Raw genomic sequence first — 72,089 nt, forward strand, 5'->3', positions numbered from 1 at the left:
AATTTAACCTTCGCGCTGATCAGTCAGAATTTTCCGAGAACTGTTAATCTCTTATTCTGCTACATAAAAAAATATAAAATACAAATATAAGCACTGGATAATATTGTATTGCCCAATGTTATGATCACATGTTCAAGCACACACAGAAAAAATGCACAGTCACACACATCTGATCTGTTTGAACTTCAAAATTAACAGTTCATTCTATAGAAACTAATTATTATTATTTTATACATATATACATATACATATACGTATTCTGTAAGCATGAATCAGTATGCTTTTAAAATTTCTTTCCACTCAGGAACTGGCTTGAATCATTACACACGGTTACAACGCCAGCTCCACAGGTTTACACTGTTTTGTTTACTCTGCTACAAATCTCAAATCCCACGTATCAACCAATCCAATCTATCATAAGTCTTTAATAAAAGTGGCACACTGGAGTAGAGCCTCAGCATGGGTGTTGTGATGATACAGCCAGCCGAAGACTGAAAGCTGAGTCTGGAGTCTTCTGACATTTGTCCCCAAATCTCTCTAATCCTAGACCAAGTCACACTATGAGAAAACTCATCATTTAATCCTTGCTTCCGGAAATAACTGTGACCTCACTGCAGAACCTTGCACTATCCGGTTTTCAAGGGAGTGGCTTCGGGTTGTGAAAAGTCTGTGTTGCATCTCCAAGGATTATGTACATTAAAATCAAGGTATAACATATTCATTAATCTGATTACTGTAAAAGAAAAATCTGTCAAATTTACAGTAAATAAAAGCACAGGTGTCAAAGCCATAAAAGAATTTTCAAAATTCAAAAACTACCGTATTTCACAGCAAGGGTGCCCAAACTTAAAAATGAAATAATGCAATAAGATCTTATATAAAATTCTAATGTACATCACTGATGAGACAAAAATGAAAAAGAACCATAGTAATGCCAACAAAAAGGCATAAAAAGTGTCATTCGGAAATATCTAGGAAAGTCCGTTTACAGTTATTTGTATATATTCAGGAAACATACCGTTAACCAGGTTACATATTTTTACCGGATAACATTTTTTGTTTTTTTTTACTACTGAAATTACTGTTTTTACAGCATTTTTTAAAACCCAGGCTCATTCTGAAAACGTACCGCTATATACATTTCTGGAGATCACCAAATTTGTCCCAGGAGCTACATTTTTTTGCAGTTTTTGTTTTCGCGAATCCACCGGAGGCCGCTGTGTACACTTTTTGAGATCTCAAATTTCTCTCGTGAGTGCCATTCCTGCCTGCTGTTCTCACGTAAATCCACCAGAGGCTGCTGTTGACTGACAGTTTGACTGACTGACTGATCAACTGACCTACCCCCCTCCTCCCCTCGTGTTTTCAAAAGCATGGATTGACCCACCCACCCATTTCCCTTTAAAACGCAATCCAGAAAAAGAAAAGCCTTCGTCTGATTTTTACCATGTTTTCAGATTGGTAAGAGCGAAAAGGAACAACGTCATACCACCTCGTAGCATTTGTTTAAAAAAGGAATGAAGCCAAATGTACTTCTGGCTACATAATTTGCGATGTCCTGATAAGTATATAGGGCTTCCTTTTCAAAATGAGCCTACGTAGATTTTTGGGTTTTACATGATTTTTTTTCCTTTGATAAGAGCTTACATTTCAGTGTGCTCAGCTATAGGAGGACAAAATATTCATGTAATCTGCAATAAAAATATGTCAAGCTTCCATTTGTTTCAACATGCCACAAATATTTAGATGCCTATTCAGAAGAAGAAGCAGAAGAAGAAGAAGAAGAAGAAAATGGAAGGGAAGAAAAGGAAAGATAAATTAAGTGCTGCAACAATTTAATCAGTTGAATCCACAGTTTGAAAACACAGTCTTACTACACTCTTTACCTACCCATCCATCCATCCTTCCTTCCTGCCCTATACATGTGCCATCCTAAACTATGAAGTGCTGCTGTTTTAAATGAAAAGTTTTGGGATTATAATTTATTTTGTTTTAATATGAAATGACTTTCTAGGTTGAAAAATTAAAGCTGAATTCTAGTCCTTCAAAACATGCATGCATCAATCATAATTTTCCATTACCGTGCACCAGTTCATCTGCACAATATAATAAAATGCAATTTCCCTTTAACAAATGCGCTATAAATTGGTTGTGGATTTTTTCTCCCTGGTCCTAGATACAGCCAGAGTCCAACCATTCAGCAGGAAAAGCTAAGCTGAGTGCTGATAAATGCAAAGAATACCTCTCCTCCACCGCTTCCTCTCTAAACCTGACTGGACAAGCAGAGGCCCCTGCAGGCAGACAATGAGTTTTTATGTGTTTGGACAGTCTTCTGTCCTCTAAGAAAATCACTGTACCCTGGCATTGCATTGGGTGGAAAGGAGAGAGCTCTGTTTGTTATGCACGCAAACCGGGAGTCACAGAAAATAAAGTGATGTCACAGTAAACATTATTTGTGCACAGGCCCACTGAGGTGAGGTACAAAATTTATTTTTTTGTATGAACAAAAAACAAAAAACGTTCACGTGATCATGTGTTTAAAACTCGTAAATTCTCAAGACACAGAGGAATAACACAATTCATGAATGTTGATGTTGTGTGGTTATAAATATTGTTTTCTCTAAGTGATCTGGGAATTTTTCAGCTGAACACAGATGGTAGAGTCAGAATAACAGAATGTCAAAAGACAAAGAGTCTTTCTCTGTTCTCCAGATGATAAAGAGAGACTCGCAGTCCTACATTCACAAAAGCAAACAACCACTTCTAAACCATTTTCACTGCAGGTGTTTTCACAAAATACAACACAAAATATATAATAGATGCTTTTATATCTGAAGTTGTGATTTGAAATTTTTTTTTAATATTTTTTTTTTTGGCGTATTGCTTGCCTGCATTTTAGAATTGCAATGCATATAAATAAAAATTAATGAATTAATTATGCTGTGTGCTATGTTATGTTGTATAATCATCCTATATATTTGTAACACTGTTTTTTCTGGAAAATATTGTAAAATGATAATGGTTGCTCAGAAACACATTCAATTAAACAGGACATATTTTAATGTGTACTCTAAAAATAAATCCATAAAATAACAGCCTATAGTTAGCAGCTCAATATCTGTATTTGATCTCATTTTACAGTCACCATGACAAAAATGTGTTTCAAGCTACTAAAAATACAAATACAAAATTAATTTAACTACAGCTGTAGGTGTCACAATGAAATTGGAAAGTGTAAATAAACATAAAAACACACATGAATCATGAACTACACTCAAAAAATGACTTTTGCTGCTTGTTGACACTACTTATTTAAAATCTGTTGAAACAACACAATTCTAAAGTTGTTATTGGGACAACCTAATCGTTTTATATTGAATTCACTTAAATTTGTAAATAAAAACAAACAAACAAAAAAACAATTTACTTAATCGATTTGTGTTGGGAGAACATGAAGGAATTCTTGCATTTTTTGCGCAGTGTACTATTTGATTGACAAAAATGTATACTGTACAGGGAAAAATCTATACATTTTCTTTTTCTTTTAGTTTTTGATGCTTGAAAACCACCTTTGTGTTTGAACCATAAACAATAGTTATCAAATTATAAAAAATTTCATAACATTTTTAATTATTCATAAAGATAACCACATTATAGACCTTTCAAAATTCTACAAAAATGGGTTTATTTGATTAGCACATGTCAGTGTTAATAAAGAATTGTTTACAAACTGCAATATAATCAGAGTAAGAGGCAAGAATGACCGAGCAATAAAAGATAAAACAACTGTAAAATATATCATGCAAATCTCAAAAGACAGTAAATCATCAGTTGTTCATTTGTAGCATTTTTTCTACCATTCCTGAAAGAGCAAATGTAAGTGAAAACTTGCAAACTCCTATTTTATGTACTGTATACTGTACTCATATGAAAAATGACATTTCACTTTTCACAGGTATTGAATGAAAAAAAAAAGTACCATTGTTTTAGGTAAATAGAGTATCAAACTCTAGTGGAGGACATTCTGCACACAAAATATTTATAATTTAAAGACATGATTCATTATGCGTAAACTGTCGAAGTGGCCAAACTTTAATTCAGACTGGGATTTCTAAAGCCTCAGAACATTTTAAGTTCAAGCCAAGCAGAGACATTACTGTTAAATTTTAATGACAGCAGGATAACTGCTTATGCACATACAAGCAAAATAAAATAAAATAAAATAAAATAAAATAAAATAAAATAAAATAAAATAAAATAAAATAAAATAAAATAAAATAAAATAAAATAAAATAAAATAAAATAAAATAAAATAAAATAAAATAAAATCCCAACATCCCTTTTTTAAAAACCTGAAAATTATAACCCATAACTCTAAACTCTGATGATCAAGGTATAAAATGAGACTCAGTGTTGCTATGAGCTCCTCTGTCATACACACTGAAGTCCATTATGATTGCAGGAGCACAACAGACGTAACAGCATTGTAGTGGAGAAAGTGTGTCTGGTGATCACTACGTATATCACAGAAGTCTGACACCACTCGAAAAAAACAAAGACATCTCATATTTTGAACAAACCTGTTATCTTGCCCAGTGCGGCAAACATGCTTATTTGATTAGTTTCTTGCAGAACTTTATAAAAATAAATAACATAACAATAAAAACCAACCAACAAACCAACAACAACAAAAAAAAATTCAAATACATTTTGAATATATAATAAAAAAACGAAACAACTTTGACATCTTTATACTTTGTATTTTCATGTATATTCTACGTAATCTCAATAAATGGCTGGACATGCCTTTTGTAGTCTGAATCAAATACAGTTTACAAGAATGACTCACATAGAAAGCATATTAAAAGCAAGTATATACTTCAATGTTTCAAATGACTTTTGTGATAAAATATCAAAATATTAGTGAAATAATGCTCTATAATCATTCACTATGATCCTTAAAAATAAATAAATAAATAAATAAAAATATATATATATTATCAAATGATTGTTATTTGTTTTATAAATATGCCTGACTTTTTTGGTATATTACACAGAATGATATTTTGTTTACACTTAAAAACAATTTTCTATTAGTTAATGTAAAAATTTATCTGTTTTGATGCTTGAAAACTTAATTTTCATCTTTGATCCATTTATCTTTGTCCAAATATTATGCTGCAGTGACAGCACCAGTTTGGACCAAACTTTAGCAAAGCTTCGCTGTTCTCAGCATCTGAGCTTCAGTGACAGACATGAGTTTCAGCTTTGTTTGTGGTTTGGTGTTTAGCACATCATCAATTATAAACAGTGTGGCGTAATCATGAGAGACATTTTAATAGGAAACAGCATACAAAAAAAAGTGCTTGGCCAAAAATACATGTTTTTTTAAACTGTCTGTTATGTAAAAACATGAAACCAGCTCATGGGAGAAGCACATAGGGCAATTCACAAAGTGTTTTGGATCACAAAATGAATGAAGAAAGAGAGAGAGACATCAACAGACGAGTGGCAAATTAGAGCACGCAACAGATGGACAGACATATCAGAAGGCTGGCATTACAAAATGATGATATAACGTGGTTAAAACTCTCAAAATGTACAACTACTCCTGCATTCCTACACTGCCTTATCTGACAGCAGAGAGCTCCAGCCATTTTCTCAGGAAACTGGCCTGTCTCTGATAAGATTAATTCCTGCAAGCCAGTCCAAACAGGCTTTTGGCTTGGGCCTCCAAACCGAGAACATCGTCCAAAACAGGGCAGATTAAAATTCACAAGCCTGCAAACATATGCTGACATAACCCGCCAAATCAGGCTGGCTTTTTTATTGGACACCATAATGTCACATACAAGAATTTCAAAATAAAAATGTGCCAAAAAATAAGATTAAACTCAAAGAGAAAATGTGTGGGCAAAACTTGCTAAATCTTATTTTGCTCAATGGTGTTTTTCAGCTAACGATTAATGTTTGGTAAAAAGTTTGTGACTGTTTTCAAATGTTAAATGTTATAATGTAAGTAAAATATAACTAGTTAATTAGACTTAATCATTCATTTAGTTGTTTAAGAGTAAAATGAGATGAAAGGTAAGCAAGCAACGTCAGTAGCAGGCTAGCACAGAAACTCCATTGAAAATACTGGGCCCGGATATATGAAATTGAATGCAGTGCTTTTTTGTCCAATCTACTCACTTTATATTGCATATCAATCAGACAGAGAGGATTACTGATTTTTAAAGAAATCAGATCTTAAACATGGGGATTTTTTAATGGGGTGACAGTTCACTTGAAGCACTTGGGTTGGCTGACTGATAATTAAATGTCCGTAGCCCATTTAATTATTATAGAGCATAACCACAACATAATTTACAAGATTTTTATTTTTTAGACCTTTATTATTATTATTTAGCTTTTTTAATATGGATAATTAGACAATCTGGAAGTGTTTTGTTGTGGTATCTGGTTTGTTTATGCCTAAATCTAAATCTTTTTATAACATTATAAACTATTAAATAAATATGACACACACGCTCACGCACGCACACACCAGCAGGTGGCAGCAAATTCATGTTTATTGAGGGGCTCGTTAAATCAAACAATTTGTTCAAAACAGACCAACAGACGATTAATTAGAAACAAAACAACTGAAAAAAACATTATTACATTATTAATTGGATCTCAAATTATTAATAATTCAAAAACACATAATTCATGAAACATTCTTCTTATCTGCCTTAAATTAACCTATGTTTGATAGTCTCATAACGAGCCTACTTTGTAAATAATTGTGATCAGGCTGATACATTGTGTGATGATGCTACTCACATTAAAACAATTTAATCATTTCATATCTAGTAACACAACTTGTAGGATTATTCAAAATACATTCTAATTGACAGCATTGAGTTAGATAATTGTCGTTCCCTTTCTGAGTGAACGACCAAATAATTCTAAACTTACGAGTTTGCTCTGATTTTGGGGCACACTTTCAAATGGGTTAGATGAACTGCAGAACAAATATCCCGACGGCTGCTGATGAAAATACCACTATATAAGTAATTAATCAAGGCAGGTTCTCTATGACTCATAAAAACATTGCAGATCTGACTTCATTGAAACATAATTATGTTTTTGACGAACATGGCTGACTTCGTGCTATAGAAATGTAACCATGGAAACTGAGTGAGTGTGTGTGTGTGTGTGTGTGTGTGTGTGTGTGTTGAGGGGCACCGTGTGTCCAGCTTCCCATGGTGAGAGCTGAGGCATGCTGGGTAGTGGGTTTTATTCAGATATTGCTTGATAAGACGTTATTTTTGTATTAGTCTGGCTGTAGCATTTTAGCACTAATGCTAATGGGTGAGTAGATTTATTTATTCGTAATGAAAAGTACATATGCACAAACTGAGTAGACTGATTCAATAGCAATGTGCAGTAGTGCGACAGGTTAAATTGAAAGTTCTCAAGGGTCAATGCTGCCATCTAGTGTAATAAATAGTCTATATAAATATTCAGGTCTGTTAGCATGTTTAGCATCCTGGAGTGTGCTTGCTTATTTACTATATCAGGGTCTGTGGCAGTTATGAAATAAAGTAGTAATACACTAGAAAATCCCTAAACTTAACACGTTTCTCTTAATTTACTGCATTTATTGTGTTTGATACACATACAATACATAATTCTACAATCCAAATTCTAGTAAAATATTTCATTTGGAACACACCCAAGAATAATATTGCCTTCCCATTTATTGTCATTGAAAGTCAGTTAATCTGCCAAATATGTTTTTTAATGTTCTGAAGTTGAACCTTTCATCATGTCATCTGAAATTACATATAAACTTGCCTGAAAAAAAACGTTTTATTTTATGCCAAATATTTGGAAGAAATTTCATCTGTTGTTTACACATAAAAACTATTGTTTTGCTCCAACTATATTGCCATTTAGAGATTCATAATTTAATTTTATTTTATTATTATTTGTATAAAAATTACAAAAAAGTACCATGTTTAAATATATGTTTACATATGTCAGGTGACAAAATGCTGCACCAATGTTTTAAGGTTTGTTAACCAGCCAGACTGAGGAAGTTAGACAGTTTTCAGTGAGACTATGTAGTTTGCTCTCTCTTAGGTAAGGTTGCTGGCCCATTTTGTGGAAGAATTGCGGCACGAAACTGCAGAGATGGGAAAATGCAGCCTCATCACATTTCCCTGCTTTGCTAGAGAAGATGCGACTAATTAAACTGACTCCAGATCAGTCACCATGACAAAACGTCTCAGGTGGGCTGACCCAGTTTTTCTCTCAGCAATCACACTCTCATAGTATACACAGGAGGGAAACCCCCATCAACAAACAATCACACAAACACAAGTGCTGCAGGCAGTTGGTGAACAAATCTTGCTTTTTTAAAAGGTATCTTAAGGTCACTGAACAAACAAATGAGGTAAATGTTGTCAGAAGTCACATGCTTTAAATATCAAACTTCATACTGATGCACAAGATGGATGATTCACACACTTATGCCATCTTTTGGACAATTTTGTCCATTCCAGTTTTTTGGGGGGATAATTTTACCTGTGTTAATGACAAATGCATGTATTTTGGCTCATGTGTGTATTTTATTAGAATTTTAATAACTTACCCTTATTTCCTCTATAAAATCTATTTTACACTTTAAAAAATTATTTTAAAATTATCCTATTTAATACCTATTAAAACCACAATCATTTACCACATTTATCATTTTGCTATAAAATTATGAAATATTTGTTAACACGCTTTTATTCTGTTGGGAAGCTTCAAGATTTTACTAGATAGTGGCATTTATTCAAGTTTCAAGTTATAAATTGAGTTTGTTATTTGTTTTTGTACAGAGATCAAATGTAAGCTTGGTTTTGACATAAGCCCTCTGAAGTCCTTGGACACCTTGTTTTTGTTTTCACCTCAAGAATGCAATGTTTTTAGCTTGGTAGAATTTACATAAAGTCTATGACAACACATGTGTCCTTAAAGTCAAACCAATAAATACACAATGCTTGAGTCATTGTATAGCTTGCAAAACAGCTTTATTGCTGTAGTTGTGGCCACTGAATTTGAGCACACTGCTGCATATGCAACTAAGACAGTATTTTTGAGTGATCTTGCATTTTTGTTTATTTTTTAGAGCTATATCTAATAATATTCTATTAAAACAAACAAACAAACAAACAAGCAAGCAAACAAACAAAAAACTTTAAAGGGTAACAGGAGTAATACAAAACTTTTTTATATGAAACTTTTTTGTCCTTCAAGGACCTGAGTGGTATATTAACTTGACTTGGCTCAAAACGATAATAATACATCACTAATATTATTGTTATTAATATTCATTTACACAGAAAAAAAATATATATATATATGTTTATTTACATAGCAAACTAGTATATGGATAATAATAATAATTATTATTATTATTATTATTAATATTATTATTATTATTTAATAAAAAAATCTGTGTAATTGAGGTAAATTTTAAAATATTAAATTTGAATATATGGTAATAGAGATTAGAACTATGGTGATAAAAAATATTAATATACAATATTTCTGTGACAGCTTATGGAAGTTTGTGTCCCTTTTAAATCTGAAAATACAAAAAAGTATGAATGCTTCAAAATGAATGCCGTTGTTTCTCATTGACATTATCCAAGACTGTAATTAAACAAGGAAAATGGCTTATGTTAAATATATGGAAAATGTCTATATTTTCATTAATATTTCTCTGAAATCAACTGTGGCATTTTGTAAAGAATCAGCATTTAAAGCATTACAATTCTTAAAATTATTGAAAATTTGGTAATTGTGATTAGAACTGTTGCTGATGAAAAATCTAAGACATTGAAAGTAGAAAAACATATTTATTTTATGACACTAGCGACCTGATTTTAGTTTGTTAGTTTGTTTGTTTTAATCTGACACTACATAAACATTTTAAATGGCTCAACATGAATGGTGTTGTGTATCATTGACAGAAGACTGCAATTAACAAATAAAAAAATCTATTTAAAACTGCGTTTAAAGCATTAAAATCCTGAAAGCCAATGCTGAAAAAACAGTCAGTTGTTTCATGACATTTTTGTCCCCTTTCAACCTATAAGGAACTTTTTGTTATTGATGCGCAAGAATTGAACAGTGTCTATAACCAGTGCTGGATGAAATACTAAAATCAAACACTTGATTTGTACTGTATATTAAAATGTAGACACACAAATAAAATAATACTACATAAAAAGTGTTACGTCTTTTAGTCGTTAAATGAAAGTACAAAAGTTTTTTTTTTTTTAATGTAATTAAGTATTATAAAAAGTTCTTATTGATGAATGTTGATAATGCAAAATTGTTATATACATTGAAAATAATTTTAATCTTAATTAATTCTAATTCAAGTGTGAAACAAATGATAGTAAAACTTTCACTTAATATGTTATGATTTTTACAATAATTACACTGTTTATGTTTGTTTTTGTAATCAAATAGATTCATTAACAACTTAAGGGAAGTTCTAGTTCACTAGCTGGTTAGACTTGTTTAGGTGGAGGAGTTTCTTAAAACATGAGTAGAGACAGATTGGAATCACATTATCCCCATTCTGGTCATTCCTGAACCCGTTTCTCATCTATTTTGGAAACTTGCATCTATCTTCCTTGTTTTTATGTAATCACATAGACATGGGTTAAACATGGCCCAAAGTTAAATTTAAATAGGTTTACAATTTACTTTTTACCCAATTTATATAATGACTATGATACTAAGTCTAAAATAAAATTCTATCAACATTTCTATTAGTGAATACAACGGCGTGAATTAAAAATCTAATTAAATTACTGATTACAAAAACGGAATGTCAAGCATGATGCATAATAAAAAAAGAATGAAAATGTCTTAAAGATGGCAAAAGTTTAATTTTCAAAGCTGTTAGAATTGTTAGAACTGTTAATTTAAAAGTATTAGAATTGAGTTTAGTAACTTCCAGTGTGAAACTATGTGAACCACATTTAAGATGATAGCCCTCACATTCCTAAAACCAGTTTATAATCCTGCCAAACAACCCCAGAGTGCTTTAACGCTTGCATTTGCACAAAGTGAAACATTAATCAAGGATTATTACTGAAACATGATTATATTAATACTATATTTATACTACGTGAACTTTTTATGTTCTAATGCAGGGAAATCTTCAAGAGCATATACTGTAGGAATGAGGAACAATTATTTAGCTTCAGGGTGCATGGAGCCAAACTTCATTGTGCCTGTTGAGCAGCTCAAATGGTGTGTCGTACCCAGCTGCTTCAAATTGGTCATCAATAAACTGCTTTCCAGCAGCCTTAAGGTCCTCCTTTAGCTTCTGCACATTATCTAGGGCATCTTGATCAGATGGCCACCCACCAAATGACCTGTAATATCAAGGGAGGATGTTTAAATAAGAAACAGTTTGTAAACATGTTTGAAGTGTCATCCTCTGGTAAAAATACTAACCTGACGTAGACAGTACCGGCCGGAACAACAGTTTTTTTGATGGTCGTGTCGACTGGATCGGGGATGTTGGGGTCTTGCTGAAAGATGGAAATGGAGACTCGTCGCCCCTCCACACCATCCTTTACTGAAACCACCACAGGCCTGGTCATAGCAATCTCCTTATCTGAAATGATTGTATAGTATGATCATAAATGTACAATAACATCATGAGTAAATCATCATCAGTGAGTAATAATAATAATATTAAGAATAATAATGAACGAAAATCTTGTCATACAAAACCATAACTTTGAGTCCTCTTTAAAACTAGGCTTGATTAGATAAACCTAGATAAACATTCTTAGTTGACACGAATGCTAAACAATACATCGTAATTATCACATTTAAAAATTAATTAAAAATTAAATTATTCGTAAATCATTAAAATTAACAACAACAACAAAAAAGCCTTACAAATTTTGTAAAAAGATGTTGTTGGTTTGCTCATACTAACTTACTGTATGCATTAAAACAATGATGATTGGTTATATTGGATCATTTTGTTTAAGAAAATACTGTTTCAGTGTTTTTATTTTGAAACGTCAGATTAATTAAGTTTTAATTGTTGTTTTATTGTACTCTATATATGAAATTTACTAATAATTTATAACCGAATGTTGTTTTTTCAGATTTAAGACGAGAATTTATTGTAAAGTGGCTTCAGTGTAGCTTACACTGTAAAAATATGCTGGGTTCCAGACAATTCCTTCATGTTGTCCCAATGCTTATCGATTAAGCTAAATTAATAGTTTTTACAAATTTACGTGGATTGAACATAAAAAAATTAAGTTGTCCCAAAAAAACATATGAATTGTGTTTAAACCCACTTCAAATAAGTCATTTAAACAAACAGCAAAGTATTTTTTGAGTGTACTTACTCTCACTGTTTTGCCCTTGATTGAAATAGTAGAGTTTCCAAAATCCAGTTGCTACATCATCCTTGCTTGTGCTTAAAATATCAGTGGTAATCCAGTTGCTCATTTCGTAGTTGCGTTCTTCGATTTCCTTTTTATAATTTATAAACACAATCATATACATTTTTTTACACAGAGTTGACCAAATTTAAGGTATATTGAAAAGTCATAGGCCTACCCCATATTGGTTTACCACAGTGTACACGGGGCAGTCCTTTTCATGGCAAAACCAGGGTGCTTGCCAACATTTTGTAGTTGTGAAACATGCTAGTCCGACCAGGAGACACAGAGCTGAAGCCACAGACATCGCCATTTGCACTACTAGATGAATGATATGGTTACAGGTTGTTTGTATACTGTGCTCTGTAGACACTCCCTTAACACCTCAGGAGAAGTCTCCCTCCCATTGCTGGTAACATAACACAAGGAAAAATAATCTGGTACACCTGAATGTCATTCTTTTTTTATTTACAAAACAAGTAAAGGATTTGAAAGAGGAGGAGATATTTTGCATGCAATCCCTCAGATAGGCCAGAAGCTGTTACAGTTAAAGGATTACATTGTTTTATTCAAAACTTTTTATATATATTTTTTCATTGTAATAAATTAATATTTATTTTCTTAAGGGATATTTAAGAAAAAGTGACAATTTACTCATTATTTAACCATCCTTTTTTTTGTTAAACACAAAAGAAGCTGAAAAAAGCTGAAAACCTGTAGCCATTGACTTCCATAGTACAAAAAAACAAATTGGCTTTCTTTAAAATGTCTTCTTTGAACTGAAGAAAAAAAGTCAAAGAGGTTTGGAACAAGTAAAGAGTGAGTAAATGATGACAAAATTTTCATTTGTCAGGTTTTCTATAATATATAAGATTATATAAATAATAATTTCAGCAATTTTAAACTTGTTTGTTCTAGAGCCACACCAGCAGGTGGTGCTAAAACAATAGGACCACCAATATGGCAAAATAAAATTAAGTAATATTTATTATTATTTCTTAATGAAATGAAGTTATATTATTATTATTATTATTATTATTATTATTATTATTATTATTATTATTATTATTATTATTATTATTATTATTATTTAAATTCTCCTAATATTTACAAGTTTTCATGAACCGGTTTTATGACATGACAACATAAATCTCTCCCAAGATCTTAATGTAAATAATTACCTTCCAGTAGAAGTGAGATGCCAGCAAAAGGTTTTAAAAATAATCTTAAAAGTAAGGTAGGCTATATATGAGACCCTGGACCACAAAACCAGTCATAAATGTACATTTTTGCATATTTGCACGTTATGTGAAAGTTGAATGAATAAACTTTCCATTGAAGTGGGGTGAATTACAAGTCAGCTGATCCGTGCTCATGTTGCCAGAACAAAGGTAAACACAGACACACCCACTTCCACACGTTAAGAGAGAGCATGCAGACCCATAAACTGTGACACATACAATGTATTATTGGCTATTATTATTATTTTTTAGCTATGATAGCGGTCCAACCGGTCAAAGTTTGCTATAAAAAATGGCAAAATTTAAGGGTTTCACTTTTTTTGGGGAGGAGCATTCAAATTTGCTGTAACACTTTGCAGTAAGCGTCACATAACTAACATTAGTTTATTCAGCTGGTTTATTAATACTAACATGAACAACACATTTATTACAGTATTTATATATCTTTGTTAATGTTGGTAAATAGTTGTTATTGTTAGTTCATGCTAACTCACACTGCAAAAATGTTAAGTGGCACGCCATTGGATTTGAGCAGTAGTAAATGTTGAGCTAGTAATAAATGCTGTAGATGCATTGTTCTACTTATTTCATCTTAGAAAAATTGCTGACAAACATTAACATTGTGACGCTTATTGTAAATGTTTACTGTTATTGTGTAGCATTGTGTAATTAGGACTGCAAGTTGATATGTCCTAAAAGGGACACTAGTTTTATAAATAGTTAGTCTATTAGTCTAAGTTGAAAAATATTACTTTCACTCTCTGATAGATGTTACGCTGAAATTCTCACAGTAATTCCTGATATAAATACTCAAAAAGAACAAAATGTGTTATAGAGGACAATGACAGATTTACTGAATTACAATTTGCATTTGTCTGTTCAATCCAAGCAGAACTGATCTATTAATTATCAACATTGTGTCCTTGAGCAATGCACTTCATCATTACTAACTCCAGTAATAAGTGTATTGTAGATTGCTTTGAATACAAGTGTCAGTTAATGACTAATGAGCAATTTTTAAATGGACTAGACTGGCAAAGTTAGGGATTGCTTAATATCTGGTGTCAGCTAAAAATCACCAGAGTGATATAAATGAAGTAAAAAAACTGAACATTTCCTCATAAATAATTTGCTTCAAAATAAAACTTGTACGCTGAACAGGAGCTCAACTGCTATGAGCTTATAATTCACTTGAAAGTGATCCATGCAGAGCTCTAATCATAAAAAAAGCATAATCATAATGGAAACTGCTCAGCACATTCAGGACCACATATTCTTTCATATATGTAACTGCACAAAATTGTTAATCATAAGCTTTTTGACATTTAAATGCTGACTGCAGTTCAGTTTTCATCTTCAGATCTTTCACCCTTAGATTAGGCTTCACAAGAAATAGGTGTTTAAAGTGTGCTCAGATGCAATCAATGAATCAAATTAGAAAACTTTGAGCAAATAAATGTATAATATGCAAAAATAAATAAATAAATAAGGGAACATGAAATGTCCAATAACACAGACACTGTTTTCAGAATTAATTCAACTAATTAATGAACAATTTGACATGATAACCTATCCTCTGACCAACATTACAGACAACACATGTTAAAATTAGATACTCATTTTCCAAAACAGTATTACGTAAAGAGGCCCATGTGTTGAGACTCTTGCTTAGACCCACCAACACAGAGTTATTCCAAACTCTCCCAAAGTGTTTTAATTGTTTACACGTGAAAACAATTATATTTCATTAGTTTATTATAGTCTTGTTTTGGGCAATGGAACTATGGAACATGTCTAAAATACAAGATATAATAATAATAATAATAATAATAATACATTTTATTTATAATGCGCTAAGACATAAAGCGCTACAACAACAGAGAAATCAAACATGCTATAAAACACAATACATAAAAGTTAAAAATATAAAATAAAAATATAAACAGAATAATCAAATACACACTAGTTGTTGCTCGTTAGAATGTCAGTAAAAGCACTAAAAACACAATCTGTTCGATTTTACTGTATAAAAACTAGCTAGATTATTAAAATAAAAAAAATAATATTAAAATAATAATAATAAATAACAATAATAATAACAATACCGGTCAGAGAAGCGGCAGCCAACCTGCGCCAGTGTTCTCTCCACTGGAAGCCATCTCAGTCAATTGGGGTAATATTTTGGGGTATAATAATAATAATAATAATAATAATAATAATAATAATAATAATAATAATAATAATAATAATAATAATAATTGTTGTAATATTACCACTACTAATAATTATTACATTATTTTTATTACTATAACATATTTTGTGTTATTATAGCATCAGTTATAAAACCAATAATAATAATAATAATAATAATAATAATAAAAATATTATTAATAATAATATTGTAAATAATGCTTAATTAGGCGATGCAGTGGCGCAGTAGGTTGTGCTGTTGCCTCACAGAAAGAAGGTCGCTGGTTCGAGCCTCGGCTAGGTCAGTTGGCGTTTCTGTGTGGAGTTTGCATGTTTTCCCTATTGTCCGTAGTGTGAATGAGTGTGTATGGATGTTTCCCAGAGATGGGTTGTGGCTGGAAGCATCCGTTGCGCAAAACATGTGCTGGATAAGTTGGCGGTTTAGTCCGCTGTGGCGACCCCGGATTAATAAAGGGACTAAGCCGAAAAGAAAATAAATTAATGTTTAATTATCATTATTATTATCATTACCTTTATTATTATCAGTTTAATTTCTGATGCTAATAACACTTAACATGTTATATAAACATGTAGTAACAACAACAACAACAACAACAACAATAATAATAATAATAATAATAATAATAATAATAATAATTATTATTATTATTATTACTAGTATTGTTAGTAATATTAGTGTATGATAAATTGGCAGATCTACTGTATAATAACTTGTACAGTGAACTTATAACCACCAAGTGGCGCTCAATAACAAAAAGTCAGTAATATACAGGAGAAGGGGGCGTGTGACTGAAGCGACAGAGAAAACGAGAGAGAGAAATAGAGAGAGAGAGAGAGTGAGAGAGAGAGAGAGAGAGAGAGAATCACAACTCACAATTTGAGAGGCTGCTGTCACGCTCCATGCGCACAGACGCGACCAGCCGTGCGCTTTCCTAATGCGCCCGTACAGCGGCCACGGGTTCAGCATAACACTGAGCTGGACATGATGCTGACGGACAGATGGAAACAGACACAGTCTCTGCCGTAGAGACAGAGTGTCCACCCGTATTGCTTGTCCGTGAGGAGGTGAAGTATTTGCCGGGTCTCTAGGGCTGCATCCCTGTCTTTAGAGTGGACAGCATGTGCAGAACAGCTATCCTTAAAATGATAGTATCAAAAATTCGATCCTAACGAGAAGGAATTTGCAGAAAAGGTGCCAACGAAGGATTTAATCGGCTTGTCGGTGGTTTATTTCATAGCCTAGCACTTCGAGAAGTTGGAAGGGAGGATGGAGAAGCCTAACCAGCCTCAGCCGCATTCGAGTGTATCCAAAAGCACAGAAGGTCCCTCAGAAGACCTTTCCAAACTTACGGACGAGGAGCTTCTGAAATGGAGCAAGGAGGAGCTGGTTCGCCGGTTGCGCAGAGCCGAAGCCGAGAAGATGAGCGTAATAGTGGACCACAGCAATCTCATCCGAGAGGTGAACCGCAGGCTTCAGCAGCACCTCAACGAGATACGAGGACTTAAGGTAAGGCGAGCCGGGGTTCAGGTGACAGGGTGTGGGCGAATTCCAATGATATTAACCCATTAATTCACACATTTATTTATTATTTTAATTATAAGCACTATCTTGTTTTTGGTTGCTAGTTTGCATTATAATGACTAATTTTAATATTGCTATTTTTATGCATGGTGTGGCTGTGGCATATACAGGCGTAATTTAATTTTAAACATGTAAAAGTGGCAGTTAGGTCATTTTTATTTTTTAACATTTTATTTATTTATTATATGTTATAGGATTTAGTTCCATGAACACACATGTACAATTTTCTGTCAATATAATAGGAATAAAACTGCTTTGTGAAGATTTGTTTTAAATGTTATTTTCCAAAATAACATTAAATAGCAAGAGAAGTGCAGCTGTTTGAAACAACAGTTTATGTAGCTAAATAAATAACCAGCCATGTAGAAATCTGTTGTTGAAAAATGTGTAAGGCTATATACAGTAGTTGGCTATATATGTGTGTACATATATAAGTATATACACACATACAGGCATATAAATATACAGGAATGAACATCTTCTACTCAAATAGCTTTTTGTTCTATTGTCCTCTTTCTCTTATTTTGTCCTTTTTTGTTGTGCTCCACTGCCAACATTTGTTTAACTTCACTTTCATCAGTCACACTGCCTGCTTAGTCTGCTTAGACATTGGTGTTGAGCCAGATTTTATTGTTGCAGGAGGTGAATCAGAAGCTGCAAGAGGACAACCAGGAGCTGCGGGACCTCTGCTGCTTTCTGGATGATGACCGGCAAAAAGGGAAGAAAGTGTCAAGGGAGTGGCAGCGCCTGGGCCGCTACAGTGCAGGGATTATGCGTAAGGAGGTGACACTGTACCTGCAGAAACTGAAAGAGCTGGAGCAGAGGCAGGAGGAAGTAGTGAGGGAGAACCTAGAACTGAGAGAGCTGTGCCTAATGCTGGATGAGGAGAAGGGATCTGGAGCTACCAGCGGGTCAGTGGGCACCGGTGGACCGGCAGGCTGCAGGAATTCAATTGATAGTCAGAGCAGCTTGTCTCACGCCAGCGGTCCTGGGCCTGGTTTACTAAGGGATGTAGGTGATGGGAGCAGTACCTCCAGCGCGGGCAGCACCGACAGCCCTGACCATCTCACACATAAGCAGCAGCTGTTGGGTGGCCCGGTTGGAGGCAGTCCTGACCACCTACATAAGCCAGGCTCAGGGGAGGAGGCACCGGTTCCTGAGAATCCTAGCCGCAGGCATAGCACCAGCCAGGAGTACGCAGCACATACCTTTCCCCAAGTGTGCCGGTCTCGCTGTGGATCCTTCTCCAGTCAAGATCACAAGGGACTACGGGGTCTTAGTCCAGAGAAACTTGGCAAAAGGGGCAGTCCAGAGCAATTCTCTAAACACCTGTTGGTTTCCTCTCAACCGCCCGGCAGCCCGGAACTTTTTCAGAAGCACAGGGGTAGCATGGGGAGTGTGTGTGGGAGTCCAGAGCCCAAACAGATTTTATCAGGGACACCGGAGCACCTACAGAAGGGCCGTGTCATTTCTGGGAGCCCTGAGTTGTTGAGGCATCAGCACGTCAAGTTTGGCAGTCCCGGCCGAGAGGTCATACAGAAGCGGCCGGGCGTAGAGGAGATGTCCCCTCATCATCGGAGCATCTATAGCGGTATGAACGGTGGGTCCGACTGGAGCCTGCTGTAGCACCCACAGTGACATACATGGAATCCCATTTGAGTACACCACATACAGAGGGAATAGTCATCCTTGAGACAACAAAGCCCCAAATCCCAGCCAGGCACTAAACCATCTCAATCAGCCAGCCATGTTCTGCATTTAGTTTAGTTTTGCTTTGCTCAGTTCAGGAGATGCAATGGCCAGCTAGTGAAGGGGCTTTAGTGCCTGGCTAGAGCAGAACATTTCATCTCTGGTAAATGTTGGTGGTGTCCAGTCTTGGTCCTCTCGGGCCATGCTTTTAGCAGGCTTTAACTGCCTCCTATCAATCTGCCTCAGTACCTGTGCCTCCGAAGCCATTTTTATGCACTGGAACCCATCTGAGGGAACACTTTAATCAATCAATCAGTCAATCAATCAATCAATCAAAGACCAAAAATCTCAGAGGCTCAACAAAAAGCCAGAAGACAGTGCTGCCCGGCAGGACCAGGAGTGGACACCATTGCATTTGCTATATCCATGCAGGTGAGTGGCTTGGCAAAGTTTGAGTCAGCAGCACTTGAGAAGGAGCAGCACTGCAAAAAGGCCAGTTGCTTCTATTCATCCACCCCTTAGTTATAATCCCATGAGTCTTTTTCCACTGAAGACTACACAGTCCTCAGTCTGGAATATTACTGTTAGGTCTGTTGAATACTGTAGTGCATCATGGGGTTGAGCAGAATACAGAAAAAAGTACTATTTATCTAGCAGAATAACAATTATGATTGTAACTGCAGCCACATTCAAAAGTCAATTTTGCATTTATTTAGTATTTGATTTGTCATTTCAATGCATTCTGAATACAATTCAGACTGGTGCACAACCCTGATGCATAAGCAGAATGCTGCAGTGCACAAATACTCTCCAGGCATATACATAAGCACACCACCTAGAATACAATTTCAACTCTGATAGTAAGCTTCATACACCTTTACACACTCAGCGGAAGGCTCATAAACACCTCAGCAGAGGTAAAAATATTCTTGCAGACAAGCACGCACACACACCACAAGGTGTTGGCACAGATCTCAGCTTCATCTTTTCACTCTTGTTCATTTTTGTAGCATCAGCTTGGTGATCTTGCTTGTAGTTTCTGGGGGGTGATTTCCACATTATGTATATTCAGTATGTACATTCAGTGTCTCTAAAGCAGTGGTCTCAAACTCAGTTCCTGGAGGGCCACAGCTCAGCATAGTTTAGCTCCAACCACATCCAACTCACACTTGCTTAATAGCTGGGGTGGGCGATATTGCAAAACAAATTATCACGTTATCCTGTTTTATCTCATATCGATATAATTACAAAATATTTTAAACAATACATTTAGAAATATTATAATCTATTTAACCACTTAATTTTAATTGACCAACATTACAAAGGCAATTAGTTTTAATAGTCAAAAACAAAAAAAGCTAAACAAAATATCTCATCTCTTTGTAATAAACATAAAGTGTTAAAGAGACCCTCAAACTTGATAAATAAAATGTTACAAAGTGTGTGCAATAGTAAAGTGTGAACGCTGAACAATCAAAGCAAACTTTAAGGTAGATCAACATCTGTAAACCTCAAATGACACAGTGAATCTCAAATTCTGTAAACAAAACAAATTATGATAATCAAATGTGAGCTTTCAAGTAAAAGAACCAGTCATAATTATTCAAATACATGCTGAACATTACAAATAGTGAAGTTGAATGACTACAGTACCCCCTATGCTAAAAAATCTTTCAGATGGGAAGCTAGTGGGATGCACAAGAAAAGAAACCAAAAAGCCACGCATCTTTTATATTTACAATCTCCTCACTGCTGCTGCTATACGTCACTCATTTTGCGTGTATTGTTATTCTGACTCTTCCTGAAGCTGTGTGCTGTTTGCCTTGCGCTGCATTTAATAGGAAAATAACAGCTGCTAAGTAACACCTGAGTTCACTGACCTAAATGGAAGCTCAGAGAATCTCAAACTAGAAAACAACACTTATATTCTGACTATTCTAATTCTTTTTTATTTACAATCTCCTCACTGCTGCTGCTATACGGCACTGAATTTTCACGTGTATTGTTATTCTGACCAAGTTACAAGCCTGAGCGCGTGCTTTACCATTTTCTATGGCGTCTCTCGTAACTTGACAAACGGACAAATGCTGCAGCTCTGATGTAAGTTTATGGTGAAAAGTAAAAAGCACTGCAGTGTTTGGGTGTGCTGTGTTTGTCTCAGGTCATTAGTCTGCTGTTATTACTGAAATGTGCATATTCCATACAAAGTGTGAAGCAGATTGGTTAGTTCTACTAACACGAATCGCGGTGCGCTCGGGGCATTCAAAAAAGTTGAAATGTTTTTCAACTAGGTGTATCTGGAAAATGCTACACTGTGTGCACGTCACACCCATGTGCATGTTGTGAATGTTGCACGCTTCCATTGGAAATGACAAACTGACACGCTATGCTTTTTGGCATTGCTTCCAATGAGCGCGCTCAATAGCCACATTTTATAATACTATAGTTCTTCAAACCGAAACTTCATATCGAATCTTTTTTTTTTATCGATATTGACAATAGTGTATATGGTCAATAAATATCGATATCAATTTTATTTTATTCATTTAGTTGAATCAGCTTTGTTTGATTAGGGTTGGAGAAAAACTGTGCAGAGCTGTGGCCCTCCAGGAATCGAGTTTGAGATCTATAATCTAAAGTTTGTTTCTCAGCCAAAAATATGTACTTTGTTGGCACTTCTATCATAGCATGATGTATCGTAATAACTTCCAATTTTATTTGTTTGAGAATCAAACAGGTTTAATTGTGTTAAAATCATGGTCTGTTGTGTAAGCTACATCAGAAGGGTACTTTATCACATTACTGAGAAATGTACAAAGAAAAAACAATTTGAATTTGCTTTCAATAGACAGATAATAGCTATAGTTGATAGCTTTGTGAACAGATGCTAACATATCAAAAAAGCTGCAGTGAACATTATTGGAGGGGTGTCCATGTGAATGTGTGCAGAACAAAAGGGAGAAATATCAGACTTTCCTCCTGATGTGTAGCATTCTCTCCAGCTATTTTGTGCTAATGATTTCTTGGAGGAGAAAAGTGCTGATCTGTGTGGCTTGCCAAGGCCGTGGGACTCTTCCTGAAGCTGTGTGCTGTTTGCCTTGCGCTGCATTTAATAGGAAAATAACAGCTGCTAATTAACACCTGAGTTCACTGACCTAAATGGAAGCTCAGAGAATATGAAACTAAAAAACAACACTTATATTCTGATTAGGGAATGCTCTGATTGTGATATTTTCGTTTACTTATTGTACTAAAACAATGAAATGATAGAATTGGTGATGGATGGGTTATTTAGAAGGCGTGTTTACATTACAGTATGTTTTGTGGGTTGTTTCCTCTTTAAGTGCACAAAGGCTTTGTATTCAAGCTTGGTACCGGAAAGTCTGTACTGAGATCCATCCTGCTGCTGATTTATGTCTTTTGACACCACCAGTTAACAGAGAGAATCGGCCATTGTGCTCTCTCTCTTTCTCTAGCTCAATCGTTCACCACTCTCGAGATACACATTTGTGTTCTTTCATTATTTCGTCAGACCAAAGCTCTCTTTTCCTAACAGTGCAGATCCAATTAAATTTTTTCACTGTTGCTCTGGGTTAGCGCATATACTGTCTTTTCAGTCTGCTTACTTCCTCAGAACTTGCTTTTCAGACGAGTCTCACAATCCCCAGTGTGTCTAATTAGCAATAAACACACATACTTTTTAGGAATAATAATTTACACTCCTCATGGAACTGTGTTCTTTATCAAAACCACATGCGTGAGCAGCGAATTACAGTTTATCCCTACTGGCCGACGCAAGCCAGAATGGATTATCCCTTAAGAAGGTTTTGACGGTCGGATTTCTCTTTTTCTCCTCCCTTCCTGGGGTGTGTCCACAGCAACTCTGATGTTTTTGGCTTTCACTGATCCAGCTTCTCTATAGTTGACATGAGATGGTCTGCATTTGGTGTATGCATTCAGAGAGATTCTAGGCCACTTGTTGGCACCATCACACTCAGTGAACCACTGGACATCAAGCCCAAACTTTTTTTTTGTGTGAATGTTTAAAAAGCATATTTTATTTCCCCTTGTGCAGTTCAAATTCAGAGCCAGTGCTGTATATATTACATTCACTATGAAAAGGCTTTGGATGCAAAGCCTGTTTTGTCATTCTGTCAAGAGTATGGGATAAAAGCAGAAATTAAACAATGTTATTTCCCTTAGGTCACTTTCTGATGATTTTTTGATTACTGGATGTAATAAACTTACATCAGTAATACAACAGCTGCTAGATGCCTGATTTAAGAGTTTAAAGAGAAGCGTTAAGTGTTTTATGAAGGACTTTAAAACAAATTCGCTTTAAAATGTGTCTTAAATGTAATCTTAAACCTAGAACTAAGCAAACCATTTGGGTTTTAAAACTTGCATGTTAAAGAAAGTGCAGCAGAAGGCTTTTGGCATATGACTGAATTGCTTTTTATAAACTTACTTGTATTACAGTTAAGCTCAGGCAAAGTTTTGCACATGGTTTAAAAACGAGCCAAGTTTGTGTAAAAAAGAATTATCTGCTATTTAGTGCTGTACATTACTTTATGTGTGTTTACTCTTTTTTTTGGTTCTATTGTTTGGTCCAGAAAAAAAAGTTATTGTTGCTTAACAATGACTAAAGATGGGCAACATTGTGTGAAATAACTATGATCAGAAATCATGCTGTTCTTTTCAGGGTCATATCTTGTGACATTCTCATCCTTTCTAGTTTGTTTAGATGTCATTTGATCATGTTATGTTACATTTAACACCGGAACTACCAGAATTCTATAACCACTAGAATTACCATCGCAGTCATTCTGACCATTCTCACATAAGACGTCATATTGTTACGTCATATTTACATTCAAAGCTTCTATTGAGATATTAAATTTAAGCTTTGAATGTCTGTATGTATTTTTAGTCATCACCCTGTAATACAGCCTACTGTATAAATATATAGTTAGGCTACTAGACCACCTGCGAATATCAGTGTCCACTCCTCACTTTCATAAACAGGGGAGAAGGCCTTTTCATGGCACTGAATATGCTATTTTGAAAGACATATATGAAGTAAAGTTATGTTTTTACCAATATAAGTTATGTCTTTGTTAGCTGGAAGTTGCAAGGCAACAGAGACACGCATATGTAAAGTCACAGGGAAAAGTAGCAGACGTTAAAATGCATGGAGTCATTTTGACCGTTATGGTAGTTTAAGGTAGAAATACTTTAACAAAATAATTATGTTAGAAAGAAATATACACATACAATGCTCAGCATAATTGAGTACACCCCATTTTGAAAATGAATATTTTATCCATTTCTCAGTGAATATAGGCAATGTATTTTAGTGCATTTAAACAAAACAAATTTATTAAACAGATATATTTATTAAAATAATATTTTAGTCACCAAACATATTTAGAAATTGAATGATAATAAAATTAAGTTCAAGCAAAATATTGCAAAAAAATACAACCTACAAAATTTCAACTAAATGTTTCAATTTTTTTTTGCTTCTCTTGATTTTTCCTCTTTTTAAAATTTGGATTTAATATTTTTCATATAAATTTGGCTGTACTAGTTTTTGGACCGTTATCATAAGTTATTTATATTAAAGGGCACCTATGGTAAGAAATCTATAGACCGTGGTGTATAGACCATCATATTGGGGTGATATAAGCACACCCAGTGCTTTTTTTTCAATTTAACAACATAAAACGGTGGACCAATTGGAGCGGTTTTCAGATCGACCGCAACTTTACGTAGGAGTGCGGTCCCCCGCCCACCAATATTGATTGACAGGCGCTTCATCATATCCTCAGTTTGTTGATTCATGTCTGCCATTTTCAGCGTGAGTCGAAGCAATATCACTAAAGGAACACCCTTGCTCTATTTTTAGATGCAAGGCTCATTGGGCTCAACACAAGATCAATATTCTCCACATTATCGCTCTAATCAGAATTATTGGTTGTATCTTTAGGTAGGTTTGCAAACGTGTACTTCTCATTGAGTCAACCTTATACTTCAGCCGTTTGCATTTCTCGCGATCACAGAAGCTCCCTGTGATCTTAACTAGGTGCTGCTACACCTGACGCTGCGCCATGCATTTTAGAATTCTAAACATAGGTTTCTATCGGTACACACAACGGCGTGACGTTTCGGGACATTTCATGTTTCTGCCGCGCCACAGAGAGTGTCTGGTGTGCCATGTTGCGGCTTCGAGCGACGCATCCTGTGCCACAGTCAAAGTTAATTAAGTGTGCGTGGTTATTAGTCTCGGTGTACAAGCTCGGTACTTGAAACTAGCACACAGTTGGCTGTAAAACTATACAAAGACACAAATGATTTTGTATTCTCTGCTTGGTCTGTGTCCGAGTCGTATATGTACGACTGATTGCTGATCCTCTCACTCCTGCTCCTTCTCTCATTCTGCCTGTCTGATTCTGTTGCAAACACAGAGCGGGTGAGCTCATGGCTCCGCCCCTTGTTACGTTGGGCGGGAAGCCGAAACTAATCTACATGTGAAGCAACACACCCCTAAATCAGCGAGCTGTGGACACCCCCCCAACATGACACTTTTTAACATATTATAATAAAAAAAATCTGAATTGTGTTTTGAACTGAACCTAAACTGGCACACTCAGAAGAACCATAATATTAATATTAAGTCATAAAAAAGAGGTAAACTATGTGCCCTTTAAGCTCCAGATTTGGCTTCAGTACTGACTAATCTAATGTATATGCACAAATATAATATTGTATAGCTTCCTATTAAAAATATGAATTTAAAAGATAGATTTGTGAGGGATGTTCTCATATATGCTGAGCACTGTATTTAGGAAGGGGTGGCGCAGTGGGTAGCGCTGTTGCACAGCAAGAAGGTCACTGGTTGGAGACTCGGCTGGGTCAGATGGCATTTCTGTGTGGAGTTTGCATGTTCTCCCCGTGTTCGTGTGGGTTTCCTCCGGGTGCTCCTGTTTTCCTTACAAGTCCAAAGACATGCGGTATAGGTGAATTGTGTAATAGGTGAAATGTGTGTAAATGAGAGTGTATGGGTGTTTCCCAGTAATGGGTTGCAGCTGGAAGGGCATTTGCAGTGTAAAACATATGCTGGATAAGTTGGCGGTTCATTCCGCTGTGGCAACCCCTGATAAATAAAGAGACTGAGCCGAAAAGAAACTGAATGAATGAATGAATTCAGGAAAATTCAGTGTATTATAGATATGTGTGTTTTATTTAAAAATGGTCAAAATGACCGACTCGCTAGTTCTAGTGTTAAGTTGTACAGCTCCAGTTTTTTTAAACTGGATCCAGCATTCTCAGTCCACTTCTTTGGAGCTTAAGTAGGTTCATATGCCAGGATTCACACTTATTCAAATAAACTAAACAAAAAGCGCAATCACAGCAGAGTTTTAATCAAACCAAAACATTCAAATGTGAACCCAACACAGATGTATTCTTTTTCCACATGTACATATCATACATGTACTGTATGATGCAAACAAATACACTGGCATCAAACACAAAAAAAAAAAAAAAACATAATAAAAAAACAATAATAAAACCAAGGAAAAGTCAGGTTTATAATTGCAAGAATAAAATAATTTGAAACAGAACTATAGTTTTGGGTTGAACTGTTCCTTTATTTTTGTTTTCAGAGCACCCATTTCAGTTTGAGTTTTTAGTTTGAGGAGTCACAAAAGTGAGGTGCATTTTAAAACAGTCTGACCTAATGTTTTCTCCCATAAAAGGCAGTGCAGTTGACCTTGACCAACTTTTTCCAAACCAATATATAGCTCTAAAGTCTATAATTTTTCTGTGTCATATACATTAAGTGTTCCCCAGGGCCTGTTTTCAGAAATCATGACGTCTATCACTCCGATTGTCAATCTATGTGTTGTGTAAATAATGAATAACGCTGTAGCTGCATTTGCATGGGTAATCTAAAACAGAACAAGCACTGCTGGCTGTTCATGCTTCATGCTTTGTGAGCTTTTGTCGTTCTTCCCAGCTGATGTGGCGGCGCAAGGCTTTGGCCCTTTTCAGTAATTTAATTTACAATCTGAGGAATACATTTCTAATTGCTTGCCTTGACATTTAAGTGGAATTTAATTTATTTTCCTTTCATTTCTCAAGAGATAAAGGCCCTGGCGATCACGGCTGGCATCAGATGGTGGTTTTTTGCACTCTTGCTGGGGAGCCAGGGGTTGTGTAACAGTTAGGAACAGTTCTCAGAAGCTTGGTGCTAAATTAAATCTACTCAGCTCTTTGTGACCTGGCCAATGACTGATCTTGAATGCTCAGCCATAATTAATGACTGTCTGCTTGTTTTATGGTTTAATGAAAAAATTCTAATCCTGCTAAGCTGTGTCCTAAACAGACAGCAATTTGGCCCCCCTGTGATCGCTGTGTGTGGTTGCTAATTCCATAATCTATTCGTTGTCATGCGGACTTCGGCAAGCAGTAATTCCTGCATGCTGCTCACGGTGTAGAAAATGAAGCTGATGAGACAGAGTTCTGGGGTAAATAGGCGAATACACTCGTAGAAGTGGAGAGCTACAATGTTTATCGATCCCTCATTAGTGCACGAGTGAGCAATTGATTCAGGCTTTCTGCTACTGTGGCGGTGAGGAGAAATGTTGAATTTAGGATATGCAGAATAGATTATGGTAAAGGATTTCGAATGAGATAGATGCTGCATTGACTGCTACATCATTTTAGTTGATAGAAAATGAACGTGGGTTGTTACACTTTCAACAACTGTTTATCAAAGGGTTTATAGTGAAGGGTGTAAAGCACAATACATTCAACTGAAATAGCTGCATTTATAACACCATATGAGTAAACACTGGGCAACACAGTATTTCTATAGGTGTCAGTTCTTATGTATCTAAAGTGAAATTTCAGTGTGATTTTTCTTCAAAATTATAATAGTTTATTAGCATAAATAAACAATAAAGTAATAATAATAATAATAATAATACATTTTGTTCTGCATATATATATATATATATATATATATATATATATATATATATATATATATATATATATATATATATATATATATATATATATATATATATATATATATATGTGTGTGTGTGTATGTATGTATGTATGCAAATAGATGGCAACACCAAAAGCTGCAAAAGTACCAAATTTATTCTTTAAAAAATGCTATTTATAGGCTATGATGTTGGTAACACTTTATTTTTATGGTCCATTTGAGTATTAGTAGACTGTCTGCTTAATATCTGTTGATACTGCTTCTTCAACAGACATTTAACTGACTATAAGAAACTTTGCGAACTACATGTCAACTTACACTAACCCTAACCCCAACCTAACAGTCTACTTTTAATCTAATGAGAATTAGTTGGCATGTAGATGCAATGTAACTTGAATTCAAGAAATGGACCGTCAAAATAAAGTGACATGATTAACAGAGCAAGGAAATTTTCACAGTATGTCTGATAATATTTTTTCTTCTGGAGAAAGTTTTATTTCGGCTAGAATAAAAGCAGCTTTTAATTAAAAAAAAACAAAAACATTTTATGGTCAAAATTATTAATAGTCTACAGAACAAACCATCGTTATACAATGACTTGCCTAATTACCCTAACCTGCCTAATTACCCTAATTAAGTCACATTAAGCTGTATAGAAGTGTCTTGAAAATATCTAGTCAAATATTATTTACTGTCATCATGGCAGAGATTAAATGAAGTATATATATATATATATATATATATATATATATATATATATATGTATATATATGTATATGTATATGTATATATATATATATATATATATATATATATATATATATATATATATATATATATATATATATATATATATATATTTATATATTAATAGACGGCAACACCAAAACTTCAAAAGTATCAAATTTAAATAGGCTATTCATTCTTTTTTAAGTGAATAAATCTGATACTGTTGAAGCTCTTGGTTGCTAAAGTTTACAATACATATTTATGAGAAAAAAGAAAATAAATAAAGTTGTACAGTAATAGAAAAATTACTGGCTGCTCATTACTGGTTTTGATCAGGTCAGAAAATATATATAATAAATATGTTGTTTCAAACTACTAATAATAATGCCAATAAAATTCACTTTGTTCAACTTTTGACATCAAAAGTTGAAGCAGCTGAGATCAAGATCCAGTATTGCAATTTGAAAGCATACATAAATAGAAAAAGGACAATGAATCACAAAATGCAGAAAACTTTTAATTAGTTGAAAACATTCAAGTGTTTCAGACAATAAATAGTCTATGAAATGGATATAAAAGAAACAAGCCTCTTTCATCCACCGATTACAATACAAATGCTACTTTCTAGGAATTTATATACTGATGAAATGTGTAGCTTGAATGCAGAGTAATTTGTGTAAAAAGGATCTGCCAAATTCATGGATGAAACTGAAAGGAACTGGGAACTACAGTATTACACCTTTTTGTAAGCTTTAGTTGAATAGCATATTGCATTATCTACTTGGTTTTTGGATTGTAGTTTTATATCTGATGCAAGATGAATAATTTAGACAATATTCCTTTTTTTGTATTAGCAGAGTACGGGTAATTTTCAGAGTGTCCTAGTTTCTTTATGTCCATTTCAAGTGCCTTAAATAATATTCTCAATGCTATCCTAAATTCAGAAATGTATCTAATAAGTAGTTACAAATATGAGTCAAAGCTTTTTGAACCACTTTTGAGTGCACGGAAACATCAAGGTTTATTTAGAGGATTTCTAAGCTATTTAAGATATCTGAACAAAGTCAAACTGCAGTGTAAACCAGTAATGAAAACCATACTCAACGCAACTTTTTATAACATGTTCATAGCACATAGCAACTTACTACTTTAACAGAGGCATTTTGAAAGAAACTGAAATTCTTGGCATTTGCAACCTTTATCTTACAATAATAGTTTAATTAATGTCTGTGACAATGATATATCTCATATTTAGCCCTTGATCTCTGCTGTTTCCTGGAAGATGTTCAAGGGTGCCAACAAAAGCCTTGTGTTCCCAATGAAACCCAGTGCCATCTCTTTCAATTCTAGCCTCTGTGCAGCCCGGTAACATTGAGAGATTATGTAAGATATTAGGAATTCATGCTGAGAGGGTCTCAGCCAGCCTGCTCTCTACCTAGAACCCCCGTTTATCTTCCTGCTGGCTCAAGGCGTAAGGTAGAAACCATTGATTGCTACCCCAGAAAGAGGGAACATGAGGTCTTGCAGTGGTCAGAGTCCCCACAGAGATCTTACATAATCTGCAGATTACTTTTATGGGCTATGGGCTGAAGGGCCACATTTACCCTAACATTATGTGTTCTAATGAAATAGAAGAAAAAAATACATTAAAAAAAGATGGGGTGAGGTTTACTTTCATTGGTATTGCTGAGAAAATGAGATCCCATTCTAGGAGAAATCAATGTCTAGTTAACGGGAAGGTTTTCACTCACTTCTTAATAGCCTGTTGACCTTTGTCAGTTACAAAAAAAGTGTAGTAGAGGCTAGTGTTTATATGCAGGTCTGAATTAATAGTTAAACAACTAAACAAGTTGCTAGAATTGTAGGTGTGTCCCTTTTAAATGCATAGTTCACCTAAAAATAAAAATTAATTACTGAATAAATACTTACTCTTATGCTGTTCTGAAACCCAGAGACCTTTCATCTTTGGAGCACAGATTAAGATATTTTGGATGAAATCTGAGCACTCTCTGATCCTCCATAGACATCAATGGTCCCAACTTTTGTGTGCAAAAATAACGACTTTAATCAAAAGATTCTTCTCCGTAGCATCAGTATAGGGCACGCATTCACAGGCACTGTGCACTGGCGTAAATCCCAGATGCCCAGATTCAACTTCCGTTTTAATGTTTTAAACAAAGAACTGATATTTGTGGTACACTAGCAGTGCGAACAAGTGCAACACGCATCAACTGCACAACTCCCTCATGAACATGCATGCTATACTGACACAGAGGAGAAAAAAAGTTGAATAAACACAATTTGTTTGGTGTATTTGGGCATGAAAGTATTCTCATGAATTGATAATTGAAATCCTGAAGGCATATGATCTGTTTTGAGGATATCATTTTGGTATTTTGCTAGACTTTGTCAGGAGAGTTGACATCTATGGAGGATCAGAGAGCTCTCAGATTTCATTTAAAATATCTAAGTTTGTATTCTGAGGACAAATGAGGGTCTCAGTGGATTGTAATGACATGAGGGTGAGTAATTAATAACAGAACTTTTATTTCTAGGTGAACTGAGGTGATAGTTAACACCAAAATATCATTCTGGAAGTATAAGTATACACAGAAAGGGATTCTTCAAAAATACTGGACTTCATTGACTTTCAATACAGTATATTTTATGTGGGAATGTGAACTCTTTCTTTCCTTCATTCTTTCTTTTTTTTATCTTTTTTTCATTAAAAACGAAGTTGAAAATCTAATTAACCCAGTCAATTCATCCCATGCCTTAGAAAGCTATTTGTTTTCTTTAAGTTATCTCATTAGCCAGCTACATGCTGAATATCTATACTGTCTCTCTGTATTAGCCATTTTCACTACTCTTATTAAATCATGCTCATTTCTTCAGCCAGTTTCACAATGTTGGCAACTCTGTCCTCACTGATGCTCAGAAGGGGTGATACTAGTGTGATACAATACTGGACAAGAGCAAGCAATACTAGACTTCTTAGCCATACACTCAAAGCTAAATGCTAAGAGTGAAAATATAACAATACACTGTAAAATATGCTGTTCGATTTTAATAAGTCAAACATATCTCCAGCAGCACTAGGCCCTTCCTCTGGGGCTCTGGGCTTAAGCTCAGGTGAGCCTATGCAGTATTACAGCCCTGCTAGCAACTATTCAGAACTCTGACACGAAAGAGAGAACAAAATGAAAGTTCTTTTTAACACTTTAAGAGCCCTTACAAAAAACATCTAATCTAAAATGACTTTTTTTGACATGTATGCTACCATTAGCATTTGTAGCAGCTACATTAGTTAGCATACTGATGCTTATTTCGAAGAAATATGCTGTCAAAAACACTATATTTTAATAACGTTAGCTACTGTCAATTCTGACAATTCAGACTATCACAGTGATCTAGCTTGTTTTAGCTAGCATGTTTATGTTTATTGCTGACTGAGGTTTTGTGTACTGTGTTATGGGCAGGAAGTGACTGCTATGCTACACAAGTGAAAAGTGAGAGATGGAGTGAGAGAGAAACAGGGAGAGGAGGATGGGGAGAGAGGTGAAACTCTTTTTCGTGGTGAAAGCGCTGCACTTTTGCTCTTGGCTCGAACAGCCGGGTCACATTTCTAGCCATAGGCAGAAAAGACTGTAGGACACTCATGTATCAGCATCAGAAAGCAGCATGCTGTGCTTTCAGTGGTAGACCAACTTTAAACCTTTTCAGTCTCTTTTAGATTGAACCTTTCTTCCTTAAGCTTGACTGGGTATATTCAGGAGAATAATGGGACATTTATTTATTCCAGAATAAGAATATGAAATGCTTTTATTTGTTGTGATTGAAAGTCAGGATTATTCAACCAAACATTTCTGCAATTAAAACACTCGTATTTTGTTGTCTAAAAATGAATATACCCATGTTTGAAAGCACACACTCATACACACACATATAGATATACATACATTTGTAAATATAGCCAAGGTCTTTATTGGTGTTATTTAAGGTCTCCAAGCTCGATATGACACACAGGGTGCAATTCATCTCACCTTGTGAGTCATATTATGCAACTATCTTGCATTATGAGTGCAAAGTTACAGTACTGTATTTTCTTTTTATTCTTCTTCTTCTGCCACACTGCAGTATGACAAGGCTGTTTCCCCTCTTTCGAAAAGCCACTCAGATGAAATCAATCACAGTGATTCTACTACTTTTTTGAGTGGGCAGCTATTTACACAAGTGCACACACATGCAGTTCAGAGTAATGGAAACAGTGGAAGCTGGTTGAGGCACAGAAACACACAGCTCAGAGGCACAGTAAGCAGGCAGACCCTTGATTTCCATTTCTCCATCCACACAGAAAAACAATAAAAGAAGCTTTAGACAAGATGAAATCAGGCAACAGAGCCAGGTAATTGGTAAGGCCATCAAAATTAATGAAATTTAAATGCAGATGAGAGAGGTAATAGTCAGGGAGGAAGCTCAAACCATGCAGTGCTCTCTGTGGGAGGAGGGCAGCTCGCAGGCAGCAAACTGTGGGTATTTATGGACTCCCTTCAGCATAAACAGTGCTATTGCGCTCTTTATAAATCATCTGAATGCATGACCTGACATGCATTTTGAAATTCATAATGTGCTGATGGAGTTTGGAAAATACAGCTACACTAAATGACCCCTTTTTCAATTTATGCTCATAAATATTTCATCATATCAGGGAATTACAATCTTCAGAACCAGTGGAGGAGATGGATGGATGGAGATATACATACAAAACAGTGCCATGTGAGAAGGGTAATTCAAACTATGTTTTAAAACAAGAGTGGTTCCTACAGATGCCACGCACTGTACAAGTCAAGTCCAAAAAGGCACTGTGGCAAGCCAAATTCAATATGGCTGATGATGCAATAGATAAAAAAAAAACAAAAAACTTTATCCTTCACTACATACATCAATACATATAGTGTGTGCGGTCGTGTGTATGTGTGTGTACTTAGCAAAATGCTTTTCTCAATATACATGATTTGCTTTTTCTTGAGGTAAATATAACAATTTATATCACATACAGTTTACACAAATGATGTTTCATTGATGTTGTTTCATGGTTAAAACTTCATTTCAGTGACGAGAGATTTCAGGATGCTGTATGTTTCTCGACATATCTTCTAATGTTCAATCATGTTTTTATCTTACTATAACAATAGTAAAATGCTTTTATGTTTGATCTTCACTGCACTCACTCTCTCACTGATGGAGACCGCAGGTTCTGCTTCCAATAACTGCAGATTAACCAATATAGAAATGGGTTTGGGTGGCAATTTTGTTACTATGATAATACTATGACATGCATGGCTATTGGCTACCATTGATTATTTTGTTTTCATGTGACAAAAGACTATTACAAGTGCTCAAAAATTAGATTATTTTAGGAAACTAGGAGATTATAAGTAGGCGACATGGTGGCTCAGTGGTCGCCTCTTAGCAAGAAGGTCGCTGGTTTGAGTCCTAGCTAAGTCATTTTGCAATTCTGTGTGGAGTTTCCATGTTCTCCCCATGTTCATGTGTTTCCTCAGGGTTCTTCGGTTTCCCCCACAGTCCAAAGACATGCGCTATAGGTGAATTGAATAAGCTAAATTGGCCATATTGTATGTGTGTGAATGAGTGTGTATGAATGTTTCGCAGTACTGGGTTGCAGATGGAAGCAGCGTGCGAATTACACACTGATGATCAGGGGGTGTCAACTTTTTGGATTAGATTGTGTAATACATGCTTCAGTCATTTATGTATTTATTGTTAACCCTTTACTGCATGGTGTCACTATATGGCAACATGATATTTATGTTCATTTTGTTGCCACCGTTTCTTTAAAACCAACATTATTTTTCTTTTTTCTGTTGGAAAAAGTAGACCTTAGTGTAGCCAATGATGTGCTTTGGTTAAGTCACATGACATGCTGTGTTTTTCGGAAGTACGATTTCTGACAGACTGGCATTTATTGTGAGTAGTTGCTCAATAAAAACAAAGGATCAACTCATGTCAGATCCACAAAAAATCTGAAACATCACCACCAGTAAGTTATGATGACACATTCACAACTCAATTTTTTTTTAATCAAATTAGTTTTTTGTAAATCGATCAAATTTGTGTGTTGCGAAATCAGCTGTGAAGTTTTAAGTTAACAATAACAGCATGAAAGCTAGTAATATAAATTTGATTATTTGTATGTTGATGACATTTGCATCATGGATAAAATTTTGTTGTAATGGCAATACTACTTTTGAATAGATATAAATACAGGGAGGAGTGTATTAGCGAGCACCACCATGTTCTATGGTAAGAGAAAGAAGAAAAGGACAGAATTGGCTCTTCATGCACATGAAAGTGAGGATGAGATGGGTTTTAGTGACCATGAGAATGATGCAGACTGGACATTTGATAGAGACAGTTCAGGCAAGTTAGCTCAGAGGCAGATAAGACAGGTGTAGTATAGTATATAGTGTAATATTTAAATATTGTTAGCTAGTAGCTACATTATTCTGATGCATCTGGATATACTAGACTTGTTATTTATTTGTTGTAATATTTACTGGAGAAAAAATTGATATTTACTGTATGTTTTATATATGATAATACAACATTAGGTTTGTTTTTAATTATATTCCGCAAAAAAGAATGGAATGAATGAAAGCTGTTGGAACATGAGTTGTTGGAAAGCATGTAAGGTGTTATTTATAAGTTCTGTGTTAAAGCTTATAATCCTGCAACACCAATTAAATCTTTTCAAGCAACAAAATTATTAACTATAAAGAAAAGTTTTAAAATTAAAATTTCTAAGTTAGATCCACTGTTGGACGTTGTTGCCATATGTCAACATATCATAAAGTACCATAAATTTTTATTTTTTTACAGCACTTCAAGTTAAGCCATTTTTAGAAAAGAAAAACAGTCAAAAAATTGTTTTAATAGATTTATCATAATGCGTGCGGGAGAGGGTTAATTAGATCTAGTTTATTAATACAACATATTTAAGTTTTCAGTTTTTTAAGGGATATTTATTGTATTTTCACCTACGGTATTCTCTGATTAGCCCTTTCAACTATTTCTCTAGGTCAAACTACACAAACTCCATCTAATTTGACTTTACTTATCTGGCTAGATGTAGAAACAAACACCTGTTTTACAAGGAAAAGTCTTGTGAACACTTTCGATGTCTATCGGTGCTCTAGATCTGCCAGTTTAAGACTGTTAAAGGATTTTTTTCACTGTGTAAAACATATGCTGGACAAGTTGGCAGTTGGGTGACGCAGTGGCGCAGTAGGTAGTGCTGTCGCCTCACAGCAAGAAGGCCGCTGGTTTGAGCCTTGGCTGGGTCAGTTGGCGTATCTGTGTGGAGTATGCATGTTGCTTCGGTTTCCCCCACAGTCCAAAGACATGCAGTACAGGTGAATTGGGTAGGCTAAATTGTCTGTAGTGTATGAGTGTGTGTGTATGGATGTTTCCCAGAGATGGGTTACGTCCGCTGCATCAACTGCGTAATACATGTGCTGGATAAGTTGGCGGTTCATTCCGCTGTGGTGACCCCGGGTTAATAAAGGGACTAAGCCGAAAAGAAAATGAATGAATGAATGAAGTTGGCAGTTCATTCCGCTATGGCGACCCCTGCTGAATAAAGAGACTAAGCTGAAGGAAAATGAATGAATGAAGATTAAAAAATAGAGTGAAAATATGGGACAATCCTTGGGGAATATAAACAAAAAGTATGGTCACCCTAGTTAACACCCAGTTGCTACTATACCTATGCTTTTCAAATCACTCCCTTGTTAGGTTTAATGATGGTTACAAAGCAGTAGACAACTGAAGGCTGCAGTTGTGCAGTGTGTACTAAAAGCATTCCTGTAATACACCTGCAATTGTGTTACTGTCCTTTGACCTATGACACAACAATAGCAAACAAGTACTGTCTGTTTTGTAGTTGTACACTTTAACCACACATACAACTTTAAATTGAATGGCCTTTCATTCACTGTCTTCTTAAAAAACTTGCTGAAATCAACTAAAACATGTGCAAAAAAAAAAACTCTAAATTGAGTTTAGAGACCAGAACACCACTTTTTGAAAAATCCCAGCTGATGAAATGAGCCATACAGGAATTTTATTTCAGCAATATTAAGAAATCTTGCACGCTTCACTTGTGAAAGAAGTTGGAAAACATCTCATTTCAGATGCTTCTCATTTCTCTGAGGCAGTTCGTGGCTATTTATAGGATTGACAACACTGTGTGTATGTGTGTAATCTCAGTCGTCACAGGGAGGACATGATGTCATCTGTACAGATCCTTCTAGCATCACACGTCAATCACACAACCTTGAAATCTTTAAGTAATTATAGGCATGCCAGAACATCCAAGATGAAATCACAAGCTATTAAATGCTACAACCCATCTTCATTATATTCTGCATAATCCATGCGCACAGGTAAGATGTTTTACATACGTAAAGACAAACAAAAGTACTGCCATCATTTAAGGCCAATTCACATCACACTGACAGATGCAGAGAATCGCCAGATTGCATTATGTGTCACTTGTCAAACATTCCACAATCCACCAAGCACTGATTCAGCATGTTCAAGAAATAAACTACCAAAACAAGGCAAAAACAAGCTCCAACAGATGCCTACATACACGAATAAGCAAACAAACCAAGAAAACCCTACAGTCTGTCAGCATTTGCCAATTAGATGTTTCAAATAGACTAATGAAAATGACTACAACATCTGTATTAAGCCCACACGAAGTATGTAAAGAAACACTGTGGACCTGCATTTATATGTGAAAACTTGTTAAAAAATACATACTTTGGTTTATATGAAGTGGATGGAAAACAAGATGAATTATGAATTTAAAAGATAGGCAAAAACAATACTACAATACTTCCACAGTGTAAATAAACAGTGTAAAAACAGTGTAAATATTAATACACTAATTTTCCATAATTGAATACATTAAATTAGATTAAAATCACACCCAATAGTACTATTATTATTATTTTTTTATTGGTTATGGTATTATTTAAAATAAGTAACCTTTTAAGAGCATGTATTTGAGTCCACCTTTGTTGTTTTGTTTGTCAAGTATAGTACATTTAAATACTCTTAGACTAAATGTAATGTGCATGACAGCAACAAAATCAAATTTTTAGAGTTTACACACTGAGATAATGGTATTGTTTTTAAAAACTTTATCTTTAAAACACTTTTTTAGAAGTTAGAATTTCAAGCTCTCCAAAAAATGCTATTAGAGTGTATATGAATAGATAAAATTATTATAATTGAAACAAAAAACATAGCTGAAATGATTGATGACATAATGACAGAATTTAGGATGAACAATCATTTAATATTCATTCTATCCAGATTGGCTAATACACTCTCATGTTGTTCCCACAAAAGCCCTGAGAAGTTGAAATGCTTCCGTTTGATTTCAGAGTGCCTCTGAATAACCATAAAAGCCATTGTGAAAATGAAGCACTTGAACATATGGAGAACATAGTCGTCTTGTGTGTTTTAGACTGTGCAGATGGTCTTGAGTTACAGAGAGTCTTGGGTCTTCAGTTATCTGAGGTGTCATTTTTTTTAAGTACAGTATGTGCTTAAGCTCTGTGGGGACGCACATAGCATTTATGGAAAGTCTGAAGTGCTGCTGTGTTTTGGGATGAACACTGGGAACGCTTCAGGGAAATTGCTTGTAGAAGCTGGGTCAGTAGAGCAGCCCACCCTCCATCAATGTGTGAGTGTGTATATGTCAGAAAATACATCAGTTTTCTTATTAACACTTGTGTTTCACCACTTATACTTTGGTTTGCCATATGTAGTGCAATCTTAGGCTATAAAAATGGATTTTTCACCTATGAGAAAAGGATCTCCTCTGGGAAGATGTGCTTGTTAGTAGAGTGTGTTCCTGTGTAGCGTAGAAATTGTTCTCACTCTTAATAGTGGTTATTGTTTCATCTACGCCAAGGGAAAGTACACTGTGTAAAAGATTTGAGCTCCCCATTTTTTTCAATTGTGACTTAATCTTCTAACTGACCTGATTTTCTAGATGGCTTCCCTTTGTTTCATACACCATGATGGCACAAACATAGTATGGAGGGCAGATGTGCTTACAAAACTAGTCATCTTTTGCCTGTAGGAAATTGATGAGGTCAGCCAGGTCTGGATTTCAGATTTATTTGCAAAGAAGCTCATTAAGGGTTGACCTTGTCCATTGGGGAGTATAGGATGGCCGGAGGATCCCGGCTGAGGTGGGAAATTGTGGCTCATTGTCATTCATTCCTCGTAAGGGCAGCAGGGAGCACAGTGCGTTTAAGGATAGCGATCAGGCTTTTCTCCCAGAACATTCTGTTAAGTAGGCCAATGGGCTATTCCTCCTCCTCTCATTAGCTTTTCACTTTGAAGTCAATCCCCTCCCATTATGTTTTGCTTAAGAGCGTTTAAAGCATTAATATTTATATTCTCCTTTATCCTGATTCTGAACTACTGACCGATTTCCCTACAAATGGCATAAAAATTATCCTTCTTTACAAAGTGTTACCTTTGAACTTTTAAAAATAAAGATTCTGCAAAGACACATTTTTGGGGAGTAGTTTTTTGTTTTTAGCAAACATTGTAATGTAATGTGAATTTATATAGTACATTTAATGTGTGGCCATACTTCCAATGCGCTTTACAGTTGTACAAGGGGGTCTCTCCACACCACCGCAAGTGTGCAGCGTTCACCTGGATATTGCGATGGCAGCCACAGGACCAGTGTGCTTATCACACCTCAGCTGCAGGTGGAAAGAAGAGACACTAATAGAGCCAATTAAGTAAATAGGGATGATTGGGAGGCCATGATGGGTAAGGGCCGATGGAGGGAATTTGGCCAGGACACCAGGGTTACAGCCCTACTCTTTACAAACAGTGTCATGGGATTTTTAATGACCACAGAGAGCCAGAACCTCGGTTTAGCGTCTCATCCAAGAGACGATGCTCACTAACAGTATACTGTCCACATCACTATTGTGGGGCCCATTCTGGCCTCACTAACACCACTTCCAACTGCAACTAAGTTTTCCCATGTGGTCTTCCATCCAGGTACTAACCATACTCAGCTCTGCTTAGCTTAAGTGAACAACCGATCTGGATCTGCTGGCTGATATAGCTTTGCCAATTTTTTATGTTACACTTTCTTTTGTAATGTGAAGAACATTTTAATAATCTAAAAAACTTTAGCTTTGTGCAATTGAAAGTTTCCATTGATGTTCTTCATGGAACCACAGATGCCAGTAAAGAACATTTTAATAGTGTGGAACAGTATATTTTGGGTTTTTTCTGAAATTGTGTTTTTTTGCAGCCCCCAATTAAAAATTGCTTCAATAAATCACCAATAGACATACATAATGACCATTTTCACTCTATAATTTTTGTACTGTACACTCTCAGAAATAAAGGTACGCGAGCTGTCACTGGGGTGGTACCTTTTCAAAAGGTACAAATTCGTACCTACAAGGTCCATTTAATACCTCAAGGGTACATATTAGTACCTAAAAAGTACAAAAGTGTTCCTCTTAAAATTTTTAGGCCCTAATATGTACTTTTGAGGTATTAATATGGACCCTTTAAGTACAAATGTGTACCTTTTAAAAAGGTACTACCCCAGTGACAGCTTGCGTACCTTTATTTCTGAGAGTGTAGAGCCGGTTTTAGGCATAAAATGACTCTGTAGTATAAGTGTTAAAGGTGTCATAGAATAAAAATCTGGATATACCTAAGCATAGGTGAATAGATCATGGTATTGACACACCTTAGGCCTTAAACACTATTGTTTCCTCGTTCTCAACTTAAAAAAAACCCAAAACAGACCAATTAAAACAAAGCCCTGACTGTGATGTTCCACTTAGTAACATTAATATGCACACCCCAGCAGTATTTGCTTGACCATAATGTTTTGTAGTGAAATTAGAACAATTAGGATTTTTACTATAACACAGCTTATTACATTTCCTATTTATATGGAACTCTTATTTTGTAAACTGGACAATGCTTTTAAAGTCCCCATGAACCAGAAGCTGTAACCCTTGTTTTTGTTTTCCGTATAGTGACGCAGTTCCTAAAGAAACAAAATATTAAATGACAAAACAGTGGGTGTGGCTTATTTTTTCTACTGCTAGCTGAATGGATGTAGTAAAGTAGGCATTTCATTCAGAAAGTTTGGGAAAAGTGTTTGGGGAGAGTTATTACAACCTAACAACTCCTCCTGCTCACCATTTCTGTTTGCTGTCAAAACTGACAGTTGGAGCGGCGTGGTAAAATATGTTAGGCATAACCAATTCCTAAGATTTATGTAATCAGACAACTCAACTGTAAAAAACAAAACAAAAAAAAAAAACAGGAAGTGCATTTTCAGATTTCAATTAAAGATTTGAAGGGAAAACAATTTGTGTTTCTTAATGAGATGCAAAGATTAATTTTTCACCACAAAACTAGCAATGTGAGCTAACAAAATCATATGGTTAGTTTTGATTTCTTGGGGACTTTAAGGAACGCATGACTATGGAGTTTGGGAAAAACAGATTATAAATGTATTCAGCACCACCCCAAAAAGTCATAAGGTCTGTTTAACTGCATATATAACTGTATATTTTAAAGTTTGTTTTTAATGAGGCAACAAATACTTAAAAACTCCTAAAACTCCTAACGTGTGTTGAGCGTTTTCCTCCATAACAGTGACTCTAAACACCAGTATGCAGAATACAGCTTTTACAACATTCAGCTTTAATACTGTACTCAGCTATAGCTGTAGCCATAAGCACTGCAGTGCAATACAGTAACTGATGCATCAATTATCTGAATCAATTATCTGCACATCAAACAAGTAAAAATAAGTGAATCCTAAGTGTTGTATTGGTTTTGTCATCCTTCATCCATGAAATTTAGCCATGGGCCCTACAGATTCAAGAGACAGCCCTAAATATATTGATACACTTGTTCTGAAAGTCACCTTGGGCTATTTTTTGAATCAGTTTCTCTGTAGGATAACAATACAGCCCATAATATGCAGAAATCTGTGTGTGTGAAAATTTCACATGTATTCTTTGAGCTTTCGTGTTGTAATTGATGTATGGTCTCTACGAAAAGTCTTTTCCATATTTGGTAATGATGACAGTGGTGTTCTCTTGAGTGTGCGTGAGTTCTTTGAACAACAGAATAGCTTGTCTCTTCTGAGGACATCAAAGGCAGTCGCTCCTCTTTTCACTTCCGTTTTATCATCTCTCCATTCAACCACCAACAAACAGGCCAAAGGTCCAATGGACTGATGCGAAACATATTGTTCCTGTATGCTTATTGACTCACAAGGCTACTTTATCTTTTCTGACACCGCTCAGCTTCCATTCACTGACCTAAAATGGTTAGTCTTCACTTTGGCAGCAGAGAGAATAAGACGTTATTTAAACTAGTGGATTTTTGGTTTTAAAATTGTGTTTTATTATGAAAGCATTCCTTGTTCAGACTGACATTTTTATCATGTTCATTTATTTAGACTATAGGGCTGCACAATATATTGTTTCAGCATCGATATTGCTTGTTTGCAGTAGTCGCATCGCAGACTAAAGAAGTTTAGAAACTGCTGATCTACTGGGAGTTTCACGCACAACCATCACGCACAGAGGTCAGAGGAAAATGGCCAGACTGGTTCAAGCTGAAGACAACTGTACAGTTAACTCTTTACAACCAAGGTATGCAGAAGCAGAAGATTACACCGGGTGCCACTTCTGTCTGCTACGAACAGGAAACTGAGGCTACAATTCACACAGGCTCACCAAAATTGGACAATAGATGATTGGAAAAATATTGCCTGATCTGATGAGTCTCGATTTCTGCTGTGACATTCCGATGGTAGGGTCAGAATTTGGCGTCAACAACATAAAAGCATGGATCTATCCCACCTTGTATCAATAGTTCAGGCTGGTGGTGATGGTGTAATGGTGTGGGTAATATTTTCTTGGCACACTTTGGGCACAATAGCACCAATTAAGCATTGTGTTAATGCCACAGCCTACCTGAGTATTGTTGCTGACCATGTCCATGTCTTTATGACCACAGTGTACCCATCTTCTGATGGCAACTTCCACCAGGATAACACGCCATGTCATAAAGCGTGAATCATTTCAGACTGGTTTCTTAAACATGACGATGAGTTCACTGTACTCAAATAACCTCCACAGTCACCAGATCTCAATCCAATAGAGCACATTTGGGATGTGCTGGAACAGAAGATTCCCATAATGGAGGTGCAGCGGAGAAATATGCAGCAACTGCGTGTAGCTATCATGTCAATATGGACACAAATCTCTAAGGAATATTTCCAGAACCTTGTTGAATCTAACCCGGTACTAGTAAGGTGTACCTAATAAAGTGGCCTGTGAGCGTATATTTAGTTAAAGTGAAACTAAAACTGGTGATATATGGGAAATGCCAGCAAAATACACATGCCTCATGGCAAAGCTTTTACTTGTTGGCTAAATTATATGAACTTATATGATTTTTTGGATGATACACACGCACACAAAATATATAATAATGACATGGGATCAAGGAGGTCACTTAGATTTCACACCTATCTAAATGTGTGCAAGCTTTACACAAGTTTTCCTTCCATGATATTAATTGTATTTTACAAGTCGCTTTGGAATATCAGATGATAGAAAACACAGTTTACAGATCAGCCTGAAATTCAAGCAAGTACCTGTATGTCCCCTTGTTCTTTTTAAGAGACTGAGAGGTATTGATTTGTGCTTGGTGCTGTGTTTCTCACAGGAATATTCATTCCTCCCTCATTTTAAACCAAAGGGTCAGACAGCAGTGTGAACTAGCGCAGATGATGAGAGACTTAGAGAGAAGGCTGATGGGATTGTTTAATGAGAGGCCCAGCCACTGACCTTGTGAAGGGCGGCAGGGAAGCCCAGTACTGACTGATTACAGCAGAGACAAGGGGAGAAAACAGGAGGAAGGAACAGCTAAAGAAATGGGTTGTTTGCAGAGGAAGATGACAATATCAGCCTCTTTTCTGCTCATCACCATGCATGTACAACGATGCACTCATAGGGCACACAGAGCCTGAGTAAGGGAGTATGACTGTCCAGTCTGTATCTCCTGCTGGATCACACCTGCTCCTTACATGTTAATGAAGATTCTACTGCAGTGCTGCTCAGACACTTTCAATACATTCTCAGAACAACACCGCACTGCTGATTACTGCGCTCACAAGGAGCCATTGTATTGAAATTCCTCTTATTCCTCTGGATTGTGCTTTATCTCTCTACAATATACTGCAGCTAATTCAGCACAGACTACTTAACTATCCCTTTTTTAGTTTTGGCCATGGTGGTACTCCAAGGCATATGACAAATATGTGATTTCAAACTATTTCTGCAGGATATACATAATCAAAATAAAAAGAATTGCACTGTAAAAATCCAACATTTAACAATTTCCTCTATTTTATGTTTTTTATTTTATTTAGACCTTTCAAATTGTATTATACGGGACTAAGAATAATGTTCCAACATCTATCTATCTACAGTGGGTACGGAAAATATTCAGACCCCCTTAAATTTTCACTCTTTGTTATATTGCAGCCATTTGCTAAAATCATTTAAGTTCATTTTTTTCTCTCATTAATGTACACACCGCACCCTATGTTGATAGAAAAACAGAATTGTTGACATCTTTAGCAGATTTATTACAAAACGAACTGAAATATTACATGCTTTACACAAAGCATGTGAATGTTCTTGAATGGCCCAGCCAGAGCCCTGATTTAAACCCAATTGAGCAACTCTAGAGAGACCTAAAAATGGCGGTCCACCAATGTTTGCCATCCAACCTGAGGATCTACAAGGAGAAATGGCAGAGGATCCCCAAATCCAGGTGTTGAAAACTTGTTGCATGTTTCCTAAAAAGACTCATGGCTGTATTAGATCAAAAGGGTGCATCTACTAAATAATGAACAAAGAATCTGAATACTTAAGATCATGTGATATTTCAGTTTTTCATGTTAATATATCTGCAAAAAAACTTCAACTATCTATCTATCTATCTATCTATCTATCTATCTATCTATCTATCTATCTATCTATCTATCTATCTATCTATCTATCTATCTATCTATCTATCTATCTATCCATCCATCCATCCATCCATCCATCCATCCATCCATCCATCCATCCATCCATCCATCCAGTTAAAATAGTTGGGTTAAAAATACCCCAACATATAAATCAACTAAAGGTTATTATAGCACCTTCCCAACTATGGCTTATTTTAACCCAATGCATTGGGTTATATAATTTAACCCAAAGCCTTGGCTTATTTTGATGAAATGTTATTTTTTTCCATTCTGGGGTTACTATTGCTACTATTACTAGTACTACAAATTCATTTTATAATTATGGCAGACACTTAAGCGTTTTTATCTATTTAATATAGATCAGCTATGAAGCGCTCGTTTGTATCATCAATAATTAAGGGTGCTGGTAAAACAGATATAAAAAAACACAACACAGAGAGGTAATTTGATAAAAAAAACAACAACATTATTGTGTAAGAGCTTAAATAAACTTTATAAAAGCATTAGGTATATTAATACAGCTGTTCTGTGTCAGTTAAATCAGTTGACTGTTGAAATTCAAAAATCTTAACCCAGCTGGTTGAGTTATTAAATAAATAACTCAATAAAGGATAAAAATAACACAAAAAGCACCAAATATTTAACCCAACTGGTTGAGTTATTAATAAATTACCAAATAAAGGTTCTCTTCTATCTATCTATCTATCTATCTATCTATCTATCTATCTATCTATCTATCTATCTATCTATCTATCTATCTATCTATCTATCTATCTATCTATCTATCTATCTATCTATCTATCTATCTATCTATCTATCTATCTATCTATCTATCTATCTATATATCTGTCTGTCTGTCTGTCTGTCTGTCTGTCTGTCTGTCTGTCTGTCTGTCTGTCCGTCCGTCCGTCCGTCTGTCTATCTCACTGTCTGTCTGTAGCATGCCTCTATTACCATTTTAAATGTTCTTTTAGTTTTGTAGATCTTTTACACGTTTACATGTATGCATAAAAGGTAAACAAACCAATAAACAAACTTTAATTTCTTCTTAATATGCATTGCATCGTAATTTCTGACAGTGTCTGAAATAGTCCATATAATGATCTGATCTCTCTAAACACAGCCTTTCAGAGAGTCTACTCTTCTCTTGTTGATTAGATCTGTTGTGATTGGTCTACCGCCTAATGCCAGAATATCAGTGACATGACCAGGATTGATGGCATCGGTTTTACCATATCAGTTTGTCTTCCTCTGCAATTGCACTTTCATTCTCAACACCAAAGGGTTTCCATGCACAGAATGGCAGTTAGAAAAATGTATGATTTTCTAGAAATTCAATATAGCCTCTTTCACTTTATAGAGGACTTCAGAAGAATATAATTTTTGGCTCGTTTGTGACAACAAAGCATATCAGCTCAGAGAGAAAAAAGGTCAGTCGATGCTTTACAGTATTTTCATATACTGTAGATGTTTTTCTCATGTAGATAATAAAACACAAGTGTAAAGGATATTTTGTGAGGCACTTAATTTATGCAGAATCTAAGCCTTTAAGCTAACCTACTATAAAAACTTTTTTTTGCTTTCTTGAAAAGCAAAATGCAAATGTAGTTCATAAACAACCACCGTCCACAAGAACACATTTTAGTTTGTTTACGTCCCAATGCCTTAATTGTGGAACAGGGTCACAAACAAGCTAAAAAGGCAGTTCTGTCAATAAAACTCATTGCTGCCTAAGGAGGAGTTTCTACTCCAAACCCATTAAACTCAAGTGTATGCTTTCATGTTTTAAGGAATTTCTTCCTAAAACCTTTCACAGCTTCAAGCTATACTTCTGTTATTATAGACATAATATTTTTTATTGACAAATAACATTTGCGCCAAGTAAAACATCTGTACTTACTAGCAGTATTTGTGTGTATCTCTCTCAGGGCAGGGAGGCTTTATGTGTTTGTGAGTGTGGAATTTATTGCAGCCATTTGAAGCTGCAGAAGGCAGAGACAGTTTGAACTCAGGGGTGTTTATTAAAGATATTGACAAATGCAACATGTACAGAAGCGGGTCAGAGGTGTAAGCACCTTCATTCATCTCCTGCACTGTTGTTTTACTCCCTTCCACACCGTTATAATGTAATTACTATACACCGATGGAGCTCTGCGAAACTATTAGGCTTTAAATAGATCAGGTGTTTTCATCACATAAAGGCTTTTGAGTAGCAGTACTATGTTTAAACATAATTATGCGCATAAAATCATCGTTCTGCTGTAAAATAATCTACATTCTCACTTTGTTCCTAAATACATACTTATTTCAGGCCTCAATGTTCTAGATGATCACATTAAAGGTCTATAATATTAAATTAAACTGAAAGCTGTGTTTTTGAATCAATGGTAGCTTCTTGTTTGATTATGCTTATCGATTCTTACTGCAAGCTTGGAAATGATTTAATGTTTATAGTTATGGTTATGGCTTCCCAGCAAAAAAGAAAAAAAAGAAAAGAGGAAATGAAATACACCATTTTAAAGTGAGTTTACAGCACATAACTACCATAGAGAACACAATAATGAAGGAACAATGTATTACGGTTTTTCTCAGTCACTTTGGTCCATTTCTCAGATCAGAATTGAAATTCTCAAAACTACCTGTTCAATCTTCCAACGCAATCTCATGGCAATTCGTAAGTTTTTGATTTAGTGGCTAATTCGTATGAATTCGTAGGATCTAATTCATACAATTTAGTACGATTTGCTCATCACCCAATGATGATGGGGGTTAGGGGTGGTGTTAGGTGCCACGCCTCCTTTTTAAAATCGTACATTTTCGTATGACTGAACTCGTACGAATTAGCCACTAAACTGACAAAACGTAAAATACCTACGTTTCCTTGTGAGATCAGGTTAAATCTTCACATCACTTGTGCACATCAGAAAAGCAGTTTCTCATTCCTTTGAACAAATTGCAAATGCTTTTGTACATCCATGCAAATGATTATATGCAGTTCTCTGCTCTTTCCTACATTATCAATTGCTTATTTCATGTTGATCAAAACTCATTATTTTGGTCTCTGTTGAATAGTCTCACCCTCACAACATTTAATCGCTTGTTTATAACATAAGTCTTAACATGCAAAAAGGGCTGAACAAGTTGTCTTAATATTTTGTTATAATGCAGTTTTCTATACATTCCGTTAGACATTTTGTTCTAAATTTGTCTACAATTGGTAAATTTATGAAGGTGCATCTCATAGGAGATTCCTATGTTCACATTTCTACTTTTGTTTTGTTTTGTCTTTGTGCTATACAGTGCTTTTCCTTTCTGTATCACAGTGACATGATCTGTCAACAAATTACAGTACAAACAGCAAAAAACATATACATATTTCAGAACACCCCTCCAGAATACTGTTTTGCAAAATTTCAATTCTGATCTGAGAAATGTACTAAAGCGACTGAGAAAAACTGTAATAAACACTGTAAAAATGCTACTGTATGCAATTTTAACCGAAATTTTAGCCAAACATGTACAAACTCAAATGTTTGATTAAACATTGATTTAAAACATAATGGTTACATCACATGGTTTTATATTTAAACAAATGGACATTTAATTATTTCATTAGGATTCATTCTTTACTTTTCAATTTTCTGCAACAACAACAACAACAAAACGTATTGTTTGTCACTTTGTTAATGTTTGATCAAATGATGCAGGTATTCGCTTTCATTCCCAAAATAATACCAGACAATCTAAATTTAATCTACCCTTCAAAATATAATAGTTCATATAAAGAGGAAAATAATTATATATATATATATATATATATATATATATATATATATATATATATATATATATATATATATATATATATATATATATATATATATATATATATATATATATATTCATAAAATATTCACAATGACATGCAAGTAAACAAAATATATAATATATATATATATATATATATATATATATATATATATATATATATATATATATATATATATATATATATATATATATATATATATATTAATGTGTATTGTAATATATGCATGTATGTATATTTAATTTTCAAGTGTTTGTTTCTTTTTTCTTTTTTTGTATTAATAGAGTACAGAAATTGGGAGTGATCTAAAAGTAAAACATTCACTGCAAAAAATATCCATAAATTTGCAGTTTTCTGTATTTTTTATCCCCCCCAACCCCCCCATTTATTTATGCTTTTGAATTGCATGATGAGACCTTGACTATCCTCCAACAACATTAAACCTTGAAAACTTTGGAAAGAAGTGACTTTTATGAACATTTTTAATAGTTTTAAAATTGTTTTATATTACGGTACATAAAGCTTGTAATAAACTGCCAGTACATTTACCTAGATTACATTACTAACGAGAGTTTTCATAAATGTTTCAAGGGATTTGTAATCTGTATCAGACTACAATTTCTAGATAATCTACCCATCGCTGTATATAGATGGATGGATGGATGAATGTGACTTTCTTGCAGATGATATCTCACGGGACGCATGTTTCCTGGGCTTTATAGTGACGTATTACTGTAATAAGCCTTCAGCAAGGATAATCAATAGAGAAACAAATTGCTTTTTGGTTTGGCTCTGAAGCAGCTCTCAACCTATTTCAATGCGTGAAGTCTTTATCTGAATAAGGATACTTTAATGTACCGTGAGGCTTTGTGTGTACAGTAAGTTGTGTGTTTCTGTGTGTCAGTGTGTGTGTGAGCACGTGTGTGTATGAGCGAGCACATGAATGACGGAGAGTGTCGCTGCCGAAGTGACACTTGACTTAGACAGAAGGTACTTTTCATCAGCAGACACTCAGGGTCACACCTCCCGCTGCTGCAATCACACTGTACGTAACACACATTACAGCAGGCTTTTCTCTCTATCTCTCTCATGCCTTTCTCTACCCCTTGCTTCTTAAGCTTGGTCAGTGAAGGTCTGCTTGTAAACAGCAGAACAATAACAATACAATGACATTTATATTTCACATCCTTATTTATTTCTGAAAAATAGTTGACTATTAACCACTTACTCAACATATATTATTACAGCAATGCATTTACTTTTTTGCATTCAGCTCCCTATGTAATCCAAAGTGACTATTTAAACAAGAGGGTTGATTCTTCTGTAACCTCTGCATCAATATTAAATCAATATCTTAGACAATTAAACAAACAGCCTTGGTCAGCTGATTGAAGATAACTGGGACTGGTAAAGCGTTCAATCAAAACCTTTTCATGGACATCAATATTAATAACTTAATATGATTAAAAATATGTAAGCAACGAATTTTGATTACCTGAATCATACTTGAAAAATATTTTAAGTTTTGTTTTGTTTTATCTTTCTGTTTCTAAATATGTTAGATGACTAAAAGATTAGTCAACTAATAAATATATTCGTTTAATATATTTGTTTTTTTTTTCAAATGCACCCAAATATATTACTTATGTTCACTGACAAATGGATAAAAATATTAATTTTCAAAATGGGGTGTACTTATTTATGCTGAGCACGGTATACAGTAAAATGAAAACATTAAAGGAATATTTTTAAAAGGAACTCATGTCTTATTCATCATTTGGTAAATAATAATTGTCAATGCATTGTAAACATTCCTTATTGACATGCATATATTTCACACCTATATTTATTTCTGAAAGGAAGTTTACTGTCAATCACATACTCAAGTTAACTTTGCTATATGTTTAGTTGTGTGCATTAATCAGATTTTTTTTTATCCACATTGACTATTTAAACAAGTGGGTGGATCGATGGTAGACTTGGGCTTTGGTAGAATACCTGTTCCTGGAACCGCAGCATCAATACTAAATCAATATCTCTAGGCAACAAACAAACATCCTTGGCCAACTGATCGAAAGAAACTATAGGAGCATCAAAGCATTCAATAATTCAATGTCAATGCTAGTAATTCAGGATTAATTTTGTGGTGTTGTAGTACAGTTCCCACTAACCTTTGTTGCTGTTCTTAATAATAAAAGCTAAAAAAAGACAATATAAAGCAGGGGTCACAAAGGCTGTGTCTGAAAGCTCTAAAATGCTCACTTCAGAGGCATCAAGGCATGTCTGAATTTAAATTCTTCTTCACTTCCTATCTCTGGAGATACTATACTTTCCTCTGATCGAATTTCGAAGGCAGCATAAATTTGCCCTTGTGTGTTCCTTTTCTGCTATATATATATATATATATATATATATATATATATATATATATATATATATATATATATATATATATATATATATATATATATATATATATATATATATCTGTATCTCAGAAATTATAAATATTTAAAATATTTATAAAAAATACATTATGTTACATTACGTTACAGTACATTACGTTGCCCAAAAGAAGCAATATTTGTAAACTGTATTGAGTCTATTGATCTGCTGTCACTCTATGTGGGTGGAGTAATACAGAGGCTGTACGAGTTCTAATATTGCAGAATATCGCACGACTATCAGCCAATCAGATTCAAGAACCAGACAGAACTGTTTTTGGGGTGTCATTTTGTGAGTAATTGTACTTTCGACCGCAAATATTCTCTGAGTTATCACCACAGCGCTGTTAAGAGTCACTTAAATGTGTGGTTAAGATTGACTTAATCTGTTGAAAGAATATCGAAGGCACTCCGATCATGAATTGTAAATATTGAGGACAAATGTACATACAAGGCAGAAATTATCATGTGAAACTAAACAATATACAATCAGAAAGCAAGACAGATGACAGAAGCAGAACAAACACAATTGTGGTGAAGTGCAGTGAAATAGATTTTAACAGCAGAGATGTAGCAACAGCACAAATGTGTGTTCATTAATTTAATCATTCATTCATTTAATTATTCACATTTCTTTAATCATCCACCATGTTTGTTATCATCTCAGAAAGTTATGCGAGACTTCAAACACATGTTTGAATTTGACTTGATGCATTTCACTTGATGGTTGTGATACCCCTAAAAAATACATCAAAATGCAAATCTGTATGATGTCAAAACCTTAACGTCTACTTGACATTCACACATTGATGCCCTTTTGACTACCAAAATAATGACACAAAAGTAATAAAAGTGTTATTTATCTGAAAGCTTAAATTTCAAATGACTAATTTACAGTCTCTACAATGCATGTCAGTACCTTAATATCAAAACGACATCAAACTGAAATCTAAAATTGGTGTCAAAAAAAGATATTTGACATGATTTTGAAGACACATGTCAATCTGATGTCGTTTTACATCAAGGTAATCAGTTGCTATTAAATCTAATTGCAGTTTTGATGAGTTTTTTGATATTGTTTTGACATCAAGGTGCCCGCTGGGGTGTTTACATTCAGCACTCTGACTGAAAAGCTGTTGGTGTGTGGTGTGCTGTCTTTGTCTCATTGTGGCTCACTACCCACTATATGAGCAAAACGGTGAATGTATGTTTCAGTCTGATTCATTTACAAATCATGAACACCTGTTATTTGTGAAATGGTTCAAATGGTTTATCAAAGGATCTGATTCAAAAGAATGATTTGTTTACAGACCTATCTTCACTGTTATAATCAGCCTTGCTTATTATTCAGAACTGCAACCTTTTGCCATATTTGAGTCATTTACTTTTTTTCCTTTTACAATAAATATCTGGGTGCTGCCAATTTAATCAAACAGAACTAATGAAAATACAAGATATTGCAGAAAATTATAGGTTGTTTCTTCTTGCCATTTACACAAAAAAGCTGAGTAAAACAGTGCCTGGGGTGAATTAGCCAGTCTACAAACAAGTGCATAATTACAATGATCTCTAAATCAGTGAGTCAGCCCACTATTTTTCTGAGGAACTCAGTGTAGCCTGGAAAAACACGCATTTGTGTACTGTTATTAAATGAGCTGTTATTTTGATAATAGCACATTTAAAGATCAATAGTAAATGGATTGCCTAAAAAAGTACTCAATGTGTTGTTTTTCTCTGCAGCTCTGATATCAGCTGGCTGTTGCACCAGCGCCTGTAGAAGTGTCAAGCTTTGGGACAGGTAAGCCCCACTTCTCTAGTGTACAGCATGCATGTTATTTATGCATGAAGCAACTGAAAATAGGATTCACATACTTAAATATAAACTTCACGTTTTTCTAATTTACACTACATGACAAAAGTCTTGTCGTTGATCCCAGTTGTAAGAGCAACAAATAATAACTTCACTTCTAGTTGATCATTTGGAAAAGTGGCAGAAGGTTGATTATTCTGATGAATTATCTGTTGAACTGCATCCCAATCATCACAAATACTGCAGAAGACCTACTGGAACATGCAAGGACCCAAGATTCTCACAGAAATCAGTCCAGTTTGGTGAAGGAAAAATCACGATTTGGGGTTACATTCAGTGTGGGGGCATGCGAGAGATCTGCAGAGTGGATGGCAACATCAACAGCCTGAGGTACTGTATCAAGACATTTGTGCTGCCCATTACATGGCAAATTCTTCAGCAGGAGAGCGTTCCTTCTCATACTTCAGCCGCCACATCAAAGTTCCTGAAAGCAAAAAAGGTCAAGGCACTCCAGGATTGGCTGGCCCAGTCACCAGACATGAACATTATTGAGCATGTCTGCTGTACGATGAAGGAAGCATTGAAGATAATTCCTAAGAATCTTGATGAATTTTGTGAGTCCTGCAAGAACGCTTTCTTTGCCATTCCAGATAACTTTATTAATAAGTTATTTAAGTGATTGCAGAGATGTATGGATGCAGTCCTCCAAGCTCATGGGAGTCATACAGAACATTAATTCTTTTTCCACTGCTCAATGACGTTATATACTGTACATTATTTCTGTTAAGAGACAAGATTTTTGTCTAAGCAAAGTCAGACCTTACTGTCCTAATTAAATAATTAAAAATCGAGGCATGATCATATTTTATTTTGGTAATCTACAGTATAAGTCTTTGCCTTTTATATAAGCCACGTCTGATACCAAATGATCAACTAGTCGTTATTTGTTGTTCCTAAAACTTCGACAAGACCTTTGTCAGGTAGTGTACACTATACTATTCATAGTGATTTATTTTTATTTTTGGCAAATTGGATTTATTTATTTGACCAGGACAAAATAAAGCGGCGATTAAAGTAATCTCTAGTTACAGTAAAGGTATTCACAATGTACACAAAACATTTTTATATGGTTTCTAATGAATGAAACTTGAAAAAGAAATTTTGACTTTCTATCAATGTCATTAAAAATGTTGTTGTATAATGCAAATGTATTATTTAATCTGTTTTCCATAATACTTTTTACAAAATATATAAAAAGATTACCCAATCTGCACACCAAAATCAGCATATAATTAGTCATGTGACACAGAAGACTGGAATAATATAATAACATGGACTAATAATAACTGGAATAATAAGACAGGCATACACACACACACACTTGTAAAATTTAAGAAAAAAGTTTTTAAAAACACTGCAATCTGACTGCCTCCAAACTTTTAAGGTCAGCATGAAGCGGTTTCACTGGCTGTTTTCCGGAAGGTCTGAGGCGTAACTGACCTCTGCTCTGCTCCATCTAACAGAAACTAGCAGAGAAGTTAATATTTAATGATGCAGCAGATTTAATGCCAGAATAATTCAACCTGCAGGAAAGCATTAGAACGGTTTGCCCTCTTCATTTTGCTGAGTGCACACTAGTTTCCACACACATATAAAAACATGCATGCATACTAAAACACTACTTGCTAATAGTGATTGACCAAAATATTCCCAGGACTGATAACTTGGCCAGTATTTGGCATTTTTTAAATTATTGATGAGGGCCTAGGAGTTTTTTATTTGCCCGATGCATCTCATATTGGGTCTTTGATACTTTACTGTCTCTGTTTAACACATCTAATTAATTAATATACCAAAAATCTTTTAGTTTCTTGTTTAAAAACCAACTTATACTGTGAAAGCAAAGATATTTTAACTATTTTTGTCAACAAAAATTATTTAAAATGCCCACCTATTAATATTATTATTATTATTATTATAGTATAGTATTAGTATTATTATTATAGCATTGTAATTTCTATTTGTATTTAATTTCTATTTCTGTTTTATATTTTTTATTTGTAATTATTTTTATATTTATTTGATCTTTTTGGATAATTTCTTCATTTAAATTTTTTTAATAAAATAATTTATTATTTTAATTATTTGGTTATTTTGTTTTTTACTCAATTTTTTTTGTAATTTGTTTTGACTATTTCCCAGATATGGGAAGGGCATCCGCTGCGTAAAACATATGCTGGATAAGTTGGCAGTTCATTCTGCTGTGGCGACCCCAGATTAATAAAGGCATTTAGCCGAAAAGAAAACAAATGAATGAATGAATGTTTTGATTAAATATTAGTTTATCTTAATGAATATTTTAGACTAGTAAGTACCTTTTAACCTAATTTATTTCCTTCTTATACATATTCTAGATATTTTTAAAGATTTTCTCCAAATATTTTCCACAGGCTCCTTAGCACTCACTTTTGCGCCCCAGCTTGAATACTTCCATAAATAAATCTGCAGTACAGTGAAAGAATCTTCAAATCCAAATATGTGAACATAATGCAAACATTGTTTTTCATTCTAATCCACTGCTTATTTTTCCTGCCATAGTTTTGATACCTCCTGACCAATGCCTTGACCGGATCCAGCGGTGGGACTGTGGCCCTGAAAGAGGATCCCCGTTGCTTTCATATGACTTGCACTGACAGAAATGTAAGGCGAAGATGGAAAAGTGTGATTGAAAGACAAGAACTTCTAGCAGCAGCCAGTGTCTCTCTTCACCCTCCATCAACACGCTGGATCCTGCTGGTCCCTAAAACAACTTACAGCCCTGCACAAACCCAGGCCTGGAGGGGGGATTCCTTCTGATTTCAAAAGCTGGAACACGATTGCCAAAAGGATGGGAGATTAAATCATCTCTCTTTTGCCAACAAAATAGACCTACCTCCTTTGAATGAAAGCAGACAAAACAAAAAAAAGGTTGAAACAGGACTGAGAGGCTAATACCCATTTTGTTTACAGTTGCCACAAAACATATACTGTACAATCAGTCCCCACTGCAAAAAAAGTCATAATTTTTTACTGTTTTTTGGTAAAAGGAAAAAATACAAAAAAACCAAACCTAAACATCCTTAAAATAAACAAGCATACAATTACATAGAGAAGGGTTTCTCCACCACATTCCTGGAGGACCACCAGCTCTGCACATTTTCCATGTCTCCTTAACCATTCACACCTCATTCAGATCATCAGCTCATTAGCAGTGACTGAAAGACCTGTAATGGGTGTAACAGACAAAGGGGACATCCAAAACATGTAGTGTTGGTGGTCCTCCAGGAACGTGGTTGAGAAACACTGACATAGACTACCTGAAACATCTCAATTTACTATATTTACAAAATCTAATAAAGATGTTCAGATTGAACAACAAATTAGATTACAATAAACCCTATAGTAAGTTGTAAGGCATTGTAATTTAAGAGATTTACACCTAAAATGGACACTCACTATTCATATATCATCGATTTGTTCCAAATCTGAATGACTTTCTTTCTTCAGTTAAACACAAAATAAGATATTTTGAAGAATTTTTGTAAGCAAATTATATGTTTCCATTCAAATAGGGGAATTAAATGTATGTGGAAAATTGGAATATCCAAAACAATCTCACTGCAATTTGTAACCTTTTGATTTAGTGGCTAATTCATATTCATTGTATGATCTCATTTGTACTTTTTAGTATATTTTGCATACTCATTTGTACTTTTTAGATCTCTCAAATAAAATGTAAGTTTAAAAAAACAATGAAATTCTATCAAATCATACAAATTAGCCACTTTTCTGACAATATGTAAAATAGTTACATTTCCTTATTGAATCAGGTTATTTTTATTTCTTATTTTATAAAAATTTGGATTAAACCATTGTTTCTATCCTAGGAATCAATCGAACCAAATAATCACATCCTGATAAATATCACAAATATTTATCAAATATTAAAAAGAAAAATGGAATTTGCTGCAATAGGAGAAGCTATGCTGTAAAAAAGTACTGGTTGCCTTACTTTTTTAAGCTGAATCAAACCTTATGAGTCCTTGGAACTAATAGTACTGTATATTAAACTGACAAAACAGCTTGCGTAACTTATAACATTAAGTTAGATCATGATTAACTTATAGTTTATAAAGCTACAATTAACTAAAAACATATGGCATTTCAAATGTTTGTTGTCGTCAGTCTGCTGGTTTGTCCATTAAAGCCATCCCATTACAGACAGAAAAAGCTCTTATTGTTATTATATGATCTGTCAAAACAAAATCACGTGAAATTTATTCAGTAAATGTGTTTCCATTGTGGCTTGTGCACATTTTTTCTTATCGGAAAGAAGTTTACCCTACTCAGATTTTTATGCATTGGCTTTTGGCTTCCATAGTATTACTATGGAAGTACTCTCAACTGTCTGCTTACAATAATTCTTTAAAATAACTTCTATTGGAACAATTTGATGACAAATGGTGAGCTAGCTTGAAATTTTGGCAGAACAATTCCTATAAACAGTTCATCTTTAAAGATGTTTCAATATTTTTTACTAAAGAGCAAACTGACAAAAACAGCGATCAACAAAATAAAAGATTGCAGTGTGCCAAATGTTTGCACACATAGCCAGACATCTATTACCAAACTGGTCTTATGCCTCCCAACAACAAGGGCATTTCTTAAGCTGTCTTAAGATAAAGAGCAATACTGTTGCTCACGAGTTTCAAATTTTAGCTGAAATTTGAATGGTATTGACATTATGTCGTATGGATCACTGCCTGGCTTTCATCAAGACCTATGTGAAGACAGTTTATTTACTATGTTGACTATGTGTAAAGTTCGGTAGTTAAACAGTTAACTATCTATAGTTACTAAAGTCAAGTCAAAGCAGGAGGTGTCTTAAAACACCCCTCCTGTCTCTCAATATAACATTGCTGATCTTTGAGTAGATGCAGTGTTGCGTGATGTGAAAGAAGCACATAGAAACTGCTGCTGCATTGAGACTTGTGTAGTCAGACGCTTTAGACTTTTCATTGTGTCAAGTTCTCATGATCGCAAAGCTTCACATATCCTGACCATTTCAATGCTTTGTGAAATTGCCAAACCCATTTTATGGTTCACCAATAAAATGGGATTTTTTTTCTCTCTGTTTGTCTGTGGATTCCAAAGGAATGGTGGCCCTGTGGCTTGCTTGATCTCAGTTGAATAAGCAAGACTTGTCCTTACATTTTGTTTTTGGATCATTTCTGAGAGACTTGTCATCCCACTGGACTACATAGACTATCATGCCTCTCTTCTGACCAGGTATTACACTAAACAGTACAAACCACATACACCTGTATTGCTGCGTTTCATTTGGAAGGACTTCATCGTTTTTCTTTGTTCCCTCACTAAATGTAACCTTCAGTATTAAAAATGGCAAAAGCTACTTGATAAGCTCATTATGATTAACCTGTGATTTTTATTTGACTTTATTTTTGTTGAAGATTATGAAAAAGAACAGATATTAATATATAAAACTTTTATGTTTTTAAAAAGTAAAGAGTAGTTTAAGGCTTAGTTTTTTACATATGATAACTATGATTATTATTTTTGACGTACTGGTATTATTGAAGCTATAAATATTATTCTAAGAGATGTATGTAAAAGACAATAAAGTCTCCTTTATGTAAAAAAATTCTTCTTATTTCGACTTTTTATTAACATTGCAGTATGCGGTTTGCAGTAAACTCTCCTGTCATGTTTACCTGCCTTCCCTTACTTTACTGTTCCTGGTCAAAATTGACTGGTCTGTTTTAACCTGCTCTTAAATTAGCACACACAAATCATTTGACAACACTAAGTTTTTATTCAACTTTCTTTAACTGTGAACTGTGTCTCAAAGTGTTTAACATGAATTTATAGAGTTAGACATAAAATAACTACAGTGAAAATACAAATAGTGAGTGAGTGAGTTGGGGTGGTGGTCAGTATATGGGGATGTTTTCAGCCTGATGGATGAATATAGTTCCTCTGGCGGTCACTTTTGACCAGGAATTCAACGAAAGATATCATAGCTTTTATTTGTTCAAATGCTTAGTATGAAGGATACCGTAAAGCTTTGAAGCAATCAGATGTAAAACACATGTTTAAACTTGTAAATCGGTCAGATTTGAACCGAACACGATAGGTTAATATAAATTTGATTTGGATATAACTTGGATGGGAAAATATTCTGTCATCATTTACTCATCCTCGTGTCTTTCTAAATCAGTTTGTCATCAGTTTTCATAATAGCTTACCTATTAAACACAAAATGATTTATTCTGAAGTATGTTTTAAAGGGATAATTTACACAAACATGAAAAAGTTACTCACCATTTACATTTTGAATAAGTTCTTTTTCACACTACTGAGCAAAAAAGAAGATATTTTGGAGAATGTTGGTATTACAAAAAAAGAACACTCTCACACTGGAAAAATTTATACAACTAAAAAACAAACTAACAAATAAAAATATTATAGAAGTTCATTTGTTCTGGTGGAACCCAGTGCTTAATGCTTTTGAGTAAATGATGATAGAATATTGATGATCTTGTTTTGATTAAAATGATGAGGTAAGTATAGTATTTAACATACAATATTTTTTGTTGATGTTTGATGATGTTGATGTTTGTTGTTTGCAAATGACCCTAATTTAAAGAGCCCCTATTTTGCATTATAAAAGGTCATATTTTGGTTTTGGGGATCTCCAACAACAGACTGATATGCATGCAAGTTCAAAAAACCTTTTCATTGTCTTATAATATACATTTATTTTTAGCCAAACCCCTCCTGTGTGAGGTTAATCTGCTGTGATTGGTCCAATGACCCAATCTGTTGTGATCGGTTGACTGGGTTCAGCGCGAGATGCCCACCATGGCTATAAAGTATAACAAAAAGTATGTGACAGCCCAATGCAGGAATGCAATAAAACAATGCAGTTAAACACCTGAATATTTCTCTATTTTTAACCACAACCCCAAGTAATAACAGCAACTCACATTCAGTATTAAACCACACAGTGGCAAAAGTTGAATTATTTTGAAAATTGACCACGCCGTGTATGAGAACAGTTGATGTTGGCCATAGCAAAGGCAAACGGCAGAGGAGTTGAGAAACACATTTAAATCAGTAAAGGAAGAAGCACGGGTTGCATTATGTCTTTGATATATTTGCTAATATGGTTTTGGATGCAATATGTGAATAGCCCCATACAGATTTACCCTGAGAAATACAGTACAAGCACTGATCTGTAAAAGACAGGAGATTACAAGCCGCGTGGAGCGATTACAACTTAAAGCACACAATTAAACATATTTTTCGCAAGCTACACAAAATGAGGCAACAATTGTAATTACACTTACATGTTATGATCCGAAGAAAGTAGAAACTGATCCATTTGAACTGCAGCAGTTACTGACAAAGTCCCTGTCAAAGTCTGACAAAGTCCCAAACATAATAGTCTCTGCTGCTCCTTCAATAGCAAACGGCTGGCAAATCCAACATTGCAGCATAGGTTATTGTATCAACCATCAGAAAAATGTCAAGAACACACACTAAGTTGGCTAAAATAAGGTGTTGTTGTGAAAATGAACTTTAACCCTTTGTTCCCCGCAGCCAAATTTCCATCTGCCAGTGATTGTCATCTTCATGTCATGATCAGTCCAGTGATCCCCCGTGCTCTGCTAAGTGTTTGAAGGAAAAGGCACGTTCACATTTTCCCAGAACCGGTACTACATATTTGGTGATGAACCATGTCGAACCCAACACGATTCATCTAGTCGACTATTTCATTACAGAATCAATAGTTTTAAACACAGTGCACTTTCAGGTTTAAACCTCTGGATGTTTTCATTCACTGGAGATCATCATCTCCAGCTTAACCTCATGAAAACGGAAATGCTTGAAGTCTCTGCCAACCCGACCCTTCACCATAACTTTTCAATCCAGATGGATGGAGCAACCATCACCGCATCCAAAATGGTAAAAAGCCTTGGAGTTACGATTGATGACCAACTGAACTTCTCTGACCACATTTCTAGAACTGCCCGATCTTGCAGATTCGCACTCTACAACATCAGAAAGGTCCGACCCTTCCTATCTGAACATACAGCTCAACTCATTGTTCAAGCTCTTGTCCTCTCCAAACTGGACTATTGCAACTCGCTGCTAGCCGGGCTACCAGCTAGTTCTATCAAACCTCTTCAGCTGCTTCAGAACGCAGCAGCACGAGTGGTCTTTGATGAACCCAAAAGAGCACATGTCACTCCGCTACTCACCCGTTTGCACTGGCTTCCAGTTGCTGCCCGCATCAAATTCAAAGCTCTGATGTTTGCTTACAAAGTGACCTCTAGCTGTGCTCCTTCGTATCTGCTCTCACTCCTGCAGATATATGTGCCCTCCAGAAACTTGCGTTCTGTGAATGAACGTCGCCTCGTTGTTCCATCCCAAAGAGGGAAGAAATCACTTTCCCGAACTCTCACATTCAATCTGCCCAGTTGGTGGAATGAACTCCCTAACTACATCAGAACAGCCGAGTCACTTGCTGTCTTCAAGAAACGACTAAAAACGCAACTGTTTAGTCTCCACTTTTCCTCCTAATCTGCAATTGCCTCTCTGGCTATACCACTAACTGAGCCCTCTTTCTCTCTCTCTCTCTCTCTCTCTCTCTCTCTCTATTAAAAAAAAAAAAAAAAAAAAAAAAAAAAAAAAAATTCTACTAATGTTTTTGCTTCTTAGACTTTTACACGCCTGAAACTTGTCTATAGCGCTTGTTCACTGCTGCTCTTATAGTTGTGTAAATTGCTTCCTTGTCCTCATTTGTAAGTCGCTTTGGATAAAAGCGTCTGCTAAATGACTAAATGTAAATGTAAATGTAAATGTACTTAGTGCTGTGTCACACACTGCATGGAAGGCCATTTTCAAAAAATAGGGGCTCTTTAAATTTGTTTGTTAATTAGTCTTTACCTCTACTGTATGCCACTGTGCATGTTTAAAGGGATAGTTCATCCAAACCTGAAAATACTTTCATCATTTACTCACCCTTCACTTGTTCCAAACATTTTATTTAGATTTTTCTCCCCTTCTGTTCAACACAAACAATGATGTTTTAAAAACAGCTGGAAACTTGTAATCATTAACATCCATAGTATTTGTTTTTCCTATGGAAGTCAATGGTTATACTGTAGGTTTTCAGCTTTCTTTAAACTATCTTTGTTTGTGTTCAACAGAATAGTGAAACTTCTAAAGGTCTGGAACCTCTTGAGGACAGTGAGTAAATTTTCATTTTTGTGTGAACTATCCCTTTAAGGATGCTAGTGTAAATACTACAAAAAGAATCATGTCTGTCCTGCTCCGCCATGGTAAGTAGGGAAGTATATCAGGCAGAAGGTAAGGGCCAAAGAGCAGCTCTGTGTGCTCTGATTAAGATGTATTATAGTCAAGGGATCATGACACACTCTCATACACGCACAAACACTGAGTCCTAATGTCTGCTCTTTGCTTTTCACTGCAATGCAGCACACATTGTGATCCTGCTGAGAGCAGCCCGAATGCCTACCTGACCAAAAACACCCAATCCATCAACACAAACACCAGACCGAGAGGAACCAGAGGCCCCTATAAATACACTTCTGCCTCTCTCTATTTCTCTGACAAAATACACACACACTCAGGCACACACAATTTCATTAAAAACTGCATCTTCATATTTATACTAATCAATATAATAATGTGTCATATAGAGGATGTGGCTCTGGCTCCCTTAGTCTTAGACTGAGCTGATGGAAAATGAAGACTTGAAATTGCAGCGCTGTTCAAAGACAAATAAATATTATGAAATGCTGAGCTGGAGAAATGCAGCAATTCTGCGCTTGCATTCTGCTTATGGCTTAAAGAGAGCTCTGCCAGAGGGACTTCTTTCATATTGAGGCAAAAGAAAGTTGTTTTTTGGCTTTAATGAAGCCCCAGTGCAGATTTAATAGAACTTATAAAATTCAATAAAGTGTAATTAAATATTTAAACATCAATGAACACTCTTGCACCACATGTGTTTGTATAATCTCACAGGATTTCAGCAGGTTTCCTGAAGGGCAAGATTAAGATTTTTTTAAATAGATATTATATAAAGCACGTATAGCAAATGTAACATGACATATAAGCTGTTTTACTGGCAGTTTTCATAGGTTGAAAAACTGACTGAGTAATTATGTGAGACATTAGCTGCGTCCCAAATGGCACACTATTCATTATGCACTTCCGCTACATGAGCAAAGCAGCGGCTGTTGAGTGCATGTAGTGTCCAACATTCCACATTTCATTTTAAAGGTTGAATAAGTGCATCATCTGGGTAATTAAAGTGCACTTATTATTTGTTTTTTACTCTAAAAAGTAAAACTGGAAGTGCATAGTTGACTAAAGTTTGAGTTATACTTCTGTATTGAGTGATCGGCGTGACCCACGGAAGATGCTATGCGCGTTTCTGTGCATTTATACTTCTGCATGCTGTTTGTGCTGCTCTGCAATAACACTTTTTAAATACCAGCTGGCAGTAGGTGTTTATGTTCCTCTGTGTCGAGTTTCTTTGCTGATGTTTGTTTTTTCTGAACTCTACAAGTGGCTCAATCTTTTTGAGGTGCTCATTTTGAGATGGGAACCGGTGGACATGCAACAACATTAATCATAAGGACTCAACACTTGTAAACACTTGCTCTATCAGGCTCGCACGGCTCGCGGTCCCACCTACACTCATCAGCGATACCAAGCCGACCAATCACAGAGCTTGCGCTACACGTCGTTGCGACATGCGATTACCTTTTTTGAGAGGTGAGCATCAGAGTTGGCGACTGCAAGGGCTATGCGTTCACTTGCTGATGCATACACGTGTGCTTGATGCAGAAGTAAAAATCAGCCTTAATCTGAACCAAACGACCTGTATGTGTACCATTATACCCATTGTATCTGCTAATCATACAGCAAAATCTTTTAATTTTCTTAGTGTTTATTCGCCTTGTTTTTAAATAAATAAAATACTGAGATCTGATTTCAGTTTTCTTAAAACTGTTCCAAATGTTAGTATATGATTAAAACAAGAACAAACATTAGCCAACAGGTCAGAAAAATTAATTGATACTTATTGTAGTGACACATTGATAGATGTAACACAAAGGTGCTGGACAATGGAGTTGAGGATCCACATGCTGTTTATTAAGAACAGTAGTCAGGCAGGCAATGGTCAAAACAGGGGCAAACAAATACATACAGAGAAATCCAGAATAGTGGTCACAGCGAGGCAGATGGTCAGTCGGCAAGGAATCAAAACGATAAAACAAGACAAAGGGTCAAAACTCAACTGGTAGGCTAGACAAGACAAGAAAAGAAAACGCTTTGTAATGCTACAGGATAACAAGACTCAGCAAAGAGAGTGTCAATCTGAGCAGTTTATATAATCTGAGTGATCAGTCCTTGAGCAGCTCCCAGCTGTGTGTGTAATCATAGGTGAACCAGAACAGGTGCATTTGTGTGTGTGAGTTGTAGTTCATATGGTGGCAAATTTGTAGTTCCCCAGCGATCTGCATTGGCTAGATCGCTGGTGATTGTGACAATTAGACATATTTCCTTTTTTTTCATTCTTTCATTAATTTTCTTTTCGGCTTAGTCCCTTTATTAATTGGAGTCGCCACAGCGGACAGAACGCAGCGGATGCCTTCCAGCTGCAACCCATCACTGCAAAACATCCATACACTCATTCACACACACTATGGTCAATTTTTTTAGGATACCCAATTCGCCTATACTGCATGTCTTTGGACTTGTGGGGGAGACCAGAGCACCCGGAGGAAACCCACATGAACACAGGGAGAACATGCAAATTCCACACAGAAATACCAACTGACCCGGCTGAGGTTCGAACCAGCAACCTTCTTGCTGTGAGGCGAACATGCTTCCCACTGCGCCACTGTCATCGTTCTTTTAAAAAAAATAAATTTAGGAAATAAGACTTTTTTTAAATCTTGCATTTCAAACAAAAATATCTTGAATTAAGGGGTTTAATGACCCTTTAAATATGTTTAGATTTATATTACAAAACAAAGTTACTCTAAAAGATATCAATTTCTTGCAGTGCATGCAACATTTCATGCCATGGCTTTATGAACTAAGATTTTTTTACTCTTTCAAAGGGCTTGAATTATGAAAGGGCAAATTACGATGTCATAAGACCTGTAGAAACACTAACTGCTCTCTTGAATAAAAACACTGTTCAAATCAAATAATACAAGACACATACATAGGTACATGCAGAACGTGCATGTACATGTGTATGTGTCATGAGATGGCTGTCGCTAGGCATTATGGGTAGATGCAGAGCGAGTGTGAATGAGAGAGGGACTCGTACAAGAGGACACAGTCACATCTCCTCAGAGACTCGTGTCCATGGCGACACGTGCGAACTGTCACTTTTGTTCTAATATCAAAGACAAACCTTCACATCCACCGCTGCTTCATACATTCTATTTACCATTATGTGGAAAACTATGTGGCAAATAAGAAAAAGGACAACTACACCTTTAAGAATCATTTAGAAATAATACCAAACAGACAAGAAACTTGTCCAAACTATTTTCTCATGAGAAAAATCATTCAAATCCTATAGTTTACTTTATTTACGTTAATATGACTATGATTAATACATTGACATTTAGCAGTACCACACTTCAAATCAATTTATACAACGTATTCTATGTAATAGGTAATTATTAGCATATAAATTTGTAATGTTGCTGTATTTCTATGTCAAATCAGACTATTCATGAATCCAAAATGTGATCCTGGTACAAAAACCAACACAGTGAAGTATCTCTCATACGAGTAAGTTACAAGAAATTGAAAAAGCTGCTGACAAAATGAAACACACACAAATGTAAATGTGTTGATCCCTGAGCTCCTTTACACGATTAGGAAAACAATAATAGTTTGCTGATTTCTTCAGGAAGTTTAATGGACTTATTTTACATTGGTGCTGAGCTACAGCAGGCACAAAAACATATAAAAGCGTACTTTAAGTTTGATATACTCAAGAAGTCAAGACTGCTTCAGAATGACTCAGAAATTGCTCATATTCTGGCTCTTGATCAACTGGCAAGACACTGAGACTGCAGCACATCTTGACAGTAAAGTCATAATCTTTGTATGAAAGAGACTTTTGGATGGGATTGAGACTCTCAGCGTGGTTTAAATGTGGGATTCTAAGATATTTCACAGGGACAGGTTTCAGTCCCTCAGCCTCACAAAACCTCTGGTTGCATCTGTTTGCCATGATCTCAAATCAGTATCATTAAATCATTAGAACTACATTATTAATGTTGCTTGTTCAGGCAAGAATGTTGTTATTGGTAAAGGATCAGGGATTTGAAAAAATACTTTAGCATACAAAATAAAATCTGCATACCTTTTAACCACAAAAAAACTAGCACAAAACAACTTTTTTCATCGGGTACCACCTCAGAACAAAAATGTACCACCATAATGACGAGACAGATTAACTCCTATTATTAAGAATATCTATTATTATCAGCCACTTTAAACATTATAAATCGTTTGAACATTAACACTGTACATAGGTATAAAAACCCCAAACAAAATAAAAAGTCAACGTTTAAAATGTGCTTTTAAAAGTAAAGAAAAATGGTAGGCTATTGTTCTTAAAATAAAAAGGTTACATCTTGCAAAAGGGGTAAAATAAGAGCTACTATCAACTACAGAACTATTACATGACAGAATTATGAATAAATTAACTCCATACATGTCAAATCACATCAGTTTGTTTGAATATGGTGATACAAAGAGTACTTTATAATACTTTTTAACATAACATTCATCTGTGTGTCTATTAAAACAACCTCAGCATGAGTCATTCCCTTGTGATAAACACTGTAGTAATATTTAACATAAACCAGTCCTCTGGTTTTCCAAATTTTATGAACAAACCGACCGATATTAGTTCAGCAGTCTATTCTCAATCAAAGAACCAACTCTTTTGCACATTGATTTTCCATTAATATTGTACAAAAACACATTTTACTGCAAGTTTAATGCAAATTTCATGGTTAAGATAAACACACCAATAACCATATTTGATTGTCTTCACTTTATTTACAAAGAACATACATCTAGAGTATATAAATATTTCATACCTGCAAAAGAAAAAATAATTACATCAATAATAAAGACAATAAATGTTTTCTATTATAAATACATACATTACATTTAACTGTATATTTTGGATAAGAGAAGCCCCAAATTGCAAACTCTTCATGAGAAAGGCATAAATGCATAGGCCAAAAACTAATACACTTCTTTTGTAAGGCAGATATTGATACAACCAAAAGTCCTGAGTGTCCTACCTGAAGGGAATCAGAAAGCCAGTGACAAACCAAGAGTTATCGTCTAGCAAAATCACAACATACACCGCACATCCCAGTCTCCATTCCAGAGAGCGGACTACTGTAAGTCCAAGTCTATTCCACAGAAGCAGACGACAACATACACAGATTTGCAGAAATTCTGATGAGCAAGCCTTCACTTCAAGGTACAATACTGTATCTTTGTATGCTTCTAGTATAAGGACCTTCTGCATCTACTGCATTCCAGAGCCTTTTCTGTGAATTTCAAATCGAGACCATTCGATGTTTCAGGAAATGCAAATCCATGTGAGTACACCAATCCTTATTTGAATTGGCATCACTGTGTGGTGAGATTTACCTTAGTCTTATAATTGTAAAAGATTTTCAAAATGCATCTGTCACCTCACAGTAAAAAGGTCGCTGGTTCAAGTCCTGGCTGAGCCCATTGGCATTTCTATGTAGAGTTTGCATGCTCTCCCGTGTTTGCGTGGGTTTCCTCCGGGTGCTTCGGTTTCCCCCACAGTCCAAAGACATGCGCTACAGGTGAATTGGATTAACTAAATTGGCGGTAGTGTGTGTGAATGGAAGAGTGTATAGGTGTTTCCCAGTATTGGGTTGCGGCTGGAAGTTTGACCACTGATAAAATAAGGGACTAAGCAGAAGGAAAATAAATGAATGAATGCACCCCACACACCCACATATTTTCAACCAGAGCACAGAAAATCTTGCAAAATCTCTGGAGACTTGAGAATAAACATGGCGGAGGAATAAACATTTGTGCTGTTCCCCCAAACTGACAAGCTGATCCGCATCACTGCTGTCCAAATCCCTTTCACTTTGTGTTGTACCACAACTGTGCTTGCTATGCTTCTGTCAACTTGCTTTCTGTTTACAGTATGTATTGTTTCATTTCACATAATTTTTAAATCAAGAAAATTATCTTGTGATGTGTGCCCAACCACTAATAGATATATCTGCCTATACAGTAAATCTGTTTGCCCACCATTTTGGATCACAGGCTGAAGAAATCATCAAATTTTCTATTATGCCACAACATTGCAATGCCCCTGGTTCTAAAAACATACACAATTTTATAATTTTTTTTCCTGAAAGTAGATAGCTTTTCACTGGTGAGATTTTTTTGGATTGTGCGTTTTATGTATTAATACACAAATTATGTTGTTACTAACTTTGTCTTGAGTGTTTTGAGTGAATGGCTTTATAACCTAAAATTTTTTTTATTTGGTAACACTTTACAATTAGGTTGTATGTTAGTTAATACATATACTAACAATGAACAATATACGTACAGTTTGACAACTAGTGGTGGGCCGTTATCGTCATTAACATGTTGCGTTAACAAGAGACTCTTATCGGGCGATTAAAAAAAATATCGCCGTTAATCTATTCTCAAATTTGGGTTTGGAGCTGGGTCTATTCTATGCAAGCTATGATGACTTTCACCTTGATATTTCAGCGCGGATGTATACCTGGCCGAATTGCACTGTAGGTGGCGAGAGCGAGTCTTCGAACCTGTGTATACCTACTGAGAAATTACCACATCAAACGTGACTTACTAACATGGATGCAGTTCACTAGAGTGAAGCTGATTAACGTTAGCAACACATCTAACTATCAGGCACCTGTACAGTTAATGCTACAGTGAATGAATAAAGGTGGATGAAAGTCACACTGGTGAGCCATCTGACAAAAAAGGGCCCTCCGGAATTAAATCAGCAGGATGCCCTTCTGGATCTTTCACTTACTTCAAAGACACTACTGACTATGCTTACATGGACCTCTGTAATCTAGTTATTTGCCTTAATAGACAATAATATATTTAAGGTGTTTACGTGAAGTGCTTTCATGTAAGAGTTTCCTGTAATTTTTGGTAACTTTAACTGCAGTTCTGCAGTTTCATATTCACTCATGAACATTTCATTCATGCCCCCGTGACAAGCTGGGCTATTAGACGCAAATAAGAAGTAAGGACTGGTGAGAGTGTTATGGAATTTAATAACGCATGCTGAATTGAAAGAAAAAAAATTCCGCATTTCGCGATGTGAGTGTGTGTGGGCTGCGTGTGTGGATCTTGTCGTAAAAATACGGCGAAAATTCATACATGATGTTAATAGTTTGATTGCGGTGTTTACTTCAATAATGTCACTAATATATGCACTCCATGTCTTTATTCCATTTCTGTTTAATTCAGTTATGACTTTAGTTGGATTAAGTTAATCAGAAATCGCTATTTCGAGCTTACAGTATGAAGGCCTACAGTTTAAAATTCATGTTTAACTGAATAAACAGTTAGTAAACCTTTTCATCACAAGTTTTCATAGTAGAACAGGTTCTCAAGTAGTTTGTGATGCATTTTAGAAACAGGAGATAAGCCCCTGGTCTAATGCGCCACCTGGCTTAAGAAACCCATTCTCAAAGACTTACTTTTAGTCATTATTTGGGTAGCACACATATTCACAATGCCTTCGGCAGAATTCAAATGAGCCATTTTAATCTGGATTAAATCCAAGTTTACAGTAAGATTAATCTAGATTTAAAAAAAATTATCTATCCCCACCTATAATGACAACATTTACTCATGTTAGTTAACATTAATTAATAAAAATACAGTTGTTCATTGTTAGTTTATGTTAACTCAAAGTCCATTAACTTTTAAAATTAAAAAGCGTAAATTTGGATGATAATAATGCATTAGTAAGTGTTGACCTATGATTAATAACGTTCATTATTAGTTCATGTTACCTAGGAAATACATTAATGAAACCTTATTGTAAAGTGTGACCATTTATTTATTTATTAATTTATAAAGGTCACTTAAAAGCCCCCTTTTATTTCACAAGACACTCATTTATTCTTTTTCATTTCGGCTTGGTCCCTTTATTAATCTGGGATCGCCACAGCGGAATGAACCGCCAATTTATCCAGCATATTTTTAAGCAGCGGATGCCCTTCCAGCTGCAATCCATCACTGGGAAACACCCACACACTTCCATTCACACACATACACTAGGGACAATTTAGCCTACCCAATTCACCTGTCCCGCATATCTTTAGACTTGTGGGGGTAACCGGAGCACCCGGAGGAAACCCATACGTACATGGGGAGAACATGCAAACTCCACAAAAAAATGGCAACTGACCCAGCCGAGGCTCAAACCAGCAGCCTTCTTGCTGTGAGGCAAGAGCGCTACCCACTGCGCCACTGTGCTGCCCCTTCACAAGATACCATAAAGAATATTTTTTTCATATAAAGATGTCAAGTAAAACATATTACTCAATTTGACAGCACAAGGTTACTCAAATCAAACAATGCTCAAGATTTATACCACACAGAAATAATTTGTTAAAGCATCTGACAATTTTGACAAATCAGTTCTGGCTTAACCAATGACAAAATATGGGGTAGGGCTATATATTTGTATCACCAATTGCAGACGTTCAATTGCAAATGTTCAATTAGGCTAACTGTATATTATGTATTTGTGTGTTTATGAATCCCCCTTGTCATTTCTCTATTTTTTAATGATTCTTCTATCTGTATCCAAACTGTAATATGTCTCTGGTTGTTTTCTGTGTCCCCCTCTGGACAGACAGATAGAGATATGCAGCATATTAGCCCAGACTCTCATTACCTCCTCATTTTCAGATTAACTGCTTGACAGAAGCAATCAGCAGGCACAAGTCTCTGTAATTACCCGGGAATGATAATAACAGAACTGAGAGATGTTACGACTCTCATCTCAGCTCTCCACAGAATATAGATGGTCATGCTCACAGGCATTTAGAATCGAACAAGCGAACGTCTTCATACCTTCTGTCAGCAGTTGAGATGAAGAAAAAGCTGAACCTTTAAGGACTGAGTGATTTAGGATTAAAAGGCTGTTTAAGTAGACAGTACATCATAAATAAATAAATAACTACCATGTCAGGATCACACTAGAGTGACCGGACATAAGTTTCTAAAATCTAAACAATAACCACTGATTCGATTTAACAAATCACATTAGCGCTGAAGCAATCAAATATGCAATGTTAGGACTGAGCAGATTATTTTTTATATTGTAGCACTATTTATATTGCAGTATTTATTTTTATTATAAATGTTTGAGATAGCTATAATATAATATGACATAATATAATATAAATGTATAATAAATATAATATAATATAATATAATATAATATAATATAATATAATATAATATAATATAATATAATATAATATAATATTATAAAATTTTGCATAATATATGTGCAAGGCAGACTTTTATGTTGGAACATTGTGTTGTTCTGTTTTGTTATACAGTAAGTATCTATTTTAAATATAATATTTATTATAAATATATGTATAAATTCATAATATATATAATAATTTTGTATATTTTTAATTAGATATGAAAGACAATCATGGCCAAATATTTCAAATAAGAGCATGGAGTCAA

General features: G+C 35.1%; 2 protein-coding genes across 2 annotated transcripts; one reads left to right on the plus strand and one right to left on the minus strand.

Moving 5' to 3' along the window:
* Nucleotides 1-10,920: 10,920 nt before the first annotated feature.
* On the minus strand, nucleotides 10,921-12,814 carry soul2 (heme-binding protein soul2). Its single transcript, XM_056470966.1, has 4 exons — nucleotides 12,646-12,814; nucleotides 12,432-12,558; nucleotides 11,515-11,677; nucleotides 10,921-11,432 (listed from the first exon to the last, which is right to left on the minus strand). The coding sequence occupies exons 1-4, from the start codon at nucleotides 12,778-12,780 to the stop codon at nucleotides 11,258-11,260; spliced, it is 600 nt and encodes a 199-aa protein (XP_056326941.1). The 5' UTR covers nucleotides 12,781-12,814; the 3' UTR covers nucleotides 10,921-11,257.
* A 4,000-nt stretch (nucleotides 12,815-16,814) lies between these two features.
* On the plus strand, nucleotides 16,815-56,919 carry ccdc85a (coiled-coil domain containing 85A). Its single transcript, XM_056471587.1, has 4 exons — nucleotides 16,815-17,426; nucleotides 18,141-19,101; nucleotides 53,111-53,168; nucleotides 55,779-56,919. Exons 1-4 carry the CDS (start codon nucleotides 17,187-17,189, stop codon nucleotides 55,792-55,794), a joined length of 1,275 nt encoding a protein of 424 aa, XP_056327562.1. The 5' UTR covers nucleotides 16,815-17,186; the 3' UTR covers nucleotides 55,795-56,919.
* Nucleotides 56,920-72,089: the final 15,170 nt, after the last annotated feature.

The sequence above is a fragment of the Danio aesculapii genome, chromosome 13 (genome assembly GCF_903798145.1).
Source record: "Danio aesculapii chromosome 13, fDanAes4.1, whole genome shotgun sequence".
Lineage (NCBI taxonomy): Eukaryota > Metazoa > Chordata > Actinopteri > Cypriniformes > Danionidae > Danio > Danio aesculapii.

Coding starts and splice junctions, on each gene's coding strand:
- soul2 (XM_056470966.1), bottom strand. CDS start 12,780: ATGGCGATGTCTGTGGCTTCAGCTCTGTGTCTCCTGGTCGGACTAGCA. Junction 12,559..12,645: donor CTGTGGTAAACCAATATGGG/GTAGGCCTATGA, acceptor AATTATAAAAAG/GAAATCGAAGAACGCAACTA. Junction 11,678..12,431: donor TCAAGGGCAAAACAGTGAGA/GTAAGTACACTC, acceptor CAATCATTTCAG/ATAAGGAGATTGCTATGACC.
- ccdc85a (XM_056471587.1), top strand. CDS start 17,187: ATGGAGAAGCCTAACCAGCCTCAGCCGCATTCGAGTGTATCCAAAAGC. Junction 17,427..18,140: donor ACGAGATACGAGGACTTAAG/GTAAGGCGAGCC, acceptor TTATTGTTGCAG/GAGGTGAATCAGAAGCTGCA. Junction 19,102..53,110: donor CATCTATAGCGGTATGAACG/GTGGGTCCGACT, acceptor TTTTCTCTGCAG/CTCTGATATCAGCTGGCTGT.